The sequence below is a fragment of the Ixodes scapularis genome, unplaced genomic scaffold (genome assembly GCF_016920785.2).
Source record: "Ixodes scapularis isolate PalLabHiFi unplaced genomic scaffold, ASM1692078v2 PGA_scaffold6__148_contigs__length_123643588, whole genome shotgun sequence".
NCBI lineage: Eukaryota > Metazoa > Arthropoda > Arachnida > Ixodida > Ixodidae > Ixodes > Ixodes scapularis.
In genome coordinates this window covers 116,261,234-116,330,473 of record NW_024609881.1, presented here as the reverse complement: position 1 = coordinate 116,330,473, position 69,240 = coordinate 116,261,234, and the positions used below count along the sequence as shown (strand labels likewise).

Sequence of the window (69,240 nt, the reverse complement as noted above, 5' to 3'; positions counted from 1 at the left end):
AAGCGATGCAAAGGTGCTTGTGCCAATATTTAGAAGTCCTCAGCCCAGCATGCGATCTCCTCAGGCCTCCACGTGCACGTTCGTTTCTTCGGAAAGCGAGAAAAACACGCGCCATACGCACGAACATTGGAAATAGAACGAGCCAGGAGCCCCTTTTTAAAAAGGGACTGCAGCCAAAGCTACTAGCGCAAGCTAGCCCGCGCTCCTGGCTTCGAGACATGCATTTCTAGCGCGAGCGCTCGTTCTGCGGAAGAACACTTCAAAGCAGCGACCTCGAGCTCTCGTGCTTGTGGCATTGGCTGCAGTCGCAGCCAATGCAGGGGTGAACGGAATAGCGCATACTAGGGTGCCTTCATGTGCGCTTTGCTTAGGGTGGAGACATCTGGCCATTTTGTCCCACGCGTTTATTTTCATTTTTTGTTCAAAAGCGCGTGAAAGAACGTGTCCCTGCACGCGCTCGTGGCGCTGACTGTGCTACGGCGACATTTTGTTTTCGTCGATTTCTTTGTATTTTACCCGTGAGCGCGTGCTGGCGGCATCGGGTACTACAAAGGGTGGCATCACCCTAAACAGAAGGACATTGAGGCACCCTAGCGCACACCAGCTCGAAGCACGTAGAGCGAAAGCCCGCGCTGCAAAACCCAGGGATCCCGGGTTCAATCCCCACCCCGGGGGATCGGTGGCCGAGTGGTCTATACTTCGTTTCACCTTATCTGCGAGCGAAGCCAAAGCTAGAAGCGCGAGACCAGCGGTTTTTGCATTTCTCCCCAGCTCGCGCGCTCGAGCAAAGCCTGAACGCACAGAGCTTTCGTGCTCGCGCTTCTAGCTTTGCGCCTTCGCTCGCACATAAGGTGAAACGAAGTATAGCGCACACCAGCTCGGAATACGTGGAGCGAAAGCTCGCGCTGCAGAACCCAGGGGTCCTGGGTTCAATCCCCACCCCTGCCCGTTTCGATCTGGATGAGCATGCATCGTACCGGCGTGCGGTCGTGTATCACTACTGCGTGGTGCACGTTAAAGACCCCAGGCTAGCGGCTGTACCGCACTGGCTAAATTTCTCATCTACAGCTGGGAGACTCGTCGCCCCTGTGAGGCAGACCAAGTTCTAGGCTGTATAAACACACACACAACCCAATTTTTCTTAATCCCCACCCCTGCCCGCTTCGATTTGGATGAGCATCGGATCGGCGTGCATGCGGTCGTGTATAACTACTACGTGCGCGCGTTAAAGACCCCCGTTTAGTGGTTGTAGCGCACTGGCTAAATTGCTCACCTACAGCTGAGACACCAGACGCCCACTAAGGCAGACCGTCGGTACAGAACAATTTTTGTTTTGTTTTGTATTTAGCGCTAACCTTTTACAAAAAGCAAATTCGCGCTGCTGTCAAAAAAAGAAAAAAAAAAGAAAGAAAAGAAAAAGAGATAACCGCGGGCCAGGTTTGCCACCTACTTTAGCAAAAAAACAAACAAAAAAACAAAAAACAAAAAAAACAAAAACAAATTGGGTTATGGGGATATTTATACAGCGTGTAGTTGGCGACGAGTCACTCGCTGTAGATGAGCAATTTAGCCAGTGCTAGGGTGCCTTCATGTGCGCTTTGCTTAGGGTGGTGTAGGGTGCCTTCATGTGCGCTCTGCTTAAGGTGTATCCACACGACGGACCGGGCCGCGGACCGATTGATCACGTGATGCGCGGCTGCAATGAGCATCCACACGGCGGACCAAAAGAGCAGACGACAGAGCGAACGGGCCGGTCTAACCCTCGACCTCACAGCTCGGCCAAACGCACGCAGCGAGCTGCTTTGAGGCTATTTGTAAGGAGCCAAGATGGAGGTTGAACGAAAGGGACATTTGGCCGCGGTGGCCCTGGCGTTGACTCTTGAGAACGAGAAGGACTTAAGTGAAGCGAAAAAGGCACGGGGACATCTTTAGATGATTATTGGAGTAGTCGTCGCGAATATTGTCCCACAGAGCGGGGAATTGCTCCACGAGCGCGATGAAGTAAAAAGTTCCATCGTCGCACAACGAAAGGTTCGTCTTCTTCGCCTTCAACAGTTGGCGCCAAAAGAAAACGACTTTGGATTTGGATTCCAATCCAAACAACAAAAGTCAGCTTGTTGCCAGACGTAGCACTTCAATTATACTAAGAACGCCTCGGTCCGCCGCCAAGGTCCGGGCGAAAAAAGCGCTTGGCATTTCTCACAAGCGCGGGCCGCGGACCGCCGGCGGACCGAAACAAGAAGAGGAAGCTCTCGGAGTAAGCAGACGTGTGCACGCAAAGCTCCTGCTCCCACCTGCTAAGCCTGACGAAGAATTTTGTGGCGGCCGGCAAGGCCGTCACGGCATGCCCACCAGAAACGGACCACAAACTTCAGGAATCAAATGATACTACCATCACCACCTGCACCACCGCCCACCCCGTGAACTCAAATAGAGAAAGGAACACCAGGAGAGACCCAAGACTCCCGGACCACATTTACTCAATGGAGATGGACAAAGAGAATGGCGACGACGACGAACTCGCTGGGATTGCAACAGGTACCGATTGCTATCGGCATATACCCGGAGACAAGGTGGACTTCCTTAAGGTCAGTCACGAAAACGCACAATACCTTATTGAATGTCTCAACCACGCCGCGAGCATTAAGGAATGCATGAGCAACCTCCCGACCATCACAATGGCTGTGCAACTACTTCAAGCCATCGACCTGGAAACGCTGCGCAAATTCGCCGAACACAAGACTGAAATAGAACACTTTCTACAAAAGAAATCTTCTGGAGACCAACCAGCAGAACTGCCTATAATTGATCCTAACACAGCGACGCAAATGGCTAGTGTGCCTACTCTAAAAGAAACTGATGACGTGGCGATGGCAACACAGAGCTCTGAATCGTCCTTGAATACCCAAAGAGCTCACAGCTGGCGTCGAAAAGAAAGAAGCGAAAAGCCACCAGTGTGCTTTCTCAAGACCTGCTTCAAGAAGAACAGGAAACAGAAAGAACCGACATTACGGCGGGCTCCAAAGACCCACCTGCACACGTGACTCAAAAGACGCTGTCACAGGCAGTCCTTATAAGACCCACCTGCAAACGTGACGTAAAAGAGTTCTTACCGAAGCATATTAAAGCCGCAGCCCACTCGACGGGCGTGACATCATGGAACAACATAGCTATCAAATACAATGAAAAAGCCAACATTATCGCGCTCGTCACTAAAGACAAAGAGGCGGTAGAGCGACTTACACAGATCACCGAAATCGGCACTCCAGACGGAGCCCTGAAGGTGCAGGCACTGCAAGCACAAGCCCCCAACCAATGTAAAGGGGTCGCATACTTCAGATACGCAAAAGATGACACCAACGAGACTATTCTTCCGGAGCTCGAATGCAGGACTCATAACATTCTGGGAGTACATATCCTGGGACCCATGAGGTCCACAGCTATCCTCACGTTCGAAGGTAACACAAGACCGCAGTACATCAGATACTGCGGAGTAACCTGCAAGGTCTACGAGTACAGACCAAGACCGATGGTGTGCCTAAATTGCCACGCGATTGGGCACAAAGCTGACATTTGCCCCAGCAAAATCCGCCGCTGCGGAGAATGTGGAAGAGCACACAAAGAAGGCGATAACTGCAGAATGCCGCCGGAATGCTATAACTGCAAAGGTCCTCACACTGCGATGGACAAGAAATGCCCGAAACGAGCAATCCCACCGCCCGGTAAAAACCTCCAGCGAACGAAAAAGGCACAAACAAAACACGGAATCGAACAGTTTAGCAAAGGTGAATATTCCTGGCCTCTGCTACCAAACACTAGTGATGCCGACACGATAACGCCCGGGGCGTCGGGCAAGCCGTGGACAATGTTAGTGGCCGGTACTTCGGCAGGAGGCAAAAGTTTACCGTCAATAAAAGGGAACGACCCTTTTTCCCACATCATCAAGGCTGAAAGAGAACGAATAGATGAAAAACTACGATCTCTTGAAGACAAGATGACAGATATGAACGCAAAGATTACCGACCTATTCAAAGGTGTGACGGGACTCATCAAGGCTTTCAATGCCAGAGCATAACTATGCGAAAGGCAACAGCTACAACAAGAAACGAAGGCCTCCGTGGATCCTTCAGTGGAACTGCAACGCCATCCGTTCCAAAACAGCTGAACTCAAACTAAGAATCGAAGGAGCGGGTAAGAACGCTCCTCTTGCCCTATTACTACAGGAAGTAAATACTCAGAACATCAACATTACTGGGTACAAAGCATACCAGATACCGACAATCCTAAATCAACAGAACGGACTACACAATCCTAACGGGACAACTGCTCTTCTAGTTAGGGACAGTATCCCACACTCGCACATCGACACGACGCATATTTGTGACGAACACCAAGAAATTGTAGCAGCGCGGCTACACACCGCCAAGGGAAAACTCATACTAGCCTCGGTATACATCAGACCACAGAAGAAGGAAGACGAAAGTATGAATTGGCTGCAAACCTTAATCAAAGAACGAAAATGTGATGAGGAAATCATCGTGACAGGTGATTTCAATGCCAAGAACACTATGTGGGGTTATCGATATAACAACATAAGAGGAAAAAACATAGCAGAACAGGCAAAAACCGCTACTCTGCGACTTCTCAACAGCCCGCATATACCCACCCGCATCGGACAAACATCAAGACAGAGTGACACCTCACCAGACCTCACTTGGGCTTCACGTAACGTCAGGGCGCGGTGGACCGTCCTACCCGACAGTATGGGCAGCGACCATCTCCCCATCCAGATTGAACTCACGGCGGAACGACACTCAGACGCCAGGAGACAGTCAAAATTTATCAAATGGGACAAGTTCCGCAAAGCATTTTCTGATCTCGCGAACGACGGCGAGCTAGGCCTCCGAATCACGGAAGCCCTCCGAAGTGCCACCGAAATTTATCAAGTTAAATGAGACGACCCCGACCCAGACCTTCACCTGCTTAACCTCTGGGCCAGTCGTCTTCAAGCCCAACAACGCTACAGAAAGAACAAAAAACACTGGAGATTCCGGATTAAATTCAACGCGGCGACGGCGAAAGCCAAGAGATACACCATCCAGCTCAAGAGATCTCGGTGGCGCAAACACTGTGACGGCTTTAATACCAAGGGGGGAGCAGCGAAGATGTGGCGGACTTTTCACGCCTTTACGGGCAAGAAAAAGGCCAAATGCACCGCCCAAAACCTCGCACTCAAATTGGGCATATCCGAGCGCAAGCTAGCTGAAATAGCGAGCGATTATTTCTTCCCACAACCGCAAAATCCCAAAGACGTCCCCGCAGACAGACCGGAGTACCATGATAAGATGGACATGGATGCTCCATTCAACATGGGAGAACTACTAGAAGCATTGCACGCAGCCAAGAACTCTACACCTGGCCCTGACCATATCACGGTTGCCGCCTTACGCAACTTACCTGAGGTGGGAAAAGAGCAACTACTTCGGTACATCAACGAAGTATGGGAGACCGGGAGGATACCGGCAGGGTGGAAACACTCCACCGTGATACCTATCCCCAAAGCAGGCAAGCCAACCGATTCGATTCAGAACCTGCGACCGATATCCCTCACTTCTAATTTGTGTAAGATAACCGAACGTATGATCCTGGCTAGGATAACCTGGCAGCTAGAATACAAAAAACAAGCAGACGGCGAAGAACCGGCCTTTTCCTCGGTACAAACGGGATTCCGGCCTGGCCTTGCAACCGTCGACAGTATCGCCCTAATACACAAGGACATACTGGCAAGACCCCCGAACATGTACCCAAGGACAATAGTTGCCGTCGATATCAAAAAGGCATTCGATACCGTACCTCACGATGCAGTGGTCCAAGGCGCCATCAACCGGGGCCTTAGAGGCCGCTGTCTAAGATTTATAAAGTCGTTCTTAGAAGGCCGGACGTACGAAGTCGTAGTCGGGGAAGAACATGAACCAAAGAAGGAGAACGTAATCGGAGTACCACAAGGAGCGGTCTTATCACCAATGCTTTTTAACATGGTAATGGCAGACTTAGCCTTTGCACTAGAGAAGGTTGAAGGTCTGGGTCATTCAATCTATGCAGACGACATTACTATCTGGTCGAATGAACGAGACGTAGAAGAACAAAAAGTGATATTGCAAGAGTACCTGGACACCATCCACTCTTTCCTACAAAGGGTGGGAATGAGGCTCTCCCCAGACAAGACAAACTGTGTTACCATAGCAAATAAGAGAGGCAGGAAAGAAAACGGAACCTGCGACAGAATTCATCTAAATGTCAACGGCACCCCCATACAAAGAACCGACTCTGTCAAAATCCTGGGAGTAACCTTTCAAGAGGATGGCAGAGCAAGCAAATGGTATCGTGGAATTAAGAACCACTGGAAAGCTACACTGGGGAAAATCAAATTTGTTTCGAGCAAGTCATGGGGAGCGCAAGAACACACACTAAAAAAACTAGTCAGAGCCCTGTTAATATCAAAAACCACCTACGGAATTAATTACCTTCGCCTCAACAATGAGCAACGGAAGGGTCTAGAGGTACTTAACCGTATGGCGATGAGAGTCGTCACCGGGTTACCGAAATGCACCAAGATAGAAGAACTGGAAACAATCGCCGGAATGAACTGTCTCAGAGATATTGCTCAAGAAGATAAAATAAGCCAAGTACTTAGGCTGCAGAAGACTACAGCTGGCAGGAACATCCTGATGAAATTAGACATTGAGTGCCCGGACACACCGATCTCGATCCCCCCGCCACCGTGGGAGGATGAGACAGTCGTGGACACGAAGCCTTTACCCAAAACCTAAGCAAAGAGCAAATGGGGAGAAGAAAAACAGCAGCTAAGAAACACAACTATGACCTCCAAAAATTACTTGAAGACCCTGAGACAGATATATACTATACAGATGCATCAAAAGTACAATCCCAAGTCGCCATCGCAGCGCACAGATTCAGGGACCAATTCACGGTCACAAGAACTCTAAAACCAAGAACGGGAGTAAAACAAGCGGAATTAATGGCCATCCAGCTGGCCATCGAAACCGCAGCTTTTAGCCCAAGCAAGAAAATCTACATTTACACAGATGCCAAGAAGGCTTTCGAGGAGTATCGTAACCCCTCGAGCAGAAGTAAGACGGTGCAAACCGTCAAAGCAATTGCACGCATCTACAGAAGCGAAGGAAAACGCGTAACCATAAGGTGGATCCCGGGACACCAGGAAATACCCGGGAACGACGCCGCGGACGCTGCCGCACGGGTCTCCCTCCCTCCTCCTCAATTACCCGGCCTTGGCACTGACTTCGACGACGTACAAAAATTGAACACTGGATCTCCAATCCAACCGGAAGGTGAAGAAGAAGTCGACCCCTTGGCACTCAAGGCTGTCGAACGCCAGGCACGCCGCGAGCGGCTCGGGAGCCTTCTCCGAGAAGACCCGCATCCCCTCCCAGCGGATAACTACACCCGTTGGGAGAAAATATGCCTTAGAAGATTACGCACACATACAGCAATGGTTCCCAAACGCACAGCCATTTTCAAGAAAAGCAGATTAACAACGAAACAGCACGATACAGAACTTCAGGACTCACAAGCAGGACCCTCGACCCAACCCAGGAACGAGAGCCTTTGTGAATACTGCGAGGAAACCGCCTCGGAGACCCACGTCTTCTGGGACTGTCCCCGCACTCAAGTAACGAGACGGAAAGCCCTAGAGGCATTGCCACACCATATGCGACCGCATAGTCTTCAAGAATGGGTCCTGCCCACTGGATCCCCTGAGCATCGCAAGGCAACCCTCGATTCCCTCCTCACATACGTGAAGGAAGCCAAACTCACACAATTCATCTAAAACAAATCATAACATAAACTCATCCGCTCAAAGAAGATGACCTAAGTCAAGATCGGCGAGCGTAAATCACCTTTTCATAATTATAATAAAGACATTTTCCAACCAACCAACCGCCGGCGGACCTCGAAAAGCGGTGACGTAAGATCACGTGATGCGCGGCCCGCGGACCAAAACAGCATTTTGGTCCGTCGTGTGGATACACCTTTAGGGTGGTGGCATCTCGCCATTTTGTCACACACGTTTATTTTTATTTTTTGTTCAGAAGCGCGTGAAAGAGCGTGTCCCTGCACGCGCTTGTGGCGCTGACTGTGCTATGGCGACATTTTGTTTTCGTCGATTTCTTTGTATTTTCCCCGTGAGCGCGTGCTGTCGGCATGTGGTACTACAAAGGGTGGCATCACCCTAAACAGAAGGACATTGAGGCACCCTAGGGTGGTGGCATCTCGCCATTTTGTCCCACACGTTTATTTTTATTTTCTGTTCAGAAGCGCGTGAAAGAGCGTGTCCCTGCACGTGTTTGTGGCGCTTACTGTGCTATGGCGACATTTTGTTTTCGTTGATTTCTTTGTATTTTCCTTGTGAGCGCGTGCTGTCGGCATCGGGTACTACAAAGGGTGGCATCACCCTAAACAGAAAGACATTGAGGCACCCTAGCCAGTGCAGTACAACCGCTAGCCTGGGGTCTTAAACGTGCACCACGCAGTAGTGATACACGACCGCACGCCGGTACGATGCTCATCCAGATCGAAACGGGCAGGGGTGGGGCTCGAACCCAGCATTTCTGGGTTCTGCAGCGCGAGCTTTCGCTCCACGCGCGACGTACTGCAGCGAGTGAAATCGGCTGTGCCGAACGGCTCTTTCAGCAAGAATTCTTTGTTTTGCATGATCAAGATAGCACGTGAGGCACGTTAAAGGTAGCACGTGACCCTCTGGTGACGTCATCTTAGCCGTCGAAGCACTGATTGCGCAACCTCGAGGCGAATGAAAAGCCGCAAGAAAAGAAGAAGCCAGTGATCTTTTCTGAGTTCAAGACCTTGGAGGTTGGTAAGCTAATTTGTTCAGCTAAGAGTCGTAATGTGCACATTTTGATTTGTCAGGGTTAACACTAAGATAAGTTAATGGAATCTTTACGCTAGACAGTTGTAATGAACGTCCGAAGTATTATTCGTGCTCCATGGTGTTCCGTAGTCGTATTAAGCCTCTTGCATTCCAACTATGAAATACGTCCTTCTTGAAACTAATCTTTGGACGTTCCTAACCTGCATTAAAGCTTCTCGAGCATTGGATTCATCGAACAAACCAACAAGAACTGTGTACATAACATGGAGCCCATTTTTTTTAATTACCCTGACGGTCCAGAACAATGAAGCCGTCACCTCAAGAATCCGAGATAGAGGTAATGCAAAAGGCAACATTGGAAAAAGCAGACGAGCATAAGATACAAATACTAATATCTAAGTAATAATAATAATAATAATAATAATAATAATAATAATAATAATAATAATAATAATAATAATAATAATAATAATAATAATTTTTTATTCAACATTGAAAATATAACCACTTGAGTCTCGGGTCTGGTCAAAGCAGCAGAGGCTTGTGGGACCAGATCCAGCATTTGGTGTGGCAGACCGGATATTCACACGGACTCACACTGCCGTGAACATAGGGGAAAAAACACACACACACACATTCAATGTTTCATCAGAGTACAGGCGAAAAGTCAGAGTTGGTGTTTTAGTCGTGTTTGTATGTAGCATAAAGATGAGTCATAAAAAAAAGCACTGGATGGCACACACTTTCGCGCACGAAATTACGCAAAAATGCAACAATAAATATCGTATTGGAGACACGAATGTATCTTGCTGAGTCAGGCAAATTCACTCAGGGTGTGTTCACACAAAAAAACAAAATGCATAGGAACAAATAGAAAATTTCACACAATACATCCACTAGTCACGTTGTGTGTCAAAAAAAAAAGAAAAAGTGCTTTAGTAAAAAAGAAAAGAAAAAAGAATGACACAAGGGAATATGCAATATGTAAGGACAAAGAAACAAGAGTTAAAAGCAGTAAAGTTCACTGTCTATACACGTCGGAGATCGAGCTCCTCAGAAATTTCTTTAATGTCTTGTTTTAAGTAAGGAGAAGCAAAGAATCAGGGACTTCATTAAATATTTTTGGGACATAGAATGAGCGAATACTTTCACCATAATGAGTTCTTATCCGTGGAATTTGAAAACGCGGAGCAGATCTCAGATCACGAAGTGGACTTGACGACACTTTGAACTCACTTCCCCAGAAGTGTCGCCAGATAACAGTTTGGAGAAATAGTGAGTGGAAACAAGGTAACTCGAGAGTGGCAAACAAGTTGTCACAGGATAGAAAGTCTTTGCTATATGCGACACTTTTCAAAATTCCTTTTAGAATACGATCAACTCTCAGATGCCAGAACTGAGGACAGTTAAAAAAAACAGTGATGCCGTATCTGAGTATGCTGTAGGCTAACGCGTGCGTAATGCTTTTTTTAAGTGACAATGGTAGAAATCCTTTTATATGGTAAAGCAAGCAAGAAACAGTTCTCAATCGTTGGCATATATAAGACATGTGTGTGTTCCACGAAAGATCACAGTCAAAGTTAAGGCCTAGGTATTTCACTGAGTTCACATACTCAACAGGTTTACAATTATCACATGAACAGCTGGAGTCGTGTAGAAACAGTGGAGAAGTCAAACTGACATTTTTTAATGGATTGTGAAAGCATATCAGCTTGGTTTTGGAAGCATTTACACGAAGCTTATTTGCTAAGAACCAGTCCATTATTTTAGTTACATCGGCTTGGAGCATTTCTATTGCACGCTGGTATATAAGATGCTGTGAGAATATGAGAGTATCATCCGCGTATTGGAATAAATTGGAAGTGGTCATTACTGTTGAAATATCGTTTACAAAAATGTTAAATAATAGTGGAGACAAAATGGAGCCCTGTGGAACACCAGAGGTTAAGGAAGCATGAGAACTGCGGACGTTATATCTATCGATACAACTTGGGAACGATTCGTGAGAAAACTTTTTAGTAAATCATGGAACGGACCACGAAAGCCCACCCTATGAAGCTTGTGTAAAAGGATGGTGTGGTTAACGGTATCGAATGCCTTGGCGACATCAATGAAGATGGCGCACATATACATGTTGTTTTCAAAGGACGAGTGTATCATGTCAGAAAACGTCTCAAGAAGATGAGTGGTACCGCGACCAGCTACGAACCCGTATTGATGCGGCGAGATTATGTTGTACTTCTCAAGAAACCCGGACATAACGACAAAAACATGTTTCTCTAATATCTGGGATATGCAAGACAATATTGAAATAGGCCTGTATGAAGAAACTTGGCTTGGTGCACCACCCTTGAAGAGAGGAACAACCAAGGCCCGCTTTAATTCATCAGGTACATGAGCTGTTTTTAGGATATTATTTATAAGAACAAGGAGAACGTTTTTCAGGGAGTCATAATTTCGACATAAGTCACGAACTGTCAGGCCATCAACACCCGCCGACCTAGAGCGTTTGAAACCAAACAGATATGACCGCAAATCTGGCTCTGAAAGAGTTGGAAGAAAAGCGGATTCAGAGGTAAACGGAATGTGGGATGTTAGTACATCATCATCATTAGATGAGTGCGTGAGTGAGTTTACAAAAAAATCATTAAAGGCATTGACAGTAGAAGTTAAGTCTGTTCCGAAATGCTTTTTTAATGATTCAGTCGCGCTCGTCTGCATGTGACCACGAAGCTCGTTTACAATCGACCAAGTTTTTTTAGAGTCAGAACGAGCGTCAGAAATCTTTTTAGCATAATAGTTTCTTTTTGCTGATCTAATTAGACCATTAACCCTATTTCTTTGTATTTTACATTCTATTTCAAGATTAATGTCGTTGGGAGAGCGCCGAAATCTTTTCCATAATTGTTCTTTACGAGTTATAGCTGCAAGGATATCTGATGTAAGCCAGGGCAATGAAGGTCTACGTTTTTTAACGTGCACAATCGTTGTCGATAAGTTCCGAAATTTTCTAATGATGTCCACAAACGCAGAATACATGTTCATGCTATTAACGGAGGATATAAATTTGCTCCAGTCATAGTTCTTAATGAACCGATCGAAAGTACCAAAATCAAGTCTCTCCAAACGAAACGTACTCTCAATGTTATGAACTATTCTTGAATGAAAAACGCATTTACAAGCAATAAAGTAGTGATCCGCGAGCTTTTGTAGAATGACAGCGGAGTGGATAGAAGAATCGGAAGATCTAATATTTATATGATCTAAGCAGGAAGAGACGAGGTTCCCGTTTAACACTTCTTCTCGGGTAGGACGGTGAATGGTAGGTATTATCCCGAATTCAGCAAGTAGTGATAGATAATCACAAACAAATGATTTGGATGTCTTGAGGATGTCAATATTTATATCTCCTACCAAAAGTAACTGTGCTTCGTTTGATAGTTTTCCTAGACTTTGTTTTAACTCCTCTAAGAAGTATGTGCAGTTCGACGATGGAGGTCGATAGAGTGCTAGCAAGCAAACTGTGTGTTTAGAATTGGAAATACTAAACATCAAGCTTTCTGAGTGGTTAAATTGGATATCGATTTGAGTTGTCATCCACGTGTCTTTTATAAACACACCAATTCCGCCTTCTCGAGTAGATGAACGAGTATAAAAGAAGTTTTGAAATCTTTCCAGTTTAAACTGACACAGATTATCAGCGCTGACATTTATTTCGGTTAACACAATTGCATCAATATGGTCACGTACTTCATCAACAATGATCTTAAATTCGTCCCAGTATTTCCGAATACTGCGAATGTTTACGTGTAAAACTGTGAAAGACTCGGAGGAAGAAGAAGAAAATGATTCGTTAAACGAAAGGAAATTTGAGTGCTGTAAAAACCTAGCCATGCCGTCTATGCCATGAGGTCCAGGTCACTTTTCTGCTGAATTCGTACAGGTGGAGAGCCCACTTCTTTTCTGGCGAATATTCTTGCATTTTTTACCCATACAAATTTGTAGCCACACTCTCGTGCACGAGAGCGAGCTAGCCAGAAAAGTTCCTTGTTAGTCTTCGTTAAGCTATCATTGAAATACAGTTTCTCTGGTGGGCCGCCACGTGACAATAGCCTGAGCTTGCCACGTGCCTGCATCCATCTGTCTTTAGCGGTGACGGATGCCAACTTCACCACAATAGGTGGGCTTACCGCTCGTTTTCCCTGTAGCCTGTAAACGGAGACCACGTCGGATGGTTGGTGTCCCTCAATTCCAAGCCTCTCTGCGAGCCCCACCAGGACGGAAGGCAAAGATTCGCCGGGTGTGACACTTAATCCATGAATTTCCATATCTTGGAGGCGACTACGTTGTTCTGCGTCGTTCATCTCCGTGTGCAGGCTTTGAATAGTCTGTGCCTGCTTGGAAACCGTGGTCTTCAGTGCCCCCACCTCCGCCCGAAGGTCACGTATGTCCGTCGCGTGGGTGGACACCTTGGCTAGAAGGTTATCGTACTTCTCCGCCAAGAAAGAGATTGAGGTTTGAACCTCTTCTACAGACGCCTTCATCAGGTCAATGGAAGGTTTCAATAATAAAAGCTCATTCACCTTCCCGGGAAGCACGAGCAGGGAGTCTAATTTCTCGTTCATGGCCAGAATCTGCGCCGCGAGGGAGGCGGATTCGTTCATCGAGATCGCGTCAGAACTCACGTCGACCTCGTCTGTACCAGAACAAGTGCTCTTAGAGCGGCAAGCTTTACACCTCCATTTTTCTTTTCTGTCGGGGCTCATGGCAGCAAACGTGGACTCGGCGATGCCAGAACACGCTTTCCCCAGATGGTAGTCTTTCGCGCAAACTGAGCACGTCATGTGACGGCCGTCCTGGGAAATGCATTTTTTCCAGGCGTCACAAAGAATAGACATGGTTATAGGTTTATGCGAATATAGGGAAATATGCCAAAGAAACGTAAGCACACCTAAAAAAGCGACACCGACTAAGCAGTATATTGTGCACAGCTTGAACGGACACCGAGAAAAAAGGTATTCGCAGTGCACTGGTGGTCGGTTACCGGCAATGAAGGGATGATCGCTGAAAGGCCTAGGGTTGGCTTTGCACCAGGTTGCAGATGGTCGCAGTGCCTCATAAACAGGTATAGATGGAGGCCGCTGACATCAAAGCGAGTTGTGCTGGAAAACCTTATTCAGGTACCAGACTCGGTGGTGTGATGCGATGATCAGCGTTGGTCAGGACCAGACTCGATGGTGTGATGCCATGATCAGCGTTGGTCAGGACCACAGTTGGGGCCTTTAGGGCGGCGAACTAGAAGCCACGAAGGGGATCCTCTCCTTCTACCGGTAGAGAAACGAGGTCTAGTTTCTCACCACACAATGCTGCAGGAACAATTTGGGCCCTCAGAGCTGGGTTTTAGGATAAAATGCAGCACGATAGAAAGGAACGCCCGAACCCCGCCACTTCTTCTCTATTATAATAATAATAATAATAATAATAATAATAATAATAATAATAATAATAATAATAATAATAATAATAATAATAATAATAATAATAATAATAATAATAATAATAATAATAATAATAATAATAATATTTTGGCTGCACATGCTGTGTGGGCATGCTGCGTTGGTCTTTCTTGGGTTCAGCGCCAATTTCGACAAGATTGTTGCACATTTCTCATTACGAGTTTAAAAGTAGCGCTAAAGACCAGGACAAGTAGAAGACACAGACACGGACAGGCGCTGACTCGCAACTGATATTTAGTGAAGAATAAAAGGAAGATAAAGCAGAAGTGCAAGGACATATACGAAATGAAAAGGAAGACTAACCAAAACGAAAGAAAGCAACAATTATTTTTTACTTCAAAATTAAGAAATAAGAAAAAAGCACGGTAAAAATTAAAAAAAATTACACTAAAAAAATTGAAATGAAAACCTACTCCAATTAAATGAAAGAAAGAAAAAGAAAGAGAAAATATATCAATGCATAAAAAAATACAAGACCGAAACAAAGAGAAGAGGAGCCGACCAGCCATAGTGCCGTACATCCATTCCATATCACATAACTTGAAAAAGGTAGCCAACAGGTTTGATGTCAGGGTGGTGCTTTCTGCACCTGACAAGTTGAAAAGGCTGTGCCCGAAAATCAATTTCCAACACGACAAACAGGACAAATGCGATGTCAAGCATGTCAATAAGTGTTTGAACTGCCTTAGAGGCGTAGTATACGAGATTTTATTCTCGTGTGGGAAGGTGTACGTGGGTCAGACTGGCCGGTGTGTCAACATGAGATTGCGAGAGCATGCACTGTCTCTTAAGTCTTCACCGGAGGGACATCTTGCTCTACATGTACGAGATTGCAAGTGTACTCCTCTATTCCATCGAACAAAAATCCTAAGGAAGTTGCAGTGATCAAAGAACAAGAGAAATTTATGAGGCGCAAGTCATAGCAGCTAAAGGGGATACATGCATCAGTGCACCGTCGGTAGCCTTATCGGCGAAGGAATTGCACTACTTACAATATTTTGTGTGAGAACTTCGTTTAACTAGATTAATTTTCAGAGTCCTCTTTTCCCCTCTTTCTTTTTCTTTCTTTCATTTGGTTAGAGTAGGTTTTCATTTGAACTTTTTTAGTGTAATTTTTTAATTTTTACCGTACTTTCTTCTTATTTCTTAATTTTGAAGTCAAAAATAATTGTTGCTTGCTTTCGTTTTGGTTAGTCTTCCTTTTCATTTCGTATATGTCCTTGCACTTCTGCTTTATCTTCCTTTTATTCTTCACTAAATATCAGTTGCGAGTCAGCGCCTGTCCGTATCTGTGTCTTCTACTTGTCCTCGTCTTTAGCGCTACTTTTAAATTCGTAATGTATAACCAACTAGCCCGTCACATGATCCTTGCACATTTCTCACATTGTACAATGTGCAGAAAAATGCCTTGCTGTACTTTCCCTTAACCAAGCTTATCGACTGAGCAATATCACCTGGATGGTTGTTGACGCAGCGATGTTTGATGTCCCGGCAAAGCAGACATGCAACACCAATGCTTGATAACGTAAGGCCCACTCCTGCACGTCCTACCAACCTGAGGCCCTGACTAGATATAAGCGTCTTGCGAGCCTAACACCAGGCAAATCAAGCCATGCGTTATCTATAGTGTTGACACAGTATGTATTGCTCAAGATCGTCTTGCAGCGGCGCCAGCAGGTTTGAATAGACCGATCTCACCAAGCGTTCGGCGCATGCGTGACGCCGCCATAACTTTAGTTTGCAGGAGGCAGGCAGCAGTGCACAGACAGCTCGTGCCGCCTCATGCTCCACACGCGCAGAGCTCCAGCGAGGTTGTCGCACGTGCAGAAAGACTAAAGCTCCCTCGATGCATTGCGGCAGCGGTGGCGTAGTCAAACTGGCTGGTGAGATCGGTCTATTGCTTGAAGGGCTAGGACTGAACCAGAAGGGTGACTTAAAGGGCAACTCCGCTTCATTTTCGATGCTGAAAAAACAACGCAGTTCTCTTTAGTATCACCTAGAAAGACTACACGTCAAGTTTTACGACGTAATTAAGCCTAAAAGTTTGTTAAACTGGTAAACAAAGTTTGAGATGCCTCAAGTCTCCGAAATCTGCTAATTCTAGCGGCCGATGTGCGGCGCAGAGAACAGCGCAGTCGATACCGCGTGCTGGCGCAGTCAACACTGCGCCGCACGTCATAGTCTGGGACCGCTTTTTTTCTTGTTTTTTACTTTATTGAGGCGCAGCCTACAGGCGGCGCCAGCAGCGTGCATACCGATGTCCACGTGATCCAAAACGCGCATGCGCTGATGAGCGTCTGAGCGAGCGCTCCGCGCTCGTCGTCGGGAAGTCCGAACCTGCTGCTGCGTCTCGGAGCAACGTTTTGTGCTGCGATGCCTGGCATATTACGAGTGGTTTACTTAACTTCAACTACTAATGGTTCCAAAACATAACTTTAATACAACTTGCCTTTTTCTGCGTCAAAACACTCTGCGGCCGCGGTAGTGCACACGTCGTTGGATAGCAGAGACCGTGGAGCAGACGACACGGCGCGACGACGCTTGCTCCGCCGATCCGTCCGTCCGCGCGGTCGGCGAGGTCGTGCGGTGACGTTCGTACCACGTGGGTTGTCCCAGACTATGACGACGCGGGACCAATGTTGCCAGGCGCGGGCGCAGTTTCGGTTTCGGTTCGTGATCAGGAGTAAAGAAGGATTACGAGAATTATATTCCCTTTTTTGAGAAACAAACGACGTCGAGCCGTTTATTAGTATATCTTAATGTATAATCACCAAAAACCCCGAAATTCCTGGAATTGAGCGGAGTTGTCCTTTAAGGTTTGTAGAATACCAGTGATCTAGTAACTCTTTAGTGCTGACAAACCCCCGAGGGACATAGGAGATACGGCCTGCGCCTTACGTCATTGTTAGTGTATTTTAGACCTGACTGAAGCGGCAAACACTCTCAAAGCTCGACGAGAACACCCCCCCCCCCCCCCTCCCCTTTCCCCATTCTGCCGTACCTTCCGCTTGCTGCTCCCAACACAACATCAAGCACGTACTCATTCAAACTATGAGTAGAAAGTTTTCATGCCTGAACAGTTGGACTTCCTTTTTGGTTCAAGAAACAGTTCACCAAAGTGCCTGAGTGAGACCGAGGCGTGACATGGCGACGGAGTTCCTAGCCCCACGCGGGACCCATCGGGAATCCTCGGACAGCACTTACGGCAGCGAGCCCGTCTGCCGCATCTGCTACCGCTGGGCGGACGAGGCCTCGGGCCCGCTGATTGCCCCTTGCTGCTGCAAGGGCTCCATCGGACTCACCCACAGGAGCTGCCTGGAGCGCTGGCTTCGGGAACGCCGAACGGACAAGTGCAACATCTGTCTCTACAACTTCAAAGTGTTTCGCAGATGTCAGGTGAACCCCTCGTGGTCGCGAGTGCACCTCCGCCTTCACTGTTTTGCTGGTCTTGCAGAAAACCACGTAGTCCAAGGACGAGTGCATGCCAAAACAAAGGGAAGATGTCGCTGAAGAGTTCTGTCCAGGAGTGCGCGCGGGATCGTCAGAGCGCCGCGCTCTGATTGGAAGTATCAGTGGGTAGGCGCGAAGCTAGCTGTCCTTGTCGCCACCCGCTGTTGGAACGGGTTTGAATGCCGAGTGTTGGCGTTCGGCGTTCGAACGCGAGACCCTCCAACCGGAGCAGACGACGCTCTTGTTCGGTCTGATTTGAGAGAGATAGTGGGTAGACGTAAGGGCAGCCTTTGTGTCTACCGAATAATCCTTCTAGTCAGAGTTCGGCGCTCCAAACTCCCCGCGCGCTCTCATCTTTCGTCGCATGGGCGCTGCCATCTTGGAATCACGTGACGCGGGCGCCCTAAGGTGGCTTCGAATCGTCGCTCCGCTCTCTCCTCCTCGCCTTAGCGAATACGTTGTATTCCTGTTTCTTGTCGCGTTGCACCGAGAGTTCTTGCCTTGCTTTGTGAAGTGTCGTCAGATACTTATCTTAAATGGGGAGCGCAAGTTCGTCTGCTTCTTTTGCAGGGGTTGTGGTGACGTCAGAAAGACGCCGAGCTCTGATTGGTTCTGACTGAAGGATAGTGGGTAGACCTCAAGGCAGCCTGTTTTGAGGTCGACCCACTATCCCTCAACCAGAGCCAATCAGAGCTCGGAGTCTTTCTGACGTCACCACAACTCCTGTGCAAGAAGCAGACGACTTGCTCTCTGCATAGCCATTACGGACGACACTTTGTGGAGATTTCGGCTTCGTCTGCCATCGTCTCCGCGCGCCCGAAGAAGGAAGAACCCTTTCTTACACCTTTTGCCGCGAGGAGGGGGAGGCCGGGACGTCTCGTCGGCCTTGCTTCTCGAGGAAAGCCGAGGCCAGCATTCATATCGTCTGTTTCGAAAGAGTTCTTTTCAAACATTCCTCGTGTTATGCAAAGTCCCATTCTGGTGGTATGCAGTTGCTACGCGTAATATTGGATGGTATTAGAACCTCCCACCGCGCTTGCCCATTTACTTCACGGATCACTGGTGGCAGTCGTCACAACCACGAAGCTAACCACGACGGCTATGAAAATTAACTACATCGCTCTGTCTTCAGGTAAATACAAAATGTCACAAAAAAGAATTACAGTTTTTTTTTTTTTTTTGCAAAAATAACCTACGCGTTGCTTAACGCTCATTCTCCGCCCAAAGGTAGCGCTAGAGGTCACAACCAGATGCCAAAGTTTCAGCCCGAACGGAAACCTTTTTCAAAAGTTATGTGATTTTCTTAAAACTTTAATAGGAAAATGGAGCCAATTTTTGCCCGTTTTCGGTTTTTGGTGCCAAGAGTTCTCATGTATTTTGAAAACTCCGTCGGCCGCCATTTTCCCATTGAAACTTACAGAAGATCTCCTATAACTTTTGAATAAGGTATCGGATCGGGCTGAAACTTTGGCATCTGGTTGTGACCAATAGCGCTACCTTTGGGCGGAGAATGAGCGTTCGGCGATGCCTAGTTTATTTTTACGGTAAAAAAAAAAAAAAGAAACTGTATTTCTTTTTATTTGTTTTTACATCCTGTACGTGACGGCACCATTCTACCCGCCTTGCGCCACCGTGCTGCAGCTATCGTTTTCGTTGCTTTGCACACTGTAAGCGAAACATACGTTTGTCTTTTGTTTTAGAGCGCAGCTCTTAGGCGCCCGTTTCCGGCCTGAGCGGCGTCGCCGTCGGCGTCGCCGTCGCCGTAACCGCGCGGTGCATTATGGGTAGATTTCCCGGCTAAATATAGCGGAAAAATTTCCCGGCTAAATCTAGCGGAAAAAATTTCCCCGCTAAATTTAGCGGCGAAAATTTTCCGCTAGATTGACCGGGGAAATTTTTCCCCGCTAAATTTAGCGGAACAATTCCCCCGCGAAATCTAGCGGAAAAGTTTCCCCAATAAATCTAGTGGAAAAATTCCCCGCTAAATTTGGCGCAAAAATTTCCCCGCTAAATCTAGAGGAAAAATTTCCCCGCTAAATCTAGCGGAAAAATTTCCCCGCTAAATTTAGCGGAAAACTTTTCCCGCTAAATCTAGCGAAAAAATTTCCCCGCTAAATTTAGCGGAAATATTCTCCCGCTAAATCTAGCGGAAAAATTTCCCCGCTAAATCTAGCGGGAAAAAATTTCCCCGCTAAATATAGCAGAAAACATTTCTCCACTAATTCTAGCGGAAAAAATTCTCGGGGGGGTCACGTGACCCCCCGAGGTCACGTAACCCCCACGTGACCTTGGGGAGGGGCTCATGTGACCCCACCAAGGTCACGTGACCTCAGGTTACGTGACCACCCTCCCCCCGAGGTCACTTGACAACCCCCCCCCCCCCGAGAACACGTGACCCTCAGTACCCTTCCCTCCTCCTCCTCAAGAGCTGCGCTCTAATTGGGCGTTACAGGGAGTTGTAAACGGCTTTCACTTTTAGAGCGCAGCTCTTAGAGGCCCGTTCCCGGCTTGAGCGGCGTCGGCGTCGGCGTATCCGCAACTCTCGTAACCCTCGTGAGGGTTACGAGGGTTACGAGGGTTAATCTCATGAGGGTTACCCTCACGAGGATCACGAGGGCCACGAGGGTTACTTACCCTCGTAACCCTCACGAGGGTTACGAGGGTTAGTTACCCTCAAAAGGGTTACCTTCACGAGGGTTACCCTCACGAGGGTTACTTACCCTCATAACCCTCACGAGGGTTACGAGGGTTAGTTACCCTCAAAAGGGTTACCTTCACGAGGGTTACCCTCCACGAGGGTTACTTACCCTCGTAACCCTCACGAGGGTTATGAGGGTTAGTTACCCTCAAAAGGGTTACCTTCACGAGGGTTACCCTCACGAGGGTCACGAGGGTTATGAGAGTTACCCTCACGAGGGTCACGAGAGTTACCCTCACGAGGGTCACGAGAGTTACCCTCACGAGGGTCACGAGAGTTGCCCTCACAAGGGTTACTAGGGTTACCCTCACGAGGGTCACGATGGTTACCCAGGTCACGTGACCCCGGGGGGGTCGCGTGACCTGGGGATATCCCCCGAGGTCACGTGACCCCCCGTTGACGTCATAGCCACTGATGACGTCATCAGTGAGGTCACTGATGACGTCACCGGCATCCGCATCGTCATCGTCATCATCACTGATAACGTCATCAGTGACGTCACCGATGACGTCACCGGCATCCGCATCGTCATCATCACTGATGGCGTCATCAGTGACGTCACTGACGACGTCATCGGCATCGTCACGTGGCCCCAGGTCACGTGACCCCCCGACGTCACGTGACGCCCCAAGGTCACGTGACTCCCACAAGGTCACGTGACTCCCACGAGGTCACGTGACCCCCAAGGTCACGTGACTTCCCGCCCCCCGAGGTCACTTGACCCCCCCCCCCCCCAGTACCCTTCCCTCCTCCTCCTCAAGAGCTGCGCTCTAATTCGGCGTTACAGGGAGTTGTAAACGGCTTTCATTTTTTTTCCCGTTTCTTTTTCTTGAGTGCTTACTGGCCACGGAAACGGAGTTAATAGGGAGTTTTCGTAGACCGCGCTGCCCCCTCCGCTAAGCGTTCCGCAACGAAGAAGTCGCTACTGCGCCTGCGCGCCGATAGCCTTGACTGTGGAGTTCCCGCTATCGTAGCGGGTTGCGGAGGGCCTTGCGGGACGGCGAAAACGATCTACGAAAACTCCCTAATAGTGAGTTTTAGTATTGCGTATACGAGCAAACACAAGCGCTGTGCGTTTTCGTTGGCATTGCGTGTTCCACACTGCGCGTGCGCGGAGCCCGATCCGAGGCCTTGCATTGGCGCGTGGCGACTTCGCGTATGCGCAGCGTGGGGCACGTAACGGTAACGCAAACGGATAGCGCATGCGTTTGCTCGTATACGCAATACTAAAACTCACTAATATCGTTAGCGAAGAACCAGTGGCGAGTAACGATTAACAGTTGCGGAGTAACTATAACAAATAACGGGTATTAGGTAATGGGTGGCAGGTAGAGAGTTACTGGGTAACAAGTAATGAGGTGTCAATTTACCGGGTACCAAGGAGGTATAGGCAACTAGCAATCAGCTGTGTAGTGACGAGGTATTGAGGCTAAAGCTTGATTCTATCAACTGACTCCAGTTGTGGACTTATTGCCCCCATCTGGCCTGCTAGCTCAGTCGGTTAGAGCGTCGTGCTAATAACGCGAAGGTCACAGGTTCGATCCCTGTGCAGGCCAATACCTTTCTTTTATTATAAATTTTAAGAGATGGCTTTGCAGAATTTGATATCCTGCTTTTGTTGTAACGCGTGACTTTTTATAGCTTAGTATTTTTGTGAGGTTTATAAATTACGTTACATACCTGTTTCTCTTCTTTTTTTTTTTTTGAGTAGTGAGTAGCCACGGACACGTAGTTAATAGTGACTGCATGCTGTCATTATGTGTACAACTTCTGCACTTTATTTAATAAATATTCTCCGCGAAACGGCTTCCCAGGACGCCCAAATGCGTCTGGCGTGCCTTTCGTTTACTTTGGGGCTGCTGCCCGCGCTCTGCGGTGAGAGGACGTTTGCTGATGAGGCACGCTTCGACCATTCTCGCTAAAACCGTGAATGAGTGTATCTTCTCCGGAACTTAAACATATCGGTGTTTAGACTCTCAACCGCAGGGCCCGATCTCAATACCCCTTTCGGCAAGAGCAATGACCTCTCGTCCAATTGGTCGAGAGTGCGTCGGAGCCTGTAGCCAATGGAATTCGGACTAAACCCTCATTGACCAGGGCAGGTTCTGGCGCACTGTCTTAACCCTCGACCGAGCGTGTGAGCCTCGAGTTTAAACGGGCTTGCCAGCCCCTACTGTTCTCCTCCCGTGGTTCACCGCGTTACCTGCCGTACGCGGCGGCCCTTGTTCCCCGGCTACTTAGCCACCGTCCTCACCGTACGCGGTAGGAGACTTGACCCCGCGTCTCGCAATCGTAAGCCCGCGAGGTCAGTTATTCCCAGTTGTTTGATTGTAGCTTGTACTCCGGGAAAGTTCAAGTAAAATATTTGGTGTTTTTAATCGAACACCAAGCTTTTTGGTCGTCCCTCTCCCGATTCCATTGCAGTGTTCCTTTGAGGATTGAATCGGTCTCAACGTTTTTGCGTCCTGCCTGATACAATGGACCCGAGCTTTTTGAATAAACTTTTCTTTTTCGTCTTGGCTTTACTTCTTTAACAGCCACTGAGACGGTTCTTCTCCGATCCGGACGAAAGAGGCCACGTGGCTAAAATGATTATTCACTTCATCATGGGCCTCGGTGACATCATGGTCCTCACATTCGCCTGGACATACGCCATGTCTTACCTCTCGGGCAAAGGCTGGTTCGTCTACCTCGTGGTGCTGGTCGCGCTCCTGATTCAGACCTCCTTCTGGCTCATCTTCGAGGTGATCCGTGCCTGGTACGGTAACTAGGTTCATTACAAAATCATTTCAGTGTTACCGTGGCGTGGCTGCCATCTTAAATTCCTGATCTTGGGACTCGTTTGAAAAAGGAAGTTACAGTAATCATTCCAATAAAAAAACCTCCAGATGCTCGAAAGTATAACCGTCAGTTTTTCGCTGCGTCACGCCCCAGCGACGAACTGACGATTAAAAGAACGCTCACATTCGGTTCGAGTTGGGTCTTCAAAAGAACAAAATGCACAGTTCCGCCTACACAAAAGAGGGCTGGTCATGTCGCCGTAACTACTCTACATCCTTTGCAGGTAAAGAGCTAAAGAAAAAAAAAAACAACTTTGTATTGATCGAAAATGTGCGGACGTTGCAACCCGCCTAAAGTGTCCGTCTCAATTAATTCAGTGGAATATTATATACTCTCCATTGAAGACAAGCAATATGTTATGGTCGCCGGTATCTCAAGAAATGCAGACTGGAGCCTGTAATGTTCACGCTTGTTGCTTTCTGATTGGTTCTTGAACGTTCTTATCGGCTAATGTCGCTGTCTCATTGGCTAAGGAGAGACGATAAGACCATATCGCATTTCTACGTAGTCGATGTAGCAGGGCCACCGCAAAAGGACCCAGCACTCGTTCTTTACGTGGTTGCCACGGGTGCCTTCGATCACGCAGGACGAGTTACCATCCCATTCAACAGTGGCGCGGCCGGACGGCGGACCTGGAGCTATTTCTGGAAGACCACCGGGCACCGCCGGAGGTGCCAGAGCTCGTGGTAACCCTGAAAGGAACCGCGCAGTCTTCAGACCCTCGGCCGACGATGGTCTCGTTGCTTCGAACTGCGTTTCCTGCAGTGCCGCTCACAGACGACGCGTGAGATGGGTTCTCGTTGTCGTCATTAATTTCATGAACGGACGAACGTTAACACAGCGCCTCCGCCAGGGGGCCGGGTGAGAGTTCAGTGAAAGGCTCCTCCCCCCTCTTTTCAACTTAACAAAGTGAAAGCTGGAGTGGAGGCGACTTCCTCTCCAGTATTCGCTCTGCTAAAGTGGAGGGAGGTGGGAGGAAGCTCCCCTGAACTCTTAACCGCTCGCCGACGATAGTTTCCTGAACGAGCTACTGCCAGTTTATTGCACGGGATCTCAGAATATGCGAAACGGCAAAAATAACGCCGCCTCCCCCTTCCTTTGTGAGCCGATAAGAGCGTCAGAATGAGGCACGTGGCAGCTGCTCGCACTAATTCCGCCCGAGGGCACGTTGTTCAGTACAGAGGGAGACACAGTTACCACGAGCAAGCGATCGTCTATGTTTTTCTCTCCAGAATGAAACGTTAGTATAATAACAACAACGAGCATGGCGGAATGTGCTAATTTGGAACAGCCAGTTGGACAGCAAAATTCGGTGTAAATCACAAAGTTCAATGCCAAACAGCGGCGATTCCTTACTCGCGCCAACCGCGACACTCACTGTAAACCTTGCTGAGACGCTCGCATTCACTCAATGGTCCCGTATAGATTCGGCTGTTTTTAAATCACCTTCAAACGGTCTATAGTATTACCGCTGAGACGTTCCGGTGGCGCCCTCTTATGGTTCCTATCCGTGACGTCACACCAGGACTTGCCTCGCCGTGATATCCCGTATTGTGGCTACTCTGTTTATCGCCATTTTTGAACGACGAGTTCGATGACGTGCGCATGGAGCACAATGGAAGCTTGTATATTCACTGACGGCTCAAAAGCACAGAGCGCGATGCGTCCCGTGCATCAGATTTTAAACATTTCGACAAAAACCCCGAGACTGAGACAAAAAGGGACGGACAAACACAAAGTCTCAAGAGACTTTGTGTTTGTCCGTCCCTTTTTGTCCCAGTCTCGGGGTTTTTGTCGAAATGTTTAACGACCACCAGCTCGTTTGCGCCCTTACCTTTTCTTCACAGATTAAGTTAGTATCACTTATCAGCCAATGAGGTGGCGGCGTTAGCGGATAAGAACGACAAAGAACGGAACAAGAAGCGTTAGCCACACCTCGCGTTTGCTTAAGCTCTCAGGGACTATACAAGCTATAGCCATCGGACGCCCAACCACGACATCGTCGAACACCACTTTTTCCCTCGATGATAGCAAACTAAATTCTGCTAGGGACGTCATAGCGATCTCTTGGCCAATCGCGGCCGACGTGAGCCTAGATTGTGGAGACGGTCCATCTCTAACCATGGGGGGCATTTGAAATTCAATGGCGAATACCTCTTGCTGAGATTAGGTTCAAGCGCCCATGTGCTGCTTTTTTTTTGTGGCGAAGAGGAGAGCAGGGGGAAAAAGCGGAAACATTTCGCAGACGATCATCACTTTGGGTACCTCCTGTCGCAGCTCGTACTGCAAATGCGGCCCGTATACACCACGTGACCCTCATCGAGCAGTTGGAATCTCTCTGTAATACAGGCTCGCTAGGCCGACCAACCGACCGACCGACCAAGCACAGCGACGCTCTTGGTCCCGCATGTCGTCAGTATACATGTAGTGTGACCGATCGTGACATCGGGTGTATACCCTACCGTGTTGTCGGATTCTAACCTACTTCGCGTCCGGTCGTTTGCATGTCCTCCACCGGACACAGAGGCCTCGGTCAAGCGGGGCAACCGCCATCGGCTCGGGCGGCAGGTGCCGAATCGGTGGACGGTCGGGGCAGCAAATCGGAGGGCTCGGCACCCACCACGAGAATGGCGGGAAACTCGCTGCACCCCTCGGGCACGCAGTCGTCACCGTCCGTTATGGGTCGGGCGGCGGACCAGTGAAGATTCCGCTCAAGATTCATTCTCCGAGGGTTCCCTTGCGGTTATCCGTCTGCGTTGCGTGCTCCGTCCTTACGCTGCGTGGTCATTAGAATCCCGCTGAGAAATAATTAATTTACGGTCTATTTATTTTGATCTTTTGTTTTGTGAGCCCGCAAGAGCTGGCAAGGGGAGGGGGCATTTGGGAATCAATATTCGTAGAAGAATAAACGCGCCAGGAATCAAAGGCACAAATAACGGCGGTGGCAATATATGCGTATACACCTTTTCAGCTGAAATGTACTCTTTCTATAGATTGATAATGTTTGTTCTTTTTTAATGAGATAGTTTTTGATAGTTTTTTTTGGAAAGAGTGACAGCGTTAAGTGGAGAAGATTGAATGTCGGATCTCTAGTTTATATTGTTTCGCTGCATTAATTACACTCAGAAGAAGAGCACGCAATAAGCGAATAAAGGAAATAATTCAGTGTGTTGATATTGGACAGAGTCGGTGGTCATTCAAAAAATTCCAAGTGCGGAATATATATATATATTTTTATGTAGTAGCGGTTATTAGGTATTGGTTTCATAAAGCCTTCAAATTATATAGAAAGTGTTCATAATACACTAAAAATTATTAATATAGCTAATGTACGTGTTACTGATAAAACTTCACATAACGGGCAACCATGATTTTAAGTCACAATATGGCCAAGTGTCGTTACTCTGAAGCGTAGCTTACTTAGTGGTACTACCGGCTACTAGTGCCACTAAATAAGCTACGCTTCACAGTAAAGACACTCGCCCATATTGTGGCTTAAAATCATGGTTGCCAGTTATCTGAAGCTTTATCTGAAATCACAGGAAACGCTTTGCCGCCCTCTAAAAATGTTTATTCAGTTCCCGACAAAGCAAATAATAAATGAGTTTCCTAACACCGAATGTAATCCTGAGGAATTCTCACTCATGACGATCGGCAGTTTCGTCTGCTTTGCACAAGCACCAAAATGGCGCGCCCACAACACTGTCGGGGAACGGAGTTCGGGTACTCTAAGCGCAGCACATTTAGTAACTCTAGCGGCTACGAAGCGGCCCTTGAAAGCATAGAGTTATTACAATAAACGCTAGAGGCTCAGCTAGCGCTTGTGTCTACAGGACTTCCGGTTGCAAATTGAAGCAGACAGTAAACAGTTTACATGTCGAGTCTTCCTGTGTACTCCTATGGGAAAACGTACGTGATATTTTTCTCTTCGCCAGGAAATAATAGAAATCAGCGTAGTTTCTTTATTCGTGACGGGTATTATGTAGCTTTATTCACATTATGAAAGTGTAATTTATTTAGTTAGTGTTTTTTTTAATACTGAGCGATGTTTAAGATAGCAGAAATTGAAACCCACGTCTATGTTGTACAACGTGATATGTCAATACAAGTTATAAATTCAAGCAAAAAAACAAAAAAAAAAACATGAAGGACGTTTACAATTCTCTGTAAGGCCGAATTGGAGCTCAGCTCTTGAGGAGGAGAAGGGAGGGTACGGAGGGAAGGGTATACGCCTCATTCTTCCCCTCTAAATTTAGCGGGAATATTGGCCATGTTAGATGCATGGACGCCATGTGACGTCACACGTCACGTGTTTCTCATAATGACGTCACATGTGGCGTCACGAAGGTAACGTCAAAACGTTATCCTCGTGACCCTCACAGGGGTTATCCTCACGAGGGTAACCCTCACGGGGGTTTCCCTCACGGGGGTTCCCTTCATGAGGGTTACCCCGTGAGGTCGTGAGGATAACCCTCGTGAAAGTTGCCCTTATGAGGGTTACCCTCAGGAGGGTAACTCTCACGGGGGTACCCTTATGAGGGTCACCCTCACAAGGGTAACCCTCACGGAGTCAACCCTCGTGACGTCACGTGTGACGTCACACGTCCCATAATGCAACGCGCTGTTACGCCGACGCCGCTCAGCCCGCAAACGGGCGCCGAAGAGCTGCGCTCTAAAAGAACGATTCAAAAGTGCATAGAGTTTATTCAAGATGTAATAGCATTCAGATGACGGAAACGCAGTAGTTTGTTACTAATCCAGTACGTGCTCTTCGTGTTATAACTCTATGCTTCGTTCTTGTTGTCTGTTTTGATTGTTAGATTTTGCATGTATTAGCATCCTTTTGGTGTTTTGTCAAGCTGAGTTACTCTGTGTGCCTCATAGCATTGACTTTATGCGTAAATACGTGCCCTATAATAGCAGTCTGCAATGTCAACACGTATGACACATGTTCATTGGGCTATTTTTGGCGCAGTGTTCAAGACCATGAATTCCAAAGAAAAACGCTCTAAATGACACATATTTGTGTACATCCGATTGTAAAACATTCCAAACTTTTTATTCTGTCACAACATTCAGCAAAAGTTGTTCTTATAATCGAACGCGAAGAGAAAATGCATTCGCGTTTTCCCATACGAATGCATTACCGGAAGTCAAATTTAGACTGCTTGCTCTCTGCTTCAAAATGCAACAGTACACTAGCGCCACCTGAACCTCCAGCATTTATTGTAATAACTATGCTTGAAAGGAAACTGCTACAGTGTTCTATAACTGCGGTGCGTCTCTCGCTTGTGGTACCGTGGTACAGTGTACTAAAATACGGGGTAGTGTTTGGACCGGCGCGACACGACAATGGGAGGCTTCGCGTGTAGACAACAATCGCGGCGCTGCAGTCGACAGGACAGCAGAAAGTCGCTGCAGTCCGCACGTGCCGCCGCACCTGCGCGTGCATGCAGTGCACGCGCACAACCACCATCATTCCACTGCCTCCTGTAATCTGTATCTTTAATTTATCAGTTGGTAGAGCGCTCCACCGGAAATGGGGAGGTCCCTGATTTGATACCGGACCAGGCGGATTTTTTCAGTCACACACGAGTCATCTAGTTGTGTTTTGAGATTTATGTTTGTCCTTTGTCCACCTTATTCCCCTTCTCCAGGGATTATTATCGTTGCTATTGTCCATCTCGCTTGTATCTTTGCATTAATTGCATTATCATCATAACCTTAAAATGCGGGCCGTTCACCCTTGTTGGCGTTAGACTGGTGGCAAATTTTAAAACTCGTTTGCTCTACTGACCTCTAATTCCTGGTTAGCTCAGTTGGTGGAGCGCTCTACTAGAAATGGAGAGGTTCCTGGTTTGATACCAGGACCAGACGGATTTTTTTCAGTAGCACACCAGTCGCCTAGATGTGTTCCGAGATTTATGTTTGTCCTTTGTCCCCCTTGTTCCCCTTCTCCAGATATTATTACCTTTAATGTAGGAAGTTTTAGAATAGGGGCCTCAAAGCTTTGGGATCTCCCAAACAGCTTGGGGTGTAGCACTGCCCGTGCGCAGAAGTTCTGCGCATGCGCAGTGCTGCGGCTAAAGTGGTTTGGGGGAGGCGTGGACGTAGCGTGGGGCCTCCTATTCTAAACCTCTATAATGCTAAGATGCAAGTGGGAGCAGGCACGCAGCTTCTCTGATGTCTTCATGTGCGCTTGGGGGGATCGGTGGCCGTGTGGACTAGCGCACAACAGCTCGGAGCACGTGGAGCGAAAGTTCGCGCTGCAGAACCCAGGATCCTGGGTTTAATACCCACCTTTGCTCGCTTCGATCTGGATGAGCATCGTACCGGCGTGCGGTCGTGTATCACTACTGTGTGATGCACGTTAAGGAATCCAGGCTAGCTGTTGTAATGCACTGGCTAAATTTCTCATCTACATGTGGGAGACTCGTCGTCCGTTGAGGAAGACCAAGTTCTAGGTTGTATAGACATACACACAACCCAAATGTTTCATGTGCGCTTTGCTTAGGGGTAACGTCTGACGATTTTGTACCGTACGCTTATAATTTTTTTTTATCTTAAGCGCGTAGAAAAGCGTCTTCCTGCACGCGCTCTTGGCGTTGACTGTGCTGCGGCGACATTTTGTTTTCGGCGATTTCTTTGTATTTTTACTGTGAGCGCGTGTCGTCGGCATCTGGTGCTGCAAAAGATGTTATCACCATAAACAGAAGGGAATCGAGACACCCTACTTTGATGAATCCGCAGCTGTGGCATGCACAATACTGCACAGTAATGAACGCCGGTATGGGCGGGCTTACATAATAAGCCTGCCTGTTCGCATTAGCGATCCGCGTGAGCTGCCGAACTTTACGCTACTTTGTTGTATCACCCTCTTAGTCGACGAAGTGGAAGATTGCAGCAATCACGGGACCATCCAGTGCGTGCGTTCATTGGATTTGGAACGCATTCCGTGGTAGCGTCATGTCGCAGTTTGTCCGTAATGAGAAGCTTCTTACAGATGACCCTAGCCAGCAACCTCCGACTAAGCAGCAGCTCTTAGCAAACCGCCAAGAACAAGCGGACAACCAACCTCAAGCAATGGGCGGCTTTGAAGCTAACGAAAAACCTAGAGTTGACCCTCAGCATGAAACTGTTCCACGACATCAGCCCCAAACCGACCAGCACGTTCAGCATGGTCTGGAGAAGTTGAACGAAGAGCATGTTCTATTCGACCAGCCCCGAGCCGGTCAGATTCCTAAAACCGAGCGGGGTCTTCGCAATGAGCAGGATCCTAGAAACCTTTTCCAGCAAGTTCTTGTGGAAAGACAAGTGCAATCTAATCAGCAACGTCAAACTGGTCAGTACCTTGAGACAGATAAGCACCTTCAAGCCGACCAGCGAGTGGAACCCGACCTACAACTTAAGCTCGAACAACAATCCCAAGCCAATCAACTTAAAACTGACCACCTGCCTCAAAGTGAACAAACTCAAACAACATTCTCAAATCAGACGCATACACAATCTCAAAGCGATCAGCGTCTTCCAAGCGACCAGCAACTTGTAGGAAACAGACGCCCTCTTAAAGACCAGCTGGCACCAATGGACCAACGACCTCTCTCGCCTCGTAGTCACGGTCATCGCATGTACCACCATCGTCGTCATCAGCGCCACCACCATTCCAACCAACACCTTGGCCATCATGATCACCCCCGCCACCATGATGGAGGTCCTGATCACCATCATGATCAGCATCGACAGCGCCGTGGAGACAAGACTAGTGAACTACACGGTCCCGATCCTCTTGATTTAAAGGGCGATCGCGACGGAAAGAGTCTACCCTCATCTGTTGATGACTGTCCTCAACTCAAGTCCGATTGTGAGGATCCAGAAAGGCGTCCTGCCAGTTGCCTCGTCCATGAGGACATCGTAAATGTCCCACCGTCTGCTGGTGCAGCTTCCATAGAGAGTCCGGAAACAGAAGATGGTCACATCGGAGTTGAGTATGTAATCACTTTTTAAGTATAATGTAACCCTCCCCCCCCAAAAAACAACAACAACAACAAAAAAGATTTCTGCGATGTGTTATTGAGCATGGTGACACATCATGCTTAGTGCCACAGCGCAGGCAGTGTATTGTTTAGATATATTTTCAGCCCTGTCATTCGCCGAGCTCCCTGCATAGATTGCAGTGATTGGCACTCCCAAGTACTTTGCGGGAGGTGCAGACGCTCCAGATCTCTTAAGAGTGCAGAAATGTGTGCCCAGGCTCTTTATAAGGAGTATTCACTGGGCGCCATATTTGTGGGTACTGTTTAGAGCGCATGCTCAGAACGAGCCCACATTAATAGGCTGCTAAGACCGACAATCTTAAGGGTGCGGTATGCACGTTACAAAAAAAAAAAAAAAAAAAAAAAAAAAAAAAAAAAAAAAACTGGAAGTTCGCCATCAGCACGCGCTCAGCATTCGCGCACACAGCTATGGCCGCCAGTGAATCCTTCCTATAGGAAGTATTCATTTGCGGCCATAGCTGAGTCCGTGGCTGCTGAGCGCGCGCTGACGGAGGGCTTCCACAGTTCCTTTGCAACGTGTGTTACACATCTTCAAGATTGCCGGTCTTAGAAACCTATACGTGTGAGCTCGTTCTGTGCACACATAGTGAAGAACGCACCCCAAATATGGCGTCTAGTGAATTCCCCCTGTAGGCCTGCACCTCTCAAGTCTTTAGTAACGCTCCAGGCGAGAAAAAAAAATTAGGTCACGTTTTTAACTTGAGTAGTTAAACTTCCCCACTACTGTTTCCTATAGCCCATTCCATTATAAGTGCCAGAGTAGCCAAAGGCGTCAAGAGCGAGTTGGGAGCTTTCAGTGTCCCTGCCAAGCACGCGTACTCGTGCAAGGCGAGCATCGTTCAGAGAAACATGCTTCGCTATCACGCAAAGTGAAACATACTTGCTCAAAAAGGCTATGAAAGAAAGCAATACAAACAATAGACCTGAATGCAACGTTTGTGGGAACGTTGAGGCAGCGAACTAATAATGTCTTCTTTATTTTAACTATATATTTATACGTTTTGTTAGCGCGCATGGACAGATGCTGACAGACGTGCATGATCGGATATTACAGTGCCGCTTTTATGGTGGCATCGCATTGGATGGTGCAGCCAGCATTACATAGGCCGCGTCTTGCGAACGCACTCGTGTCCCCTGCCCGAGAGAAACGGGTCAATATGCATGGCTTGCATTGGTGTCACATCAGCGGCCATTCCGACCTTGTTACTGAAGGGCACAGCAGCGACCTTTCTACTGAAGGCGTACCTTTTGCAACATATGTATTGCGCCACTGCTTTCTTTTTCTCGGTTATGACAACCAGCAAGGAGCGATGACGCCAAATGCAAGCCCTGTTTAGCAGGCCTTCACTGATCTGACCGTCAGTAGCATGCATCCTTTCTTCAGCCTCCGCGATTGGGCGGGACGACTGCAGTCCGCAGGGACTTCTACGTCAGTCATTGCCTTCGTGGGCCTTCTTTGACTCGCTACTGTACGCTCAATTCTGATGAAGAAGGTGATTGACGGATGTCGTGAGGGTGGTCTTCAAGGTCACCTACGCCTTAAGGAACACGGCGCATGGAGAATCCCCAGAGTCCTGGTAGAGTTCCATAGCCGAAGATTGCGGCGTTGGCCGAGGGACCAACAAAGTGGTCCCTCGATTTCCGACTGATGTCATAAAAGTGTCATGCTCTCGCCGGTCGCGACCCTGGCGCTGTCGCATCATTACCGGTGGCGTATGTGGCAGACGCCTGTTCTGGTCCAGGCCGCTCTTCACTTTGACAGTCCACGGAAACTTCGGCAGCCAGGACTTTGGATGCCGCGACGACAGTATGACACTCGTGTTCGCTCGTGCTTTTCAGCAGCATTTCTACGACCAACCGCCAGGATCGCGACAGTCGACAGCGTGAAACTACGCCTTTTGTGACGTCATTTGTTGACACTCCGGCTTTCGTGACGTCATTTTTTGACACTCCGGCTTTTGTGACGTCATTTGTTGCCGCTTCGGGACCACTTTTCACTCATTGGCGGGATAAGACGCTAGACACACCTGTTGGAGACGCGTTCCAGGCACCATGGAAATACATATCTCAAGTCGGGGACTGAACAAAATAAGCAAGGCGAGTCACCGTATTCGTGTATACCGTCTTCACAGCTTAACGACAGACGTTTGTCACCCCTGATTAGTTAGGAAATAAGAAGGTATTAGTTCACAACGTCTCCCGACAGGAACAATCACTCATAACTTGGCGATTGATTACCTCAATCGCCAAGTGATGAGTTCGCACCTAATTGCTCAGATAAGCGATTATGAAGACTTCCCTGCTAATTACTGCCCAGACGTCATTATTTATGTTCAAAACGTAAAATATATGCGATCATGTCTAGTTCTACCCAAAAGATAAAAAAAAGTCGATTTCTCATACAGATGGCGCGCGGGCGGCCCGCACGCCATAAACAAGTAGTAACTAGGCATGACCCAAGGGTCACTCCTACTTGTTCTGGCCAAGAAAAACAAAATGGGTGGGGAGAAATGTATGCTGCAGAAGGTGTGTACAGTGGCTCGCGATATGAGCTAGAATTCGCCGACGGCGGTACAAACCACGCTGTCGCACGGCTACCGTGCGTGTTTCGGGGGTGGGGAGGACTCGCGCGCAGCGGGTGACTAGACCCATTTAAACCCCTCCACTGCCGTTCCGACCATCCACTCGCTGCCTACTAGACCGCCCGGTCTGTACTGCCTGGTTCACCGTTTGCGCATTCTAGTTCATATCGCTAGCCACTGTGCGCACTCAGAAGCAAGGCCCCTCACAATGGCCGCTTATCTGACGTGAGTGCAAGTCATGCACAGTTACTGCTATAAGTTTGCGCAATAAATGAAAAAAGAAAAACGATGCCAGGAGCGCGCAATTCCTGTGCATGGATCCAGGTCTCTGTACCTGGAGCGTACATGCCTAGCTCCTTAATGACTGCACGAGAACAGGATAGTCCCCACATGGTCTATGTGTTTCATCTCACCTTAACCTGGACTAACCGCAAAGGCTACAAGCGCGGCTTTCTCACGTTTGTCCCACCTCGGCTGCATGAATTCTGGATTATCGCGGGGAGTCAGAGACACCCGCACGCGCTTGTATTGTAGCTTTTTGCTGTTGGTTCATGTCCGTTGCGACGAAGTATCGAAAACAATAGTTATTGGCAATCAAAGAAACGCAGGGCGTGGTTAGTCCCGAGCATCTAATTATCTCTCGGCAGCCAATAAGGTTGCGGCAAGAGCCTGAAGAAGGAATTCCGAAGCAAGAGGCGTGAACATAAAGGCATCGCCCGGCGTTCCTTCAGCTGTCAGTAATTAGAGATAAAGAGAAAAACGTGCCCGTACAATCGGGGTCGATGCTTAGATACCGGTTACCAGTTTGAGTTCAGTGTTCAAAAATATAATCTCCGAGTAAGCCATCAGTCACTTCAGAATGAAGCATATCTTCGGACGATCACCGTGCTCTTATTACAGATTGACACTTTAGACTAAATCAGGTTCCTTTCCACACAGGGTGACTTTTCTTCAGACACGCAACATAAATTCTTCTTTGCAGGTGGTTACAATTAAAAAAGGGCAAGAAGGAACACCGAGAAATGACACGGACGTCCTCGACGAACACCCGAACAAAAGAAAGGGAGAGCTCTGTCGTCCTCGACAGACTGGGTTCCGTGCTGACCAACGATGTGCGAATGGTACCGGACGAGCTGATTCTGGGTCACAGCAGATACCAACTGGTGGTCCTCGCCTGTGCCCACATCTCAGCCTTCATGGCAGTCTTCCACCAGGTCTCCACCTACCTGCTCTCCCGCCCCGTGGACCACTGGTGCAAGCCTCCAGCTCAATATGCCCACATGTCTCCGGAAGCCTGGAAGAACTTGAGCATCCCGCTGGAAGAAGAGGGGCACTACAGCCAGTGCACCATGTACGATCCGCCCGATGGTCCCTCGAACGCCACCAGGAAGGTAGTGGGATGTGTCCAGTGGGACTACAACCTTAGTCCCGGCGTCCAGACTATGGTGAGCCAGTGGAACCTCGTCTGCGGCGACGCTTTGGACCTGCCTGTGATCGTGGTTTATACCATCGTGGCCGACATGCTTTCCATTCCAGTCATTGCTCAGGTTTCCGATAAGGCGGGTAGAAGGAACGTGATCTACGCCTGCGTCGTCTTTGCGGTGGTGACGTGGGGTGTGGTCTATTTTGCCACCAGCTACGTGCTGTTCACTGTTGGACGCATCTTCCTCTCAATCGCGCTCAGTACCCTCAGGATGAACACCCTCATCCTGCTCTTCGAAGTGACCTCTCCGGGTTACCGGGACTGCTTCATCAGCGCGGCGCACCTGGGCGTCGCTCTGGCAATGACGTCGGCTACGATGCTCGGCTGTGCCACCGTGTCCAAGCGAACCGTCTTGGCCGTTGGCATGATGCCCACGGCGCTGTTCGTACTGGCTGTTGGCGTCGTCGACGAGTCACCGCGCTTGTTGGCGACCCGCTGGGAGTTCGATCGGGTAATGAACGTGCTGAGGTGGATGTACCGCGTGAACGGGACCTCCTTCGCGCCACCGCCTCTAAAGAACCACTTCCAGGTCAAGCGGAACGAAGCGTTCCACGACCTAGTTCAGGTGACCATCCTCGACCTCCTTTCTCAAGCTGCTCTCAGAAACCGCACCATCCTTGTGGGTGGCGTATGGTTCTGCTTCATCTGCTCGTACTACGCCTCCTGGCAGCTGAGCCCAAAGATCTGCGACGTGACCCTTCTACTGGTCATATCCTTGTACCAGGTGTCCACCGCCCCAGTGTCATGCGTACTCTTGAGACTCTACGGCAGGAAGGCGTCCTTGAGCGTGGTTTGCGTCTTGTCAGGTGGCCTCGCCTGCGTTCAGTCAGTGTCGGTGATACTGCCCGACTATATGGCAACTATATTGCGGCACTTGACCCTGTCTACTATTCTTCTCAATTTTTTCCTCTGCTACGTTTACACGCTAGAGCTTTATCCGACGGTCATGAGAACCATGGGAGTCTGCACCGCCATGTTGTGCGGCAAGCTCGGTTCCGTCGTCTCTTTTTTTGTGAGGGATCAGTCTAAGGTTCATCCGAGTGTGCCGGACATTTTGATTGCAGCTTTGATGATAGGTGCCATGGTCCTGTTGTCATGGCTTCCCGAGACGAAGTACACCAAGGTCCCGGACACGCTGTACGATGTCGAGACTCAGGTTGTGAGAGGAATCGTCATCAAGATGTTCCAAAAATGAGATGATTTGGTTTCCGCTTACATTCACTACAGTGCGTGTTGGTGGCGGCCAGTTATGAACATATAGTAAACATAAATGACAAGCAGGAAGGCACGTGAAGAGGCGCACTCGTCAATCGATAGGTCTTGCACGTTTATTTTCTTCGTAGCTTCCGTTTACCGTTTTCTCTTTTTATATATTATTTTCAGGGATTGTGAATGGTTGTGCCGGCTAACCTATATGAACACAATTCGTTTATATGCACATACTGAGTTTGTTTAAGAACAAGAGAAACAGTGTCCTTTTACGGACCATGTTTATTCTGAGCGCCAAAGCATAGAAATATGTAAAAATATATTAATACAAAATTATTGAAAAGAGAAAATAATTTACGTAGTTTTTATGGGTTTGTATTAATAGACTAAGTTACTTTTTTTACTAGCATGTTTCATGTGTCCTAATTTGAAGTTCATGAACTCTCCAAACTGTGAACATTTTATAGCTTTACTCAGATTTCTAGTTCCTACAGGTTGTTTGCTCGCTTATGAATTTTTTTTTTTGTAAGACGGGTGGGAGATGAAGGGTTTACTCCGGCGTGCTGTGCGTTAAACGGGACGGATAAAAACGTAAATAATGGTAAAACTACAGTAAAACCTTGCGGCTATTATTTTTTATTAAAATAATGTTACTGTCGATTTGACTGAGTGTTTTTCAACAGTCCTAATCTTTCTGAGCGGGGGCACCACCTGATGATTGAAGGTTGTCTGTAAAGGGGTATTCACACGAGGGAGAAATCCCGGGGATTTCTCCCCGGCACGCGCGCATCACGAGATGAAAACGCGAGGCTTTTGCACATGGCAAAGCCTGACGTTTTCGTCGTTGGATGCGCGTGCCGGAAAGAAATCCCCGGGATTTCTCCCTCGTGTGAATACCCCTTAAGGCGACACATTGTGGTTTTATTTCATTCCTAGGATCAATTATACAGGGCTACGCGATCTTCAATATATTTTTTTAACATAGCTTGGGGAGAGGAACAAAAAGAAAACTCAATCTTGAAGCTCCTTACTCAAGGACGACGAAGCGGCCGACTCGTCGTACAAATCGTCAAAAAAATTTTAAAAATTGGGTTGTGTGTATGTTTATACAGTCTAGAACTTGATCTGCCTCAACGGGCGACGAGTCTCCCAGCTGTAGATGAGCAATTTAGCCAGTGCAGTACAACCGCTGGCCTGGGGTCTTTAACGTGCACCACGCAGTAGTGATACACGACCGGACGCCGGTACGATGCTCATCCAGATCGAAACGGGCAGGGGTGGGGATTGAACCCAGGATCCCTGGGTTCTGCAGCGCGAGCTTTCGCTCCACGTGCTCCGAGCTGGTGTGCGCTAGCCCACTCGGTCTAGCCCACTCGACAGGTGCAGAGAGAGCTCGAAAGGATGATATATACCTCGCAGAGGACATACCTACAAACTGCTGCTGAAAAGGCAGTCCGCTTTCCAAAGTTGTTCTGGGCTTATGTCAAGCATCAGAGGAAGACCAGCTCGACCCCAGAGTTCACCATAACGGCCATCTCACAAGAACCCCCCAGGCCATTGCAGACCTTTTTAGCAATCACTTTTCATCAGTGTGGGCAGCTCCCACCCAGCGCTCTTCAGCACCTTCCCTGCCTGACCCTCAACTGAATGCCGATACCCTGGGAACCTTGACAATCACTCTTGAAGACACTGCAGAGGCCATAAAACGCATCAACTCATCCCAGGGACCAGGGCCAGATGGTGTTCACCCTACGTTGCTTCAAGCAGGTGCAACGAGACTGGCCCCTGTGTTGACTGTGATGTTCAATAACTTCTTGACCGCTGGTTCAGTTCCCAGCCATTGGAAAACCGCCCTCATCACCCCCATACACAAGGGACACGGGGCACCTGCGTCATCAGTTACCTCTTACCGGCCTGTATCGTCTACTTCCATTGTGTGCCGCACAAAGGAGCGCATCGTCAATAAACACCTTCTGGATCACCTCGAGTCGAAAGGGACTGGACGTAGCTGCGAACTGGCACTGGCGACCGTAGTGCACACTCTCAGCAACCATCTAGACAACCGAGTCGCCTGTGAACTTGTGCAGTTGGACTTCAGACAAGCTTTTGATAGGGTGAGCCATGACATTCTCCTTCACAAACTGTGGAGCATGGGCATCAGGGGCCAGGTGCTTCAGTTCTTGTCCAGTTTTCTGCACTACCGCAGTCAGCGAGTTGTGTTCCGTGAAGCCATGTCCTGTGCTACCGGCGTTCAGTCTTGGGTGCCCCAGGGCAGCGTTCTGGGCCCGACCTTGTTCAATGTCTTCGTGAACGACTTGGTGCTCTCATTGAAATCTACCCAATTTCTCTACGCTGATGATGTCACATTGCTACAACCTGCCCTAGGCCCTAGGCACTATCGGGAGCTGCAAGAGGACCTGGACCGTATACACCAATGGTCACTGATCAACCGCCTACCGCTCAACTCTTCCAAATGCTCTGCCATGCTGGTCTCCCACAGGAAACAGCCTGATGAGCAACATATACTAACCATTGCTGGCGACGCCCTTTACCGCAGTCATCAAACAAGACTGCTGGCCGTTACACTCGACCATCGACTCCAGTTCACTACCCACATCAACGAGGTGTTATCAAGAGCCAGGAAGATGCTGGGCTTTACTACTCAAATTTCTAGGGGTGCCGGAGCCGATACCCTCAAGAACCTTTTAACTGCGCTCGTTCTTCCTCAGTTCGAATACTGTTCTACAATATGGGACCCCGCGCAGATTAGCCTCATTGCATCACTAGAGAGTGTACAACGTCGCGCTGCATACACTGTCCTGTGCAGAGGCCCCCCACCACGCCCTCCCTGTTACAAAGACATGCGGACTCCCCAGTTGCTCAAAGCTGTAGGTTGGGACACCCTGGCCCTTCGACGGAAAGTGGCGTCCATCAGGCTGCTTGCCAGCATAACCTGCCCTGACCAGCGTCCCCCTCCCTTGTGTGATGAACTCCGGCACACCCGTGATGGCGCTTTTCAACGCCTGTTTGCACGCACAGAGCGTCACCGCCAGTCATACCTAATTCGTACTGTTCAGATATGGCGCTCACTACCAAACGCGCTGACAGCCAGTGTCCTGGAAGGCGAGATAAATGTAAAGGAGTTCTGCGGGGACGCTGTGCGTTCCCTCCGCGCCTACTAGATTGCGACGCTTGCCTAACTCCCTTCCCATTTCGGTTCCATTCTTATTTATTCATGTCTGTGTATATGTGCGAGTATGTGTGTGTGTAAATATCTTATATGGTACGGGTGCCACAGACCTACGGGTACGGGCCACCGGCCTTCTGTGATGTCCAAACTCTCAAGGGTTAAATAAAGAAATATCAATATCAATATCAGCGACAATTATCCCTGGAGAAGGGCGTAAAGGACAAACACAAATCTCCAAACACAGCTAGGTGACAGGTGCGCGACTGAAAAAACCCGCCTAGTCCTGGTATCGAACCAGGGACTTCTCAAATAGGCATAGAAACAAATAGACATACAGATCAGTGATAACAGCCGACGATAGCAGCGGAGGAGCTGCAGAGATGCACCGCCATCTTTCGGCAGGGGTGCAAAGCAGGGTGCGACCAAAGCGCTGGGCGCAGTGGCACTCGCGGCTGAAGTGGTCGTAAGTAAAATAGAATTGGTCGTGGGGGCGAGCACCCGTCGTTAACTTAGGTAGGCCAGCTCAGTTGAACTCATCGTTAGCGGTTCAATGACAGTTGACGCCGCCGTGTGACTCCGGCCGATCGCGATTGAGTCAACTGTCGTTGGTTTGATTGGCTTAAGAACCAAAGAAATTGTTGGCCTATTACGGGCCTAATATTTTTTATTTTAAATTGAATAAACCTGTTATACCGTCAGGTGGTGCAACTAGAGAGAAACAGTTTATTTCCTTTATGTTTAGCTCTCACTAAGACATTGTAATTGTAATTGTCGTTGACTTAATCACAGTTAAGAGCGCCAGTGTTACTAGGGTATTCGCTCTTTCTGGCGTAAGTTGAAACGTGGTAGCGCTTATGTGCAAACAGCCCCCAACCATTTCCGGTTCTGGACTAGACGTCAAATTCGACGACAGAAGCAAAATTCCCTTGTCAGAAGTAAGTGCCATATAGTGGCTACTGCCTTAATCATCCGGGTCTGCCATTGTTTGAGGACGTACTCTGAGCATGTATGGGACACGAGGGCTGCGTCAGCGTTCGGCGTGAACTCGGCTCAGTCCGTATTGGACACGAGTGCTGTCGTCAGCGGTCGGCAAGGACTCGGATCCAATCACGAGCTCAAGTAATGGTGACCGCCAATGTTGCCTGATGTACTTTTGAAAAGGGTCTATTGCACCTATACCACCCACGAGACAAGACCTGCGCACGACATCGTTCATCTTTAGTGAACCTCCAACCCGCCCCAAGTGGCAAACACGCCACAGCTCGACGAGAAGCGCTGCAAAGCGGCAGACGCGTACGTCTTGGCGTCGACACATACTATGCGGAGCGTAAGTTCGTCTGCTTCTTTTGCAGGGGTTGTGGTGACGTCAGAGTGCCGAGCTCTGATGGCCTCTGATTGAAGAATAGAGGGTAGGCCTCAAAGCAAGCTGCCTTGAGGTCTACCCACTATCCTTCAATCAGAGCAAATCAGAGCTCGACGTATTTCTGACTTCACCACAATCCCTGCAAAAGAAGCAGACGAAATTGCGCTCCGCATAGCGTCGCGCTCGTATTGCGAGACGCGTTGGCGGCGATGTTGACGCAAGCCTTGTGTAGTCGCACTCCTCATTCCATGTCAATAGGCACAAGCAAGCATTTTTATTTTGAGGTCAATCATCTATAAAGCAAGGAACGGGACGGCCTCACCGCGGTACCACCATCTCTGAATGTTGATAATTATGAGCATTTTGGGATTATGCCAGGAAATATCTCTGGAAAGCAAGAAAATTAAAGGCACTGCTATTCCCTTGAATTGAAATGGCAAAACAACGAGCGCTTTAATTAATGATAGTGGTGATGATGTCGATGACATTTAGGCTGTTCAATGATGATCGTGATGTATCAGGATTCTCTTTTTAATGATGAGGATTACAGTGTGTCGAACTAGTGAAGCGTAGCAAGGTGGTTCATACGTCCATCCGAAACGTCGCACATTGTCGGCTATAGCGTACGTGAAGCAGGGAAAATAGAAAGTTTTGGTAGACCGTTCGCCGTAGACAGCGGGTCCAGCGGGCGCGTGCTCAATCCATGCTTCGAAGTCACGGCACCAGCTCCCGCTAGCAAAGCGTAGCTCTAGCGTACGATCTACTAAAAGTCTCTAGTAACAAAGATATCAATAAGCGGGAGTAACTTAAATTAGTTGCAGTGATCAGTGACTGTTAGAACTTCAAAATGACAAAATGTGAATGGCATCTTCTAGATGCAGTCGCAATTGAGGACCGAAGAGTTGAGGCCTGCGGCAAACGATCTCAAGCGGCCGCATCTGGAATGACAGTCTGAATCCGGCGCCGCACCTTCAGAGCCCTTAGCGCTGGACCTTTTTTTCCTGGACATATCAGGGGAAGAACCGTCCGTTGTCGAAGCGTCTAAAGCATGGTCCAATGATTGCCCACTTGAGGACGATGAGTCTGCAGCTAGCTGGGGTGGCTGCACTAACGACGTATCTTCGGAAGATACAGAGGCAACGGTGGTGGAAAGTGCGTCTGCACTGGAGCTTTTACCATCTGATGTAGCGTCTCTTTGTGCCTTGTCATTGGTGTCTTGAGCGGTCGGAGGAGCACTTGGACCTGCAGCTCCAGAGGGCACATTGTGGCTGGTGTTTCTGGTAAACTCTGGAGGCGCATCGCTTTGTGTGGCGTCACCGGTGTCTTGAGCAGTTGAAGGAGTACTTGGACTAGCGCTTTCAACGGGGACGCTGTTGCCGGCCTCTGTAGTAAGATTGCCGCTTTCTTCAAGGTGATCGAGTCTGATCTCAGGGGGATCATAGCTAGGAAAAGTCTCTGGTTGGTCTGCGCCGTCTATGAAACTGTCGTCTGGCTCGTAATCTGGGGACGGGTAACACTGTGGCCAGGGACAGCACGTGGGGAATTCTCCAGGATTTTTCTGTAGCGTGCAGTTGGGAGGAGCGCCCTGGTAAACGCCGTAGTGGCACCTGGAATGAAGGGCGGACAAATGAATGAATGAAATAATGAATAGGGTAATTTATTTCTACCACATATCCTGGTGGGAATTTTGTAGGAGTGGAGAAATAATCAGTACAGGTAGATCACATAAGAAACAGTGTCAGCAATTATAATATACTATGTTGCCACCAATGACGAGGCGACGATACGAAGAGTAAGATAGGGCGAACTCGTGCCCAAAACAAAATAAGAGAAAGGCTAGCGTCGATGGCGGCATAACAGTAGGACCGAGCGCCAGGGCGAGACTGACTGCGGCTCGCCACGCGGAGCCCCTTATGTACACGCGTGGACTTCTGGAGCAATCAGCGTAGAAGCATAGCCTCCTCTATACTCAAAAAGCCCGGCAGTTCGATGACGGAGCCATAGAGTGCCCGGTCGCAGATTTGGAGAGCGAGGATCTGGTAGCACAGAGCATTTCTCGGGGAGCCTGCAGTCAGCACACAGCTTCTGGAGCGGCGAGGACCCGAAACATGGTTTTCAAATCGGACGAGAAAAGAAGCGGTAGCCCGAGGAACGCGAGAAGCACGAGCGGACATTTCATCACTCGGGAGAAGTGTGTTTCGGCGTCTCGCCGCAGCGGGGCTCCCGTTATATGCCTCTGCCTCTTGTCTGCCGCTTTACCTTTTCACTTTCGGCGGCCGCGTCACGTTGCGATCTGCCAGGCTTTGTCAGTATGTAGAAGGCTATGGTAGAAGGTTCGCCGCGTAGAACATTCGAACGTCAAACAAGCAACAGAGTTCTCGAATTTACCAAGACGAGACATTTACAGAAACAACAAAAAGGTGCATCCCCGGACAGGCATCGAACCTCTGCCCTTTCCGTGAGAGCCAAGCTCCATAACCATTTGGACATGGGCGCGATTGGTCGGAGACGAGAGTGGCAGTGTGGATAAAAGAGTTTCGCCAAAAGCCTTATTATACACTTTTAGAAAACACTAGTCGCGCTCTACCTCTGAAAGATTTTTGGGCACTTAGAATAGTAGAGTAACTCTACGGTTGTCTCGTAGAAAGTGAGGTATTGCTTTCGATAACTAGTATAATGTGACTTGCTTTAGTTATGTCTGCATTGACCTGTAATGTTTACCCTCGTTTTAATAACCATAGTTTCACGTCTTAATGACCTGAAGCAGGCATTAAATAACATAGAGATACAATGCAGCATAGTGAAAGCTGCAACCTTAATTTATCTCGTAAATGCCTATAATGCATGAAATGTAGAATTTAAGCACCGCTAGTTTAAATTTGTTTGAAAGACGTTAAATGGTGGTTTCGGGAGTGGAAGATATTTTATATTTACGTATTTAAACGCTTAATATACAGGGGATACGGATTTCGTGCCTCATTTTGGCCGCAAACTTGAGCGGGACTGAACTGGTCTATAGGTCATATGACGTGAGGTCACGTGATGGCAATTTACCGCTAAACTGAGAGTGAAGAATGAAGCGGTGTATAGATCACGTTGGGTTTACTACGGTTGATCGAACGTCATTTCATCGAAACACGTTTTAGAGAACGTTCACATTTTATCGAAGCTCGGTTTAGAGAAAGCGGGGCCTCAATTTAGAGAAACGCCGTTGATCCAAAAGGAACGCTTTTAAAAAAAAAGGCTTCCCTACTTCTCCCGCGTATTACTGGGGCGCGACAGTTTCCGGAGGCTGATTACAAAAATGTGAACCCACCTGACTTATCCGTACACGCCGCTTCGCAGCGGCCGAATTCGCTTAAAGGAGACTCATCACCATTTTCTCTAAATTAAGTTTCTCCATAAAAAAAATTCGATAAGGTGTTGCCGGTTAAACGGCTTTCGCGAAAACGAGCTTCTCTAAACCGCATGCCTTCGGGTCACGTGAAGTCATGTCACATGACTGATTGCTCAGTAAAATTTAAGAAGGAAACGCACGAACGAGCGGACGGACAAAAACTTGGAATTGGGCGGTTCTACTATAAATAATTTTATGCTTTAACAATTGTAGGTCTAGTGTGACATGCTGCCAGACTTGTGACCGTAACTTGAAAAATGCAATGAATTACAATCACAAATCACAATCCCTCGAATGTAGCGAATTACCGTTACCAATTACTTTCGCTAAAGAGTAACAGATTACCCGTTACGTTATACAAATTACTTACACGTTACTTTTCTCGTACACTTATCAAGACAACAGTAGAAACAATTTTGACGTTTTTCAAAAATATTTTGCAACACTTCTTTCCATTTCTTATACGCCCGCGTTCTGGTAGTCATTGCTAAAATGAAATATGGTACTTAAGAGAAAGAATGTAGGTGGCACTGCGTTCACCTGCAAGCTGACATGACTGCGAAAGCTGGAACCACACCCGCCATCCCGTTAGCTTACGGCCACCGGAAGTGACCCCTGAAAATCTTCGGTCAAAGCTATAGCGGTTCGCATGCTCAGTGACAGCGTCTACCTCCACTAGGATATCAAGAAGACCACGACTACTCGGCGTTGTCTCCTTGATATTTTTGTTTTAGAGCGCAGCTCTTAGGCGCCTGTTTTCGGCTTGAGCGGCGTCGCCGTCGCCATCGATGTAACCGGGCGTTGCATTATGGGACGTTTCCCATAATGGCGTCACAAGTTACGTCACGTGTGACGTCACGGTTGTCACTAGGGTCACGAGTGACACCACGAATGTCACTAGTGAAGGTCACCTTCACAGTGACCTTCACGAGGCCTTCACGAGTGACGTCATGAGGGTCACTATAGGGTCACGAAGGTCACGAGTGACATCACGAAGGTCACTCGTGAAGGTCACGACCTTCACGAGGCATTTACGAATGACCTTCAGAAGGGTAACTAGGGTCGTGAGTAACGTCACGAGGGGAGAGGGAAGGAGGGGGAGAGAGTGAGGGAGAGGAGGGGGGAGAATGAGAAGAGGGCGAGTAAGGAGGAGGAGGATGGAGGAAGGGGAGGTGGTGGGGAGGAGGGGAGGAGGAGGAAAAAAGAAGGGAGAGGTGGAGCAGAGAAGGGGAGGAGGAGGGGCATACCCTCCTCTCCGTACCCTCCCTTCCTCCTTCTCAAGAGCTGCGCTCTAATTCGGCATTACAGGGAATTGTAAGCGTCTTTCATATGATTCGCATACTTGTATAAGCCTTGCACGTTTGTCTGGTGGTTTAGTGACCGGTCATAGAAACAAAAATCGCGTATTCTTTTCCGTTATTCTCCTCTTCGCGATGTTTTTTATTTGGTTGAACTCGCTATACATTTTTTCTCTTGAATTTCCTGCTCATATTGCTCCCAATTCGCTTTTATGTTCATACATTTAAAAAAAAGTAACGAGCAATTAACGTATCTGTTACCAATATGTAGTAATAAAATTACGTTACAAATTACTGCTGTAAAGAGTAACGTGGCAACTAGGTAGAAAATTACTTGAAAAAGTAAAAAAAATTACAATTTATCCGTTACTTGTAACGGATCACTTCTCAGCTTTGCGTACTGCCAATGTTTTTTCTAATAAATGTGATCGAGCGTGATGTAGGATTTGCAGGTACGAGAAACACATTGACAAAAAAGCTAGACGTGCTCAACTGATTAATCAAATTGGGAGGAACTTGCATTTGGACGTTATACTTCCAGGCCAGGTGGCTGCGCATTACTTAATGGTAAATGCATATGCACGTTACTGCTTTTAGTTGTATATCGTGCTAGGGAGAGTTTCTGGGGTTCTTTGCAGTCACTTATTATACTCTAAAAATCAAGTGGAGAGCTTTGTTCTTTCTTGTACTAACCGTTTGATGGCCATGAGCTCGTTTTCGGCATCACATTCGTAGGACTCGCAGGGTTCACCTTTCTTGACGACTTCTCCGTGGCTCATCAGATGTCCTTCGAAGGAGCACTTTCCTGCAGACGAATGAAAGATATAGTTCGGTCAAGCTGGAAGTGCCGAGGAGAAATTTTCCGTCACCAGATCTACACTAGTTTGCTCCTCAGAATACAAATGAAAACGTCTTCTTGTCGAACGTAGTGTAATTTTTTTAATTTTTTATCATTGACCCGACCGTTCTTGTATAGCCTTCCGTGGAGGGAAAAGCCTGCGCTTTCCATGCCAGAAGAATAAATAGCCAGGTTCCAGGAAATAGAGGGAGGAGGAGCAATTTAGCCAGCGCGGTACAACCCCTAGCCTGAGGTCTCTAACGTGCCGCACGACCGCACGCCTGTACGATGCTCATTCAGATCGAAACGGGTAGGGATGGGGATTGAACACCGAATCGCCGGGTTTTGCAGCGCGAACTTTCGCTACGTGCTCCGAGCTGGTGGGCACTAGACACTCTGCCACCGATCCCCCCTAACACAGAATCTAATCCTGCAGAAGTCGCACTTTTGAATCCTGATGATCGGCATTTGCGTCTGCTCTGCACAAGCACCAAGATGGTGGCGCACAATAATATCGGCGAACAGACTGCCGATACTCTAAGTGTAGCTCATTTAGTCGCTCTAGCTTCCACCACGCTTCTGCAACGTACATTGCACACCACCAAGATTGTAGTTCTTGGAAGATAAGTGGGGGTTCGTTCTGAGCCAGCGTTTATCGTGGCCAACTCACTTATTAGCGGCGAGATGTTTTGGTGGCGCCCTCCTATGGTTCCCCCTTGTGACGTCATTACCTTGCGAACAACAAGTTCGATGGTGTTTGTAAATAGCATGGTGGAAGCCTGAAATCATTTCGCTCTCAAAGCAACACTGCCAACACCGTCGAAATTAAAGTCCTTTCATTCCTTTTATTTCCGTCGGTGATAAATCCTTTTCCGACGTCATAGTCAGCTTTTGGGCCAATCGTGGAAGGCCGACCACAGCGACGCTTTCGGTCGCGCACGTCGCCAATTGGCCGGCAACTTTATGAATGTGTAATAATATTCGCTACAGATGTTTGATATCTGCCAAAGCCGAAGCAGTAAAGCAGCCGTACCATCTTATCTGACTCATCGGAACCTCTCTTGTGACTAGGCCAGTCGTACATCTTGTGGTACCGCAATAAGAACTTTGCGCCACACGATTATAGCCGATCAACATGCAGCTGATCACAAATGTTGCCATTCGTGCTCGATCCGGTAGTTTCGGTTTAGCCGTGGACCCCCAAAACAAAACTTGAATATAGGATGTCTACAAAACTACACAAGGTATCGACAACAAAACGGACATTTCATAATTCAGGGACACTTCCTTCACTAAAAACCGACTTAACCCTAAAATCGATAAGATGTACAGAGTTTCCCTTTTACGGAGTAAATTTGGATTTAATATCAACAAATGAAGCCAAATATTGCTAGAACATTAATCTGAGTGTACTTCCCATGAAGTGTTTCTGATTGAGCTTGAGCTGTTATAAGTCTTAATACGATGCATTTGCGGGACAACACCAAAAAAACCATAAAAAAGGCGAAGAAACTTTTTTAACCCCGATTAAGAAGACAAACAGAAACCATAATCTGACCTTGACCTTGGCTGGAATAAATAATAAATAATAATAAATATTTATTTTCAAGTGCCCAAAAACAACCAACAGGTCTTTTCTTTGGTACACATAATAAATGAGGAATTAAAATAACAGAGACATGGCAAAAATACACAAACGCTACAAATTGGCAACAAGTACTTTCATTTTCATCGCGAACACCCGAGAGTCGCTAAATATATCCACTTCAGCATTGTTGATGCGGTTAAAAAGCAGTTGGCAGCGTGATAAAGGCGAGAGATCACAGACAGTATTAATGTAAAAAGTACACTGATTTCTAGTGGGTCGGGAGGGAACATGTAAATTAATATCACTTAAAAGCGAGCCACAATCAGATACACCGTTTACTAACTTATGAAAAAAGACTAAGTCACGTCCTGCGCTTCTATCGGACAAGTTTGTTAACGAAACTTTTTTAAGAAGAAATTCATAATCAAAATAGAAGCGACGATGAGAGTATCGATCACACACAATGCGTATTACCTCTTCTGTACATTTTCAATGTTCAATGCCCGAGTTTTATTTAACGCATTCCAAGCTACTGAAGCAAATTCAAGTCTAGACCTGACTAGGGCACAAGATAACCGAACCAAGGAAGCCGGGTTATTAAAGTGCTTCGTAATACGAGATATAGCACCAAGCATTCTTGTTGCACTGCCAACGGCAAGTGACACATGGGCAGTAAACGTTAAAACATTATCAAGGTATACGCCAAGGTCTTTTATAGCAGAAAGACGTTTGATAGGCATCCCCTCTAAAACATAATCGCAGTCTATTATGGTGTGACGCTTTGAGAAAGATACGACTTTTGTTTTCAATGGATTCAGAGATAAGTTATTCGCTGTACACCAAATAGCAATCTGTGAAACATCATGCTGTAGAGCGTTGCAGTGGATAGAAAAGTGAATATTCATAAAAAGCTTGATGTCATCGGCAAACAACAAAATTTGAGCGTTATCAACATATGACGGCAAGTCGTTGATGAATATCAAAAACAACAACGGGCCAAGGATGGAGCCTTGAGGGACACCAGATGTGGAAAAGAAGTGATCGGAATGACTGTTATCTACACGAACTGCGTTCCGTCGAGATGATAAATAACTACGGAACCAGTTACATAGCTCTGGGCAACAACCATATGACGATAATTTGTGTAACAGCAATTTATGGTTTACTTTATCGAAGGCTTTAGACATGTCAAAAAAGATACAATCAACTTGTCCTCTGTTTGTAACAACAGGGGCAGAGTAATTTAAAAAAGAGCAAAGATTTGTTTCAACCGAACGTCCCTTCAAAAAACCATGCTGACACTCTACAAACTTATGCCGAAAATAAAAAAGAGTCCGGGAATACATAACCCGTTCAAAAACTTTAGAAAATCCAGATAGCAAAGATATTGGGCGGTAGTTGCTTTTCACAGACCTGTCACCTTTTTTCAAAACTGGTACAACAACCGCTTTTTTCCAAAGGGAGGGAAAAACACCAGAAATAAGAGAGAGGTTGAAGATGTGCAACAAATAGGTATAAATAATTCGCTACATCCCTTAATAATAAAGGATGGAATAGAGTCAGCTCCTATATATAGCTTCGGTTTTAATTTTTTTATTGCTTCCGCAATTTCAACGGCATCTACTAGATCTAATACCAGACAAGAAATCATGGCAGTTGGTTTTTATTTCTTGCGACTGAGTCCTTTGCTGACAGGTTGAATAACAACTGCTGAAGTAATCAGCAAAAATATTGGAAACTTCTAGAAAGCCATCGGGGGTCGATTGATTACTCGGCATTTGAAATTATAATTCGACACGGACGCTAATCTGGAATACGAATGAGCATTCGCTTGACGCATGATCTGCAGTTTCGATCTGTCAGGTCTCAATTCGGAGAACTTCAGGTTTCCATAGAAGATAAATCGATAACTTACAGGGTAGCTTTTACATCATTTCTAATGGGGAAAACCTATAGAGGACAGTCAATTGCCCACTGTCACCGTAACAACTTCAATGTTTTTTGATATAAGGGTATTCCACGTATAAAAAAATGCGTCGGCGAAGCCGCCCTGATATTATCATCATTGGCGTTGGTAAGGGGCCATAAGGATGACGGGTTTCTGCTCTCACGCGCTGTAGTTTTGTAATCTGAGGTGGCCTTTGGAATGACAAGAATGTATCTGAAGCTTCCTAATTTCAGGATGAGCCTGGCCAAAAATTTCGAAAGTCATTGTTTATTGTTTATGTTATATATTAATGCCAACCAGAGCAACATGGCTTCCCGGTGGTGCATCACAACACAAAACGCAAACACACACACATACACACACGCACGCACGCACGTATCATGCACTCTAACTCTATACGTGAAAAATACAAAACAGCGTAAAAAAAAATCTACACATCTTAAGACAGTTTTGACGCGTTCTGAATTCAGCGTGAGCCTGCTGTTTTCATGCAGGAGCTTGAATGTATTCCAAGGCCAGATTTTTCTCTCACCGCGGATTGGGGCTGTTAGTTTTTAGCGCAAATATTTAAGTATTAAAACATATAGGGAATTTTAGTCACCTTCAAGATACTTGAAAAAGACTTTTATAGAAGCTGTGTCATGCGACGTTTTGGTAAAATAAAAAAAAGAAAACTTGACAAGGTTTTTTAGTGAAACGCCAGATGCCACGGCTTCCAGGAGGATTCCCTCAAGGATTTTTTCCGCCAGATTTCTTTCTGATATGTGGTACGTGTAACTGCGGAACGACGAATAACCTTTTCGGATATGTAAACTGCGTTCTTTATAGTGTTGGGAAGTACCTTAAGTACATTGTATCTAAAGTACTACTTCATGTTGTTTTAGCATTTTGCACTTTACTTAAAGTACATTTTCTTAGCATCTACTTAAAGTTTACTTAAACAATTTTTTTTCTGTCGCTTTCTGAGGAAAGTACAACTGCCGACTTCAAAGTGTATTTCCTAAATCTAGATCTGCTAAATAAGTATATCAAAAGGATGCTTTGTCAACAAATAAATGTCTTATAAGTTGATTGTGTGAAGTCACTAGACTTCATACAATATTCACAGATATTTCTGAAAATGACTGATGCAACCTTTGATTACGCCAGGGACAATGTACATATGTAAAAACAACAACAACAACTCAGTATAGGGATTGAAAGGGCACCATGAAAGATTATGTTAAAAAGGACTTGTCATGTACTTCGAGAGTACATTGTACTTATAGTACCTTAGTTCGAGTACATTGCGCCCGGTGTACTCACTATTCTACTTGAGGTACAGAACCTTTCATTTACTTTGTACTTTACTTCAAGTACTTTTTATATAAACTTTACCTAACATTGGTTATTTGCATGCCTTATCTTCCTGCTATTCAAGTTACCCTTAATAATATTGAAGAACCCTTAATAAGTGCTCACAGTACAACTTGACGGTGAAGTTGGAAGGTGGATGCGGCTTGTACTTCGTTGAATTGTATTTTACTTTTAAGTATATAAAAAAATATCTTGAAGGTCAGGAACCTCGTTTTTTCTCGCCCATTAACATACCTGAAGAAATAATCTTGGCTACGAGTCGATGCACCTCTTTTCATGTAACAGATAAGATAATATTGCTGCGTCCATCTTCTATAACAACAACATAACCCTTTATTGCTGTATTAATTACTTCTGTATTTTTTAAATTGGGAGATTTACAATGATAATAGGACTATTTGTGGAACAGGACCATGAAATCGTCGACTTACGGCACTCGATCGTCTAAGTAGACTACGGAATCTCAGCTTATACAAACCAAATATATTCTGCAAATGTAAACGCAGAATGAATTGTATGGAGGACCAAGCGGTGATGAGAAAAGTGCAGCTGGCAAATAATGAGGCATAATTACACGAACTGCATGGGCATGAGGAACAAGCATGACGTTTAAGATGTCCCATCTCTCTGCGGAGGTACCAGGTATAAATGGGTCATCCAACCTCCTAGCGACGATAAAAACGTCAAAATCTCATAAGAAAACAAAAACAAAAAAAGAACGACGAACAAAACTCGTGATTACGACCTGCGGTTGCCATGCCGTTTTTTATCGGTATAAGCACACGGCGTCAGAAGCACCAATCTAGGATATCTTAAATTTTAACTGGGATTCGCTGACACATATCTTTCTAAACAGCATTATTTCAATTTAGTAAAATTTCCATACTTTAAAATAACTGATATGCCTATGTTTTTGCAAAAATACTTAAAAGCACTCCTAAAAAAAAAAGAAAAAAAGAAGGGCATAGTTTCACACCTTTTGCCCCACATAACCCACCCCAAAACTTTAGTTTGACGCACAACGCACTGACTTTGAATGGACGGCACCAACTTTCACGAGCAGCTTGATAGCCGAATGGCACAACTTAATAAAATAGTTAACGTGCATGTTACTAAATACAAAAAAAATAACCAGTTTTTTTGTTTGTTTTAATGCAAGACCTTGGTGTTTTTTTTATTTCTGTAGTCTTTGATACTTACTTTAGCTTTTTAATGAGTTATATCGCACCGTTCTCAAGCCCCTCGTAAAAGTTGGGACCATTAGTTCGACAGGAATGGGCTGTACATCGAACTAAAATTTTGGGGTGTATTATAGGGGACAAAAGGGTGTAAGACTACACCTTTTTTTCTGAGAGTAAGATCTAATCGCTGTCATATACGAATCTGGTGCGCCTACTTTCCCGCAAAACACGGCGAAGACTATAAGAAAACAAACAGTCTGCTGTGTGGCACTGATTGTCATGTTCAGTGCCACAGCGCAGACCGTCGATTGCATCGGGTGGCCATCTTGAGTGTACTGCGGGAAAGTAAACGAACCTGATTTTCTATAGTCAGCTTGCTCAGCAGCTTATGATCATTTTTCTTGCTTTCTGATTCGATCTTCAGCGCTCTTATCAACTGATGCCGAAACCTTGCTACTTGCCACTCCTCACGTTTCTTAAGTTGTCGGTGACTTTAAAGTGTATGGTACCAGTACCACCGTACCATTTACCTGACTGATCACTAAAAAGCTTACGCAAATATTTAAAAAAAATGGTTCACTATACATGCCGAATAGTTTCTTCAGAAGCGGCTTACAACACTCAGCGTCCGCTTACCGTCCTTGACATCAGCGCTTTCCAAGAGTGTGTAGGCATCCGCTAGGTGCCATAGCGCTGCCATGGTGACAGCGAGGCTCGCGTGAAAACGCATCTTGACCACACCTGAACGACCTCTCGAGGCTTTAAGATCTCGAAGTATTGCGCCGACGCTAGCCCTGATATTTATGGGTCTCGGGAGTGAGAGACATCTCGAGCACTTCGCGGAACTGGTCGACTTAGAGGTTTATACTTCGTTTCACCATACCTTGGCAAAGAGGCGAACGCTACGGTCCCCTTAGAGCCAATCAGCGTGTCGGAGAGAGGGACACGTGACTCACCGCGTCTGGGCATGTGCTGTCGAAGAAGAGGTGAGCCGTTTTTGTGCGAATTCTGAGTGACGGCCTTTTTCTCTGAGGGGAGTGAGTATGGCGACGTCTAAAGACACACAAAAGAGGGTTCAGGTTAGAAAGGGAGTTCCTCCTTCCCCTCTTCTCCAACTGCTTGGGTTACAACCTCGCCCCTGCGCCTTCGGTGAGAACTGTCACGTGGTTCGCCTCCGTCACTCCGATTTGGCTCGAAGGAGCCCGTAGGTTTCGTTCCATGCCACGTTGTGGTGAAATCGAAGTCAGAGATGATTGAAGAAGATCCTGCGAACGAACGAGAAGTTGTTTTTCCGGATCCGAAAGTAGCGAGCGCGCCGCAACACCCCCGGAAGGTCAAGCTCGTGACCACCGCGACGGATTTCTTGGAAAACAAAATCGAGCAAACGGATCTTCTCCTTCACCCCGTTTTAAACGTGGGCTCCGCTAGTGACGTGGGTTGCCGATGACGCAAGCATCGAAACGTTCGACAAATTTTTGCGAGACGAGTTTATTGTTTTTGTACTTTATCGGAGTCATGGGGTATACGTTAGGATGAGGCTATGTTGTGGCGCACCGCATGAAAGGCGTAATGCTTCTGGTGGATATCTTTGGATAAAAATGAAGAAGGGGGAAAATAAAAAACAGAAAGTATGGCGATCAAAATTACCGCTTTTCTTGGCGCCGACGCCGAAGTTTTCTGGCACTATTGGCGATGAGATTAAACTATATCTAGGTGCCAGGCGCTGTTCCAGCTTGCTTTCCCCAGAGTTTTGCGTTTACCCCCTCGAGGCATGTGTAATGGATACTTTACTTTCTATTGTTCGATTGAACGCGGGGTCCCAGTTTTTTTTCCCCACGCTCAATCAAAAAGATAAAAAAACCAAAAAAACCACGAGTGCTGCGTTTGCGTTTGGCTTCAATGATTGAGCATGATCCCCAGACATGCAATACCGCTGCTCCGTACCGCGGTACCGCTTCTGCGGTAGGTTTCGCCTGCAAATGTACGGCCCGCGCCTTCCATGCGACTTGTTATGGCGAAGAATTGTAAATTCTGCCTGCCTACCTTGCGTCTTGCAATTGGCAGTCATTTATCCTGACGGATTTGTGGTTGCCGTCTTTCAGGGAATGATTCAAATGCCGCATTTTTCGCACTCCTTGACATATTTATTCGGCCATTTGCATAATGAATAAAAATAATGAATGTTTTCACTTTAAACAAGCCTTTCTACGCGAAAAAAGAAAAAAAAATGAGCGCAGTATCTACGTTTGTAAGAGGTGCTACATTGAAGATACACCGTGGGGTACTGTAGCGCGAACACGACATCAGTGCTTTTTCACTTATCACTTTTAAAGGGCATCGGCGGGCATCAAGTATCACTGTTTGGTTAGTTCGTTAAGCGACTGTTTACATCCTTGTAGACACAGGTGCAATTATGGTGCGATAATGTCTTTCTTTGTGATTTAAAAACACAATACCGACATGTCTCCTAAAAATGGAGCTCTGTTTTGAACACACCCCTGTACAAACAATATATTCGTGGGAATGATGTGTATGCCCATACACTTTTACCTCGTTACATTAATACAAAAAACCCGCAGTTCGGACCATAGACAGTTAGTTTGGGAGCGAAATGTCTTCATTTTTTTTTTATAATGAAGATAAGCTTCGTAAAAACGTCCCTCAAACGCAAAAAACAAAAAAGAAAAAGATTAGGGAAGTTTTTGAATTAAGGAATCCACCCAAAGCTTCACTATCATACCAGATATGACATGGACACTAACAATAGTTAAAATTTTTAGGGCTTTCCGATCTCGGTCTGGGTTGCAGATAACGAATATGAACAACGGACTTATTGTTGTTACTTATTATTTGTGATCTTGATTTTGATTAATGGCACGGATGACCAACATTATGGACGATTCTTCTGGAGAAAGGATGTTCGAATATTAACGAGGCATGTCTGTAATAGCAAACAGAAATGTTTGGCTATGTTTCATAAAAAAACGCCGTAATTATAATTTCTCATACATGTCACATAAAAGCAAATTCTACCGTAATGTTGTATAAACTAGTTCTACCGTGTATAAGTATGTCTAAAATATATATTTTGATTCTTTTTAGCTCCAACTGTTCATTATTCTTGAAGCTATTGGTTGTGGATTCTGAAAAAAAAAAAAAAAACAATTCAACGTATATTTATGATGAGAATCAATTGTTTAACTTGTGTAACGAGACAATAACTCAAATTTAAGGGGGTTCGATATTGTCCAGCAAAATTTTACATTTTACAAAGTAAAAACCTACAAGTAGTAGTTAGAAATATAGCTGCCAAAAGCCCCATTATTATCGGCTCAAAGAAACAGGTGTTCCCAAAAAAGGCCGCCTGGTCCCCTCCCAGCGGGCCACCAACCTATCTGAACAAAGTGGATGCTCAGGGGCTTCTGTTAGTATATGATCTTGCTCCATAAAAATCACGGGAGGAGAAACCTGCTGACGCCATGAACAACAATGTCTCTCTCTAGATAAGGGTCTTGATCGAAGTACAGCGTTGGGGGCGTGTCCCTCCACACTTGTGACTTCACCTCTGCTGGCCTCATGTCGCCTCCACAAGCTTCCTCCCACCATGCCCGGACGCCACCGCAACTGTCCGCCAGTTTCGGAGCACACGCAAAGCGCATGCGCGACTGCAAACAGCAGCAGTTCTGTTTTAGAAGCGCAAAGAAACTAAAACTACAAAATTTGCGCAGTGGGACGTTGACGCAAACCTTATAAAAATGTACTTTTTTGTGAATAGGTAATTCATATATAGTGAAATGTTGGATTCATTATTGTTTTTTTTTTCTTGAAAAGAAGAGTGTTTCCCCATCTAGAAATGCGACAAAATGCAGTGATTTCAGGTGTCACTAATCGGGAGAATATGCTTTTCTCATAGACCGAGGTAAGGTTGTTTGAAAGCGACAGTGATTGCGAGGGGGCGAATCGGTTGGCTACGAGTCGGCACCGAGAAATCGCCTGGCAGCGATGCCGGCGCGACGTTCTATTAGCTTCCGAAAGAAAACAGCTGGTTTGGATTCCTGTCATATCTTCGAACGACGTTTCTTGGAGCTGTTTTGATACATACATTACTCTGACAGATCCGTCCCATCGAGCGTTGGCCAAAATGTTCATATGACACGGTAAATTGTGTAAAGTTGGTGATCAAAAAATTTCCGTCGCTCTCTCAGTCCTTGCAATCATCGTCGGTAGCAAGCCACGAGGAAATAGCGGATTATGCGTTATAGAAGGCTCGAAATACATTTATGATATACCGACCTGTACTATATATTGATACGCCGCGAAAACGGAGAACTGCCCCATTCCGTCACTTTCCCGATCCCGTGTTGGGACTTCGTCACGGAGTATAACCATGCATAGCGCAAATCCAGGGCCCTGACTGGCCTACTTCCTGTTCTGTCTGCAGCAGGAGGGTGACTCTTCCGTCTTAGTTGTTCGAGAAAAGACGGCTCGTGATATAAACTGAACAGCGTTGACGGCGATGTAGCACAGTGTTGGCGGTAACGCGTTGCAAGTAACGGCGTTACCGGTAGCGTGTTACTTTTTCGGTAACGTAGTAACGTACTCGTTATATTTTCAAGTACAGTAACGGGTAACGTCCTTAATGTACTCATTTTGAGTAACGGGTAACGTAATTACGTTACAATATTCCTCCAAATACTTAACAAGATTACACTTCAATTTTTTTTTTCGTGTTTCTAGGCGCCAAGTTATGTGCATTTTTGAGTTTTTGGTGTCTTTCCTTGCTCTTTCTTGTGAGTACTCGAGTGAAGCCGTAAAAAAAGGTAAGGTAATTATGTCCACTTTTGCATGGACAAAATGTTTCTTGAAATAGAGCGGTTATGAATATCTCTAACGTCAAAACACTGAAGCGTGTTAATTCAGTATTAAAAAAGTTACGCAGAAGTAACGTGCGTTACTTTGCGTCAGAAACAGTAATGGTAACGCGTTCCTTTTACTTTTAAGTAACGCAAGATGGTAACGCGTTCCTTTTATTTGCAAGTAACGAGCAACGTATTTTGTTCCCGAAGGAAAAATCCATCAATGTAACCCTGTTTGGCAGTCAATGTTTTCTAGTGAACCACTGACTGTGCTTGACTGTACGTCAAGCATGTCTGATTGGCCAACAAGTTACTCTGACCGACAGTCAAACTCCAGTCAGACTCCACTTGTCGACTTTCTGATGGTTTCCTGGTGGCAGTCGGCCGCCGCGAAATGCCATCAAGATGTCTTGATGGCGATTCTGATTGTACATCGATTGGCTCTGACTGTACGTCAAAAAGCTTTGACGTGCAGACAAACGTACGGTCAAAGGACGTAAAGTTCGTTCGGATACCACTATTTCGTCAAATCTATGAATACGAAAAATAATCTATGCACAAGAAAACGATTTCGGGACGTGAGCCCATTAAACCGCTGATGTTAGAGATATGACACGCAGCCGACCGACAACCTTGATCAGAAGCCCGCCGAAACACCGAACAAAAAGCCACCATACCGAACACGCCACTTCGGGTACGTCGGCGGGTCATTTCTTGTTTCCATACTTTGTAAACTACATTTTGTTTCTTTTCTGATCTAAAATATACTGAACAAAAACTGCTTTCATAAATATTTGAAACGGTTCGCGCTACTTATGTTTTGTATTTCGACTAAAAAAAAAAAAAGCTTTTAGCGGCTCTGACCAGTTGTAACGCAGGAGCTGGCCAGGGCCGACAACGTCACGATTAGCGGTGTCGCGAACTTTCGTCGAACCAGATTTTTTGGTCGAACTTTCGGGGTTCGACTGGGTCGAACCGGTTCGACGAACCTTTGAACTTTCCACCAGATTCGACCGGTTCGACTTTGTGGACAGTGTGGCCAGACCTTGATACAAGCATGTCTAGGTTTGGAGAATTTCTTTTCTTATGCAAAGGGTTATTTTATTTTGTGAACAGCTGCAATTGAAAGAAACTAATTTTATTCACTGAAGAAGTCAATAACTTAAATTTTAGTACTGTATTGACTGAAATAGCCGATCAGCGCTGCACTTAATTCATCTCTTAGCCATTACCATCCAATCCGAAGCCAACTGGCCAGCCTGTCGCGCATGCGCACCCGAGTCGAACCTCAATACAAGGTTCAACGAACTTTCCACTAAAAGTTCGAAAAAGTCGAACCTGGTCGAACTCGAACCGCGGCCGGTTCGCGACACCCCTAGTCACGATGTCGTAACATGCCTCGTGCGTTCGGTACCACGGGGCGCCTTCGTAGATGGAGGAGGCTTCCGCGTCGTCCGGTTAAAATATGTGACGCACTAATATTTCGTTACTCTCCGTGCCCGCTCGGTTGCTCGTACCACAAGAGATGTGGAAAACGCAAAAGAGGCAGACGCTTAAAGAGGATTGCAGGGCCCCTTTAAGTATGCTTGTATTTATTACAACAAGCTGTAAGGCTTGTTGAAGTGCGGTTGTGTTGAAGTCTACGGCTCATTAAAATGGCATTCAACCTCTTGGTGAGTTTTTGTCTGGATATTCTTCCTCTTTATCTAAAACTTCCAGAAACTAAGAGTGCCGTATGCGATTGCGTTTTGTCCCTTCTCTCTTTATTCTTTCCATAAGTTTAGAGAAAGTAAACTCTGAATTTTTGAGCATTCGGGGTTTTATCAAAAATGAACTCCGATAAACACCGAATTTACGTTAAGAAATAAATACAGAAAAACACCCGCAGAATTTCATCAAAAGTATAATTATAAGCAGATTGCATTATGAACACCACTGTCCAGGTACCATGCTTAGAGAAACGCCCAATTCGCCGAAATCTCAGAATCTTGGGGAGCTTAACTTGGGGCTAATGTGGTTTGGTTCCAAGGCGCCAGAGTACTTTTCTTCTGCGTTTCTAAGGCTTTTCTTTGGCTCGCCGCATAATTGCTGAAGTGCCAGCCTCGAGCAAAAGTTGCCACATGGTAACCGAAGAACCAGCAGTGAAGCCCAAAGCTGGCACTTTTTTTGGGAAATTTAGGGCCGAAGTTGCCGTATGAAAACCAAGCAACCAGAAGTGCAGTTTAACTTTGGCACGTTTTGAGCAAATTAGGGTCAAGATACCCACACGCTATGTAAAGACGGCCATATTTGACTCTTCCTTGGCTACTTCGCGCTCTATATGAATTTTTAAGGCCCTAAATTTCCAGGCCAAAAACCAAAGTTTGGTTCAAAGAACTAATGCTTCAGGAAGAAATTACACTCGCCTTTCAGATTGGCTAAACTCAGTGAAGGCAGCAAAATTAATTGGTGTTCTGACCACATAACTGAACAATATCTAGACATGACGAGCTTCTGATGGTACATCTGGCGAATACCCCCCCCCCCCCCCCCCCCCTCCTCGTAATTTCTAGAATGAATCCCAAAACTTCTTTATATACGCAATATCTGAATCTAAGCGAAATCTAGTTTTATCACTAAATACGTCTCAAGTTCCATTAATATGTGCATCAAGTTCTGCCAGCAATTCTGTCACTCTACAATATCACTTTACATCCGCCCAAGCCTGTGCACGCCCTTGTTCATCTCGGACTTCCCGATTACTTTGCTTTACGTGGCTTAACAGGGCTATGCATCTGGTCCGACTGAGATGATGATGAAGTCCTAGAACCGAGTCCTGAGGATCGAAGGACTCTTTTCAGCTTTCCAGAGGCAACAGGGGGGGCAGATGACAATGGCAGAGCCACGGAAATGCCGGGTGCTTTCTTCTTGGCCTTGCTGATTGACTTTCGCGATTGCACTGAACTTAAAGAGGCCAGAATTTGGTGCTTTCGGTCCTCTTCTTTATCTTCGGGTTGCCGGAAGAACAGTGCAGGGGAGGGTATGTCCGGAAGCATATGCAGTGCAAGTGCCCCGCAAGCTGATAGGGCTGTGATGAGTGCGAGCATCACCCCCTTGCGAAGCATCGTTTCAGAGATGGTGAGCAGCATAGTAGCAATCGTCGCAACGGTCCCAAATCCGGTTGTGGCACATAAGCCAGTGGAGCGAAGCTCGGTGGGGAAGAGCTCTACCGTAAAAATGGTTAAAACGAATATGGCAAGCGAGGACAGAATCTTGACAGTAACCAACAAGGCACTGGTTATTGCTGTCGGTGTGTCGTCGTAGGTGACTGTCAGAAGAACAGTTCCGAAGCTGAGTAGTAAGACGATATTCACTAGTACTTTCTTCTTGCCAAATCGATCAATGGGAAAAAACAAGAAAGCGAAACCCAGGGGCGTGAACACGACATAGGCGATAGTGAACGACTGGTAATGCACGAAATAGTCCCTCAAGATGTTCACTGAGAATGCGAAGTCCACGGCGAACCAGGCGAAAAAGAGGATACCCGACCGCTTTTTCTGTGTGGGATCAAGAAACATATCTTTCATGGTGAGAGGCGGTGTCCTCTCGTTCTCGGCGGCCACGCCCTTCATGTCGGCTTCCGCTTTCATCAGAGATTGCTTTGCGATCTTAAGAGAAACGTGGTTGGTCGCGGCGGCCAGGATGACCACTTTCCGGGCCTCCTGAATATTCCCAGTAGCCAAAAGCCACCGAGGTGACTCCTGGATAAAGTAGAAGGCAACCACAAGCAACGACGTTGGGATCATGATTATCGTGTGGACAACAATCCAGCTGAATTTCAACAAAGTTAGCGAGACAATGATAACAGGAACAATGACCAGCGGAACCAAGCCGCAAAGAAAAGAGTACATTAGCCACTTGTGAGGAGAGGACACCTCGTAAAGTATCACAAACAATACCTTCATCAAGGTGTCCGAGCTTGCCGCCACCATAAAACGAACAGTCACGAAAACGAAGAACGAGTTGTGCTGTCCGCTACCAAAGCCTGCCAATAAATTAATCACAATGCAGAAGTAGGCGACAGGTCTGCGTCCAATATGGTCGGCCACCGTTCCGAAAACCACACCACCGATGGCTGCACCGATGTGGAACAGCAGCGAAGCCAGGTGTACCAGCCACGAGCGGCTGCAGACCAGGCTCCATTCGCTGATGATGGTGCTGCCGTACTCTTCCAGGTCGAAGTCCCACTCAGTGCAGGGAATGAGTGTGCGCATCGTGGAATTTTCGGTCTTCAGCGGTGGACTGTACATGCTGCACTGGCTATTGCGTCCGTCCTCCGTGACTGGGATGGCAATATTCTTCCACTGGCTCGTGCTCATGTTGATGTCATCGGGAGGTCGACACCAGTGGTCCATGACGCGGGCGGTCAGCGCAAAGCTTGTGGCATGGCACATGTAAGACGTCACGGCGATAATCTGGCATGCAATCACCATTCCTTGAAATATTCCGTCACCGAGCACGACGGTTCCCTCGATAGCTTGTCTGCGAGAAGAGTCAGGGTCCTTGTCGGCTGGATTCGCAATGCTTGGATGGGAATCCATGTGTGGGTATGTTGTCTGTGAGCATTAGTGCAATAGAACACCATGCACGTCTTCTTTTTCCTTCTTTCTCACCAGTCTCCTGTAATTACAAACATAAGCCTCAGCATAAACTGACAGCCTCGAAGAAAGCTCGCGCTGCAAAACTGAGGGCATGCTGAGCACGTGATGCTGAGAAACCCTGGCTTCAATCCCCACCCCTCACCGGTAAGATCTGGATGTGCATCGTGCCGGTGTGCTGTCATGTATCACTACTACGTGGAGCACGTTAAAGACCCTAAGTTAGCAGTTTCACTGCCTTGACTAAATTTCCTCATCTACAGCTGAGAAACAAGTCGCTCATTCCGGCCGTCTAAACCAACATACAGCACAATCACTCAAAGCAGGTTCAATGCCAAGAAGATGTAGCCAGAAAGCGCAGCCTCGCATCAATTCTAATTAGGCTGAAGTGATGATTTTTATATGGAAACAAACAGACATCAAAGACAGTAGATTTGTGAATTGTGAATAACGTGATTTTGGGATTGCGTTAACAACCTGAAAAACAATGTGTTTTACCTGTTTTTTTTTAATGTCTATCTTAAAAAGTTGTTGTCAAAAACATTATCTCCCCCCCCCCCCCCCCAAAAAAAAAAAAAGGAAAATCAGCCTTTTTATTTTGGTGAAGAAGGACTACCAACGACGCTGTACTATGGCGGGAATGAAATAATGGTCGGCCGCAAGTCGGCAAGCCAGAGTGGAAAGGCTGGCCATCTTTGAGGGACGGCAGCAACCAGACAACTGGTAAGCCGGTTGTCTGGTTTCTGCCGTCGCTAATAAATGGCGGTAACTGTCCGCGGTGTTGTGTCGACATTGATTTGCTGGCGGACACGATCCTGGGGAAACTAGCCCTAGACAGCTCCGCTGTAAAAAGGAAACAGTTCGCTCTATACATGGCTTCGACTGACATCACGTGAGCGACCATTATGGTGGCATTGCTGGAGAGCGCGTGCCTTCTCCAGCACACGTGTCGCACCACCAAATCTGTTTCCTCGGCAAGAGCAAGAAGGAGTGACCCAAAATTAGATGCCTGATAAACGTATGATGATGATGATGATGATGATGATGATGTCCATTAGCGTGGTACGATGACGGCACGTGAAAGCCATGGATACTTGCGGAAACCTTTGTGTGGCTATGCCATAAAATAAAAATACAGTACCTTCTTCGCTGTCACACTGCTGTGCGACTATCAATAAAAAATATTCCAAGCATGTTGATTGTTTTCCAGCAATGTCATACACCTGAGAGTATTTATAATGGCTCAGGGGATGAATCCCTTATTAAAACGAAAACGCTCAATCATGGCGTAATTATTTGAAAGCCAATAAATCGAGCCGCTCCAATGCGGTTCCAAGCCATGAATTTGTTTCCCCGCACGGCACTTCGCGGCCAATATTTCTATTGTAGTGTTTGTTTTTCTATTTGTGCTGTTTGCGCACGGCTGCAATTGCCGTCTTGAATTAATAATCTATGTAGAACGGATATTCACTCAGCTGGAAGTGATGCCTCACGGGAAGAGAAATCGCTTTTCGATCAACTTGAATGCAGTCAAAGCCACGACTTGCGGCAGGTATTAAGTGCACGGAGCTACGCCGTGGCGAGCTCGAAAACTTCTTGCGCTCATCCCAGCGCGCCACTTGGAGGGCAGTTTCTCCAAGAACCGTAGTATATTTAAACAGCAAAATAAAGAACCCGCAACCTTCGCCTTAGGCGAAGGTTGCGGGTTCAATCCCCGCTCCTGGCCCAATTTTTCGCCAGCTTTCTTTCTCTTTCCCTTTCCCTAACTTTAATGCAATAAATTGAACAATCACCTTCTCCCCTCTTCGTTCACAATATTACTACGGCTGCACTTGTCAATCTTCACCCATTCCCATTATGTATACGGTGCAGCCTATCCCTATGGGGAGGAGTGGTTTCCTAGATATCCTGGAAGACGGGCCCTTTCCAACATTTGCAAGCTGAGATGACGTGCCACGTAACTGCCGCATGTCGGAAATAGCGCGGGCCTTAAATCAGCAATGGTTGTCGTCTACCAAGTTAAGCGAATTCGAAACTAAACAGTACACAGAGAGCTGGTCAGAAATTGAGTCCGCCGAAACCAGTGGCCGGGATGGTCTAATCGTTTAAGGCGTCGCCCCGAGGCGAAGGTTGCGGGTTCAATCCCCGCTCCTGGCCCAATTTTTCGCCAGCTCTCTTTCCCTTGCCCTAACTTTAATGCAATAAATTCAATAATCACCTTCTTCCCTCTTCGTTTACAATATTACTTCGGCTGCATTTGTCAATCTTCACTCATTCCCATTATATATATGGTGCAGCCTGTCCCTATGAGGAGGAGTGGTTTCCTAGATATCCTGGAAGACGGGCCCTTTCCGACATTTGCAAGCTGAGATGACGTGCCACGTCACTGCCGCATGTCGGAAATAGCGCGGGCCTTAAATCAGCAACGGTTGTCGTCTACCAAGTTAAGCGAATTCGAAACTAAACAGTACACAGAGAGCTGGTCAGAAATTGAGTCCGCCGAAACCAGTGGCCGGGATGGTCTAATCCTTTAAGGCGTCGCCCCGAGGCGAAGGTTGCGGGTTCAATCCCCGCACCTGGCCCAATTTTTCGCCAGCTCTCTTTCCCTTTCCCTAACTTTAATGCAATAAATTCAATAATCACCTTCTTCCCTCTTCGTTTACAATATTACTTCGGCTGCATTTGTCAATCTTCACTCATTCCCATTATATATATGGTGCAGCCTGTCCCTATGAGGAGGAGTGGTTTCCTAGATATCCTGGAAGACGGGCCCTTTCCGACATTTGCAAGCTGAGATGACGTGCCACGTCACTGCCGCATGTCGGAAATAGCGCGGGCCTTAAATCAGCAACGGTTGTCGTCTACCAAGTTAAGCGAATTCGAAACTAAACAGTACACAGAGAGCTGGTCAGAAATTGAGTCCGCCGAAACCAGTGGCCGGGATGGTCTAATCCTTTAAGGCGTCGCCCCGAGGCGAAGGTTGCGGGTTCAATCCCCGCTCCTGGCCCAATTTTTCGCCAGCTCTCTTTCCCTTTCCCTAACTTTAATGCAATAAATTCAATAATCACCTTCTTCCCTCTTCGTTTACAATATTACTTCGGCTGCATTTGTCAATCTTCACTCATTCCCATTATATATATGGTGCAGCCTGTCCCTATGAGGAGGAGTGGTTTCCTAGATATCCTGGAAGACGGGCCCTTTCCGACATTTGCAAGCTGAGATGACGTGCCACGTCACTGCCGCATGTCGGAAATAGCGCGGGCCTTAAATCAGCAACGGTTGTCGTCTACCAAGTTAAGCGAATTCGAAACTAAACAGTACACAGAGAGCTGGTCAGAAATTGAGTCCGCCGAAACCAGTGGCCGGGATGGTCTAATCCTTTAAGGCGTCGCCCCGAGGCGAAGGTTGCGGGTTCAATCCCCGCTCCTGGCCCAATTTTTCGCCAGCTCTCTTTCCCTTTCCCTAACTTTAATGCAATAAATTCAATAATCACCTTCTTCCCTCTTCGTTTACAATATTACTTCGGCTGCATTTGTCAATCTTCACTCATTCCCATTATATATATGTTGCAGCCTGTCCCTATGGGGAGGAGTGGTTTCCTAGATATTGCCGCGCGCAAGGCTGAGAAAGCAACGCTCGGTCGCGGTCCTCCAGAAAGCTCCCGTTTATTCATGTACCGCCCGTAACTTCTATCATTTATCCTGCTTTTGTTTTCTAGAAAATGCGTGTTCATTCTCGCCCCGATCACGCGACGCTCGAACCGTTTTCGCCGAATCTTCGAGATAGCGACGCACTCTAGATAAGAGGCCGCCCGCGACCTTGTCGAGTCAGTCTCGCCCCAGCGCTCGATTCTGCTGACACGCCGACTTCGACGCCCGCGACGCTCTGCTTTCTTCTGTTTCCTTCTTTATTTTTTGGCACAAGTTCGCCACATTAAACGTTTATTTATTTCTGTTTATTTCTCGTTTATTGGTCACGAATCACCACCCGTGACATTCTGGTGGAGGTGCTGGGTAACGCATGCCCCTGCCGCGTACCCCTCCGAGGTCCCGCAGTACAAGTCCGGACCCAGCCTCCCGAGGACCCGACGAAGACCAGATCGAGACCCGGTCAAGTCGCCGCATCCGAGGTCTACCCCCGGAACACGAACTTCTGCCGCCCAGGACCAAGCATCCAACAAAGCCGACGATGGCCAACCAGTCGCCGACGCCCGCCGCTCCTGCCATCGTCTACCTGCCCGCCGCTCCCCGTATGCCGACACCCTTCCACGGCGAGATCCACGAGGATGTCGAAGACTGGATCAAGCACTACGAGCGTGTGGCGCGCCACAACGGATGGACTGCGGAGCAGTGCCTCCAGAACCTCTACTTTTCGCTGGAGGGTACTGCGAGGCATTGGTTCGAGAATCACGAGGCTTCGCTTACGTCGTGGGACATCTGTGTGGCCGAGTTGCAGCGGACGTTCGCCACCCTACACCGACGGGAGAAGGCAGAAGATCTCCTCCGAATTCGAACGCAGGGCCCCGACGAAAGCGTCACAAGCTTCGTAGAAGATGTCCTCCGCCTGAGCGCCCGTGCCGACCCACGAGCCACAGACGACAAGAAGCTGCGGGTCCTCATGCGCGGGGTGAGAGACGACATCTTTGGAGGCCTCGTGCGCAACCCGCCGGGCACCGTCGAAGCCTTCGTCACCGAGGCGACAAACATCGAGCGCGCCCTCCAAGCGCGCGCTTCCCACTACCAGCGACATCCAAGTCCAAGTGTCGCTGCAACCGCGCTGCTTGGCGGCGAGAACGCTCCTGGTACGGACATCCGCGAAATTATCCGGGAGGTCGTCCGGGAGGAACTCCGCCAGTTGCTGCCAGCCGCAAGTCGTCCAGCGACACTCTCCATTGCCGAGGCTGTGCGCGAAGAAGTGCGTCGGGCGCTCCAACTAGAGGTTCCCGTCACCACGGTGGCACCGGAGGAACCGATGTTGAGCTACGCCGCAATGGCCCGACGACCGCCGCAAGCCCCCCGTCAAGCCACGTCGCCACCCCGAAGAGACGCCCCAACGCCGCATTACCCCCGACGACAGGAAGATCAAGCGTACGTTCACCCAGACCGACCTGCGCCGAGGAAGACAGACGTCTGGAGGACGGCCGACCGACGCCCGCTGTGTTACCACTGCGGGGAAGCTGACCATGTGTACCGCCGATGCCCATACCGACGACTCGGGCTGCGCGGATTCCACCCAAGCGACCCGCGTCCCAGGTATGGTGAACGCCCTCGGGAGATCGACGAGTACTTGCGACGACCCCAGTCCCCCGAGCCTGCGTCCCGCCGAGAGTTCCGATCGCCTTCACCACGACGTCCAGCTTCGCCGATGCACCGACCCCGACGTGAAAGCCTGTCGCCCCTTGCTCCACGCCGGGGAAACTAGGCGCGGCAACCCCTGGAGGTGGAGTTGCCGAAGACGACCGACGCCAAGATCCTCCACGAACGTCGGAGGGCCCCCACTCGAACGCTACCGGAGACCGAAACGACGCTCCTGAAACGGTGTCCAACAACCTAAACGTCATCATCGACGGCCACGACGCATCGGCACTCGTGGACACCGGAGCAGACTACTCAGTTTTGAGTGGGAGGCTCTCCCGCCGCCTTCGAAAAGTCACGACGCCGTGGGATGGACCTCAAATACGAACCGCCGGTGGGCACCTCATCACACCAATCGGGCGATGCACCGCTCGCGTCGAGATCCACGGTGAGACGTGCCCTGTAAAGTTCGTCGTTCTGCAAGACTGTTCGAGGGACGTTATCCTCGGAATGGACTTCCTCTGCGAGTATGGCGCCGTCATCGACCTCGGAGCAAACCGGTTGACGCTGCGAAAGCCTGTTTCACCACCGGAGGAACCCAAAGCGACGTCATCTGCGGTCCGAGTCCTCGCCAGCCACGTTAACTTACCGCCGCGGTCGAGTGTTTTCGTACCCGTCGGGATCACCGAAGATTTCTGCGGCGAAGTTCTGCTCGAAGGAAGCCTCCAGTTGCTTCTGGGAAGAGGAATAGGCGTCGCAAGAGGAGTTGCTGAACTTCAGGATGGCCGCACTGTGGTCCTCGTCACGAACTTCCGAAACGAAGCGCAACACCTCACAAAAGGTGCAGCCGTGGGCCAGGTCGAGGAACTCCAAAACTCCGCCGCTGTCGCCGCCATTACTGACGAATTCTCGCCACCTCAGCAAGACAGTGCGTCGCCAGCGCAGCTCGACATTGACCCTAAACTCCCGGGCCCGAAACGACGACAGTTGATTAACCTTCTCGCCGAATACCGCGACTCCTTTGCCACGTCGTCGAAGGTGCGCCAAACCACCGTTGCGAAGCACCGCATCGTTACCGAGGACGACGCGCGCCCTGTGCATCGATCGCCATACAGAGTCTCCGTTAAGGAAAGGCAGGCGATCCAGGAGCAAGTTCAAGAAATGCTGAACGACGACATAATTCAACCTTCAAGCAGTCCTTGGGCCTCTCCAGTCGTACTGGTTAAGAAGAAAGACGGGACGCTTAGGTTCTGTGTAGACTACCGGCAGCTGAACACGGTGACGAAGAAAGACGTCTACCCACTCCCCCGCATCGACGACACTCTAGACCGGCTGCGCCACTCTCGATATTTCTCATCGATGGACCTGAAGAGCGGCTACTGGCAGATCGAAGTCGACGAAAGGGACCGAGAAAAGACAGCCTTCGTCACGCCGGATGGACTGTACGAGTTCAAAGTGATGCCCTTCGGACTGTGCACGGCGCCAGCAACTTTCCAACGTGTCATGGACACCGTACTGGCAGGACTGAAGTG

At 47.6% G+C, this 69,240-nt stretch overlaps 3 protein-coding genes and 1 non-coding gene across 4 annotated transcripts; 2 read left to right on the top strand and 2 right to left on the bottom strand.

The window, feature by feature from the left end:
- Nucleotides 1-22,075: 22,075 nt before the first annotated feature.
- On the top strand, nucleotides 22,076-22,149 carry Trnai-aau. The gene has a single exon. It is a non-coding gene; the product is annotated as a tRNA-Ile (tRNA).
- Nucleotides 22,150-35,188: 13,039 nt separating this feature from the next.
- On the top strand, nucleotides 35,189-36,748 carry LOC121047105 (solute carrier family 22 member 6-like). The gene has a single exon (XM_040502095.2). The coding sequence runs from the start codon at nucleotides 35,189-35,191 to the stop codon at nucleotides 36,746-36,748; it is 1,560 nt and encodes a 519-aa protein (XP_040358029.2).
- A 5,082-nt stretch (nucleotides 36,749-41,830) lies between these two features.
- On the bottom strand, nucleotides 41,831-53,621 carry LOC8032232. The gene is made up of 3 exons (XM_029969744.4): nucleotides 53,558-53,621; nucleotides 46,704-46,815; nucleotides 41,831-42,922 (listed from the first exon to the last, which is right to left on the bottom strand). The coding sequence occupies exons 1-3, from the start codon at nucleotides 53,619-53,621 to the stop codon at nucleotides 42,187-42,189; spliced, it is 912 nt and encodes a 303-aa protein (XP_029825604.4). The 3' UTR covers nucleotides 41,831-42,186.
- Nucleotides 53,622-60,515: 6,894 nt separating this feature from the next.
- Nucleotides 60,516-62,357, bottom strand: LOC8024626 (beta-alanine transporter-like). Its single transcript, XM_002406391.3, has one exon. It carries the CDS (start codon nucleotides 62,355-62,357, stop codon nucleotides 60,516-60,518), a length of 1,842 nt encoding a protein of 613 aa, XP_002406435.3.
- Nucleotides 62,358-69,240: the final 6,883 nt, after the last annotated feature.

Coding starts and splice junctions, on each gene's coding strand:
- LOC121047105 (XM_040502095.2), top strand. CDS start 35,189: ATGGTACCGGACGAGCTGATTCTGGGTCACAGCAGATACCAACTGGTG.
- LOC8032232 (XM_029969744.4), bottom strand. CDS start 53,621: ATGGCAGCGCTATGGCACCTAGCGGATGCCTACACACTCTTGGAAAGC. Junction 46,816..53,557: donor AAGCGCTGATGTCAAGGACG/GTAAGCGGACGC, acceptor ATTCGTCTGCAG/GAAAGTGCTCCTTCGAAGGA. Junction 42,923..46,703: donor GAGCTCATGGCCATCAAACG/GTTAGTACAAGA, acceptor CCTTCATTCCAG/GTGCCACTACGGCGTTTACC.
- LOC8024626 (XM_002406391.3), bottom strand. CDS start 62,357: ATGGATTCCCATCCAAGCATTGCGAATCCAGCCGACAAGGACCCTGAC.